At 36.9% G+C, this 60,948-nt stretch overlaps 3 protein-coding genes across 6 annotated transcripts; all 3 read left to right on the forward strand.

Moving 5' to 3' along the window:
• Window positions 1–31,691: 31,691 nt before the first annotated feature.
• LOC103981304 (uncharacterized) lies at window positions 31,692–34,515 on the forward strand. Its single transcript, XM_009397983.2, has 2 exons — window positions 31,692–31,948; window positions 34,172–34,515. Exons 1-2 carry the CDS (start codon window positions 31,745–31,747, stop codon window positions 34,355–34,357), a joined length of 390 nt encoding a protein of 129 aa, XP_009396258.2. The 5' UTR covers window positions 31,692–31,744; the 3' UTR covers window positions 34,358–34,515.
• A 3,918-nt stretch (window positions 34,516–38,433) lies between these two features.
• On the forward strand, window positions 38,434–47,965 carry LOC103981305 (probable E3 ubiquitin-protein ligase HIP1). 3 transcript variants are annotated; one of them, XM_009397985.3, is made up of 7 exons: window positions 38,434–38,801; window positions 41,898–42,674; window positions 42,779–43,671; window positions 45,939–45,989; window positions 47,179–47,277; window positions 47,352–47,498; window positions 47,597–47,965. In XM_009397985.3, the coding sequence occupies exons 2-7, from the start codon at window positions 42,023–42,025 to the stop codon at window positions 47,726–47,728; spliced, it is 1,974 nt and encodes a 657-aa protein (XP_009396260.2). In that variant the 5' UTR covers window positions 38,434–38,801; window positions 41,898–42,022; the 3' UTR covers window positions 47,729–47,965. The 3 variants fall into 3 exon arrangements, with proteins under 3 accessions (XP_009396260.2, XP_065021797.1, XP_009396259.2); XM_009397984.3 differs by having other exon boundaries at window positions 38,435–38,801; window positions 42,764–43,671; XM_065165725.1 differs by lacking the exon at window positions 45,939–45,989 and having other exon boundaries at window positions 42,764–43,671.
• A 9,363-nt stretch (window positions 47,966–57,328) lies between these two features.
• LOC135647961 (AP2-like ethylene-responsive transcription factor TOE3) lies at window positions 57,329–60,663 on the forward strand. Of its 2 annotated transcripts, none has more exons than XM_065165726.1 (10): window positions 57,329–58,272; window positions 58,381–58,406; window positions 58,524–58,554; window positions 58,652–58,739; window positions 58,863–59,011; window positions 59,129–59,173; window positions 59,263–59,354; window positions 59,433–59,587; window positions 59,691–59,885; window positions 59,984–60,663. In XM_065165726.1, the coding sequence occupies exons 1-10, from the start codon at window positions 57,794–57,796 to the stop codon at window positions 60,167–60,169; spliced, it is 1,446 nt and encodes a 481-aa protein (XP_065021798.1). In that variant the 5' UTR covers window positions 57,329–57,793; the 3' UTR covers window positions 60,170–60,663. The 2 variants fall into 2 exon arrangements, with proteins under 2 accessions (XP_065021798.1, XP_065021800.1); XM_065165728.1 differs by having other exon boundaries at window positions 57,330–58,272; window positions 58,866–59,011.
• The last annotated feature ends 285 nt before the right edge of the window (window positions 60,664–60,948 follow it).

Consider the following 60,948-nt stretch of genomic DNA (forward strand, 5'->3'; position numbering starts at 1 on the left):
TCTGATTACTTCTACTTATCATTTTTGCTACTCATATGTTGCTACACCAAACATGAACCTAACTAAGTGATAAGCCCACTGTACGTACTGGTCTGCCCACTGATTGGAAAGTGATAAGATCGTTTCAGATGGTATGCAAGAATCAGGTGAGGTATCGGCCAAGTATGGATGATATGTCGCTCGGTACCTTCAAAACTCATATTGTATCGATCGAAATTTGATCGATACCAATCCAAATCGGCTCAAGTGAAACCCGAATACTCAAATTAACCATTGAGGCCTCTTTTGGAACTTCAAATCCTCATGTGTCCCCCTTTTCGCTCTGTGTTACTCTCATTCTCATTCGCTTTCTCAGTCTTTTATCACACTTTTATTTCACTCTTTATCACACTTTAAATCCTCATGTGTCTCTCTTTTGGAACCCAAATACCCTCTGTTCTTTGCAAGTTTACATTACTATGAATATTAGCTAAACACCAATTGCTGTTATTTTTCACATGAACAGAATAGTGGACTCCTTGATGTTTTTGTTATGCAATATGGTGTTCTTATGCTTGCAAAATATTACCAGATGACTTCAGAGATTTTAGGTATTTGCTGGTTATTTGTCAAGATATAGCAAAAAATATATATAATTTTTCCATCACTAATCTTGCCATCACCAAAATTGATCTTACCAACAAAAGTTTTTATTGCCAAAACTCTTCAGCAAGAATTTGTTAAACATTTCAGTGAAATTATTATCCTCAATCAAAAATTTTAATATAGCGAGGAGGTAATTAAATTCTCATACTTGTTTAACAGGAAATAAAAAAAATACTGATTCACTTAAGGAGTATACTTTGGACGAAAAACTCAATCCTCTGAAGAAATTCAAAGTAAAAAATTTTCTCTCTCTCTCTCTCTCTCTTTTTTTTTGTTGTCTTGAAAAGGACAATCATTTCCCAGAATAGGTTCTTAAACAAGATAAATTAAAATGAAAGAAGATAAGATTAATCAATTGATCCGCACAAAAAAGATGAGATCACAAAATGAATCAGATACATTTATTTCATTTGTGAAATGGAGATCACTTGCTATTGTTTTGTGCTACTTTATCCTCTCACTAGATTGTTGTCCTATGCTGCTGCTATCTTATTTGTGAGTGTTGCTGTGGTCCATCCATCCTATGTTGTCTGCTGATAACAGTACTCAGTCTTGAAGTTTTGCTGCTTTTAAAAACCCTTGAGGTGTATGCTAAAAGGCTGTAATCAAAATTTCAAGCTTGTCACTGTCTTTCAGCATCTTATCTTTTATTGTAGAGAAACTCGTCCATAATTTTGTTTCGCTGTGGTTGACACTCGGCAGTGAGAGTCCCAACCGAGAACGTTGATAAGATGTTTCATGGATGTCAAGTAACCATTCTCAAATATCATTCTGCTTCAATCCAGTCTGCTAGTTCATAGGATCTGATTACTTCTACTTATCATTTTTGCTACTCATATGTTGCTACACCAAACACGAACCTAACTAAGAATAAAGCCCAAAGCGACAATGTGGCAAGAATGGAAAGGAAATCAACATGCGACGGATCTTGTTGGCATACAGGGACAAATGATCACCCTCCTCGTCCCTCTGATTGGTTCCGTCAGCTCCCACCCACAAACCACAAGGCAATATTGGAGGAAGCAGCGCACATACCTCCTCCGTCTTCGCGATCATCGAACCAACCTGAAATCGATCGAAGAAAACTCAAAATCAGCCCTAAAATCCATGCATTTCGCTGAAAGATGAGGTGTTTCGGACCAAATGCTCACCTCCGTTCCCGAGCAGAGACAGATCGAACGGGGCGAAGGGCTCGGTGGATTTAGAGACACAAAGAAGATGAGCACGTGCGAAAGTTACTTTCAAATTAAATATATAATACGACGCTAAAATCTTATAAATATAATTAATTTGGGGATTCGGAATCCAGAACAGGAAACACGCTTACATGGATTCGATTCAAGAATCACTCTGCGCGCCCGTTGCCTACATATATATATATATATATATATATATATACATATATCGCACGCCTCTCCCACTCTCACTCCGTCTTCTCGCCCCTGCGCCTCTCGCCTCTCCTCGGCTCCATTCTCCTCCTCGTTGATTTCCTCTCCTCTCCTAGTCAAGAAACCGTCTTTAGTCGTCCATCAATGGAGCCCATCGACCTCGTACCGAGCGGCTACAGGTTCCTTCCCACGGCGGAGGAACTCTTGGTTGACTACCTCGCCAACTGGGTCGCCGGCGCACCCCTCCCTGGCCGCGCTGTCGCCTTCGCGGACGTCTACGGCACCGAGCCGTGGAATCTTCTCGGCAGCGATGGCTAGGAGGGCTATTTCTTTGCGGAGCGCAAGCCCAAGAACAGCGGCGGCTCGCGCGTCGATCGAAAGGCCGGCAACGGTTCTTGGACTCTGTACAAAAAGCAAGAAACCGTTAAGTCCATGGTCGGCGGGCGCGAGATGGTGGTCGGGCGAAAGAGCTGCCTTTCTTTCAACGATGGCCGGCGGAAGAACTCCGGGTGGACGATGTACGAGTTCGAGATGTGTTCGTCCGGCGGCTTTGAGACACGAGTTCTCTGTCACGTCAAGAGAAGCTCGCATTGTGCCTACTCCGGCGGCACCACCATCAAAACGGTTGAGACCACCTTAACGGAGGCCGCGACAGACACGGTCACCGGCGACAGCTTCGTTGGGCGGAAGAGAAATAGAGACGAATCTTCTACTCTCTCGGCAAAAGCATCGACTCTCTCAAAGAAGCCATGCTGGGAGTTGGTTGCACATCCCAGCAGAGCATTGCAGTCCGACGTCTCACCACATCCAACCGCGGCGGCGCAACATTCCTCGTTGGCTCCTGCTGTGACAGCCCCGGAGACTCATCTTTCCTCGGTCGACTCCGTTGCACCGAACGAAGCCGGAGTCGCAGCCGCCTCTCCATCATCAACGGACGTTGGTGGAGGTGAGCTCCCGATAACTACGGAAGAACTGGAAGCATTCTTGGCTTCGTCTTCGTCGTCGGTCGATCTTGGCGGTGAGCAGAACTGCACCGACAATGCGTTCTTCGCCAGAGAGGTTGAAGCCTTCCTGATGTCGGATGACACTGACACAGCCTTGACTACCATCCCGAAGGCCTCACCGCCAGGCCTTGTCGATCTTCTCTCGATGCCCGATGACACTCGGATTGATTCGACCATGGTCGCAGATGTTTCCTCCTCATCGTCGTCGATAGGCTTTGTTGCGTGCGAGCAGATGCACAGCACCGACGATGACTTCTTCGCGAGCCTGGAACGGGTCCATGCCTCCTTGATGTCCGATGACACGATTCCAGCCTCGGTGATGTATGGCACCAGCACTGATTCAACCACGATCGCAGCGGCTTCGTCGTCATCATCGATCGAGATTGTTGGGTGTGAGCAAACGGTGAACATAGATGATAATGACGACTTCCTGCAATGGATTGAAGCCCTCGTGAAGTCCGATGACACCCCTATTGATTCGACTATGACCTGGTGGTTGGATCCATAGCTTGCTTGTATGAAAGCTTATACGGAAAATAATGTTTGTTCATGTATATCATAACAATGGAAGGGAAAGAAAATTTTATGTTCTTGTAAATATTGGCCATAACAAAGTTCAATTTTCATCTCATGTTTTATTTGTTGTTTCCTTAATATGATAGCATCTATAAGAAATGGTATCAATGTTGTTTCGTCAAGTTGAAAGAGAACGAGTGATCATATGATATCAACAGGTTCTCTCAACCTCAGACTTTGATGACTGGCATCAGAGGCAAGGCAGCAAATTTGACTAATCATATTTTGGAAACATGTTCCAACTTTTTGTCTCTGAGTGAAGTCCACAACAACAATAACAACAAATAACAAAGTCATAAATCCCAACAAAGCTGCAAGTCAATCCATCACTGAATCCCAACCACAAGTGTGCACTGATACCATAGAAAACCTTTGATCAGAACCACCACTTAAATTATCACTGAATCGATAAAGAATTGCATGGTTTGAAGCATTTGACAATGGTCAAAAAAAATTCTGAATTGTCAAGTGATTTGTAAAATATTAAACACACATATCTTCTCTCCGAAAGAAGAACGCTTGCCTGCATCATGTTAAATTACCGTTAAAAATTACAAGACAATCGAGATAGAAGAGCACACTATTCATCTTAGGACTCGAAAAAATGGTCAAATTGCATCTAAATTACATATTAAAAAATTTGAATGAATTTGGAAGTTACAAATGAATTCAAATAACTAATATCAGGTCTACAAAACATAAAAATTGTGGGAGTAACAAATCAAAACAAATGATAAGAACAAATAACACTCATGAGAAGATTGGAACAAATTAAAATATGGGCCTAAAGACTCCTGATCTTCCTTCGTGTTAATCTAGGACTAGTATAAGCACATAAATCAGAAGAACTTTGTCTCATTACATGCCGGAAGGAAGCTTATGAAGAAGAAATATAATCCTATTCCTTTTGCAAAGGTTGTAGCATTCAAATTCTTCTGGAGTGTAACTCCTCTTCCTCCTTTGGGGCATGAATTGTAACATGATCTAGCAAAGGAGTCATGGTGCCCTGCTTTCTTTTAGGATCCTAGTCCAGCATGATCTTTACTTCGATATCGAGGACACCCTGACATGTTTAAAAGCAAAAGATCAGTTAAAATGGATCATTAAGCACTTGAATATATATATATATATATATATATATATATATATATATATATATATATATATATATATATATATATTTCTCCAGGTATATTTGTATTTTTATTACTGTTTAGAAACTCAATATATTCATCCATCTAAATTTCAGCACAAACAAGGTTAGTACAATAAAAAATTCGAAGCATTTAGGTACAACCTACCAGACAAGCATTTCTAGTTGAAGTTATCAATAGGCAAGTTTCTATATGAGCATTGCGAGGAAACCAAGCTCTATTAAAGCAATCATGCCGCACTAGAGATGTAGAAAGAATTCAAGGACAGAAGTATCAAATAGGAAGAACAAAAAGTCATCTCCTTTATCATGTGGCACTAGAGATGTAGAAATAAAGCAAAATAGAAGAAAAAGAAAGATATTTTGAGTTTTTCCCTCTCCTCGAGCATTTAAACTTAGCCAAGCCAAATTATTCTTATTGCAGAGTTTAAGCTCATCAGCATCCAGAGAGGTGATCAAGAAGGCAAGATACTTGAAAAGGAGAGTTTGGATTCAAACAATAAAAAAAGTTAAGAACACAGTTTGACTAAAATTGTTCTCGATGCTTTCAACATATGTATGAGACAAATTCCTACTGCAGTCAACCATGCAGCAGCAACAAAATCATAATGCTTCAAGTTGCAGCAAAAAAACACAAGCATTGGCAAAGGTTATAAATGAAGACAAAACCAAGAATCCAATTGCAATGACTTAATGACTTCATCAAAATTTTGACTGTAACAATCATTTTGCTGCCGTCATCAGAATAATTTCATTGAAAAATTTTCTACCATCTACTACTTATCCCAGTTACCATCAGAAATTATCTTTGTTTGCTGTTCTTCCAAGATCAGTTATGCATGTCATTTCAAGCTTGAGTTGAACAGAATCATGCCATGATCTAAGAACTAGCATTTACTGGAATCTCTATGCATGTTACACACACAGTAATCCACCTCATTCAGAGAGAATGCCACGAATTCAAACTTGAGTTCAATAGAGAATTGATGAAATTACAAATTTGAGAACCCAAAATTCATTGCGTTCCTATAGTTGATATGGAAGAAAAGGAAGGCAAAAGGCTTGAGTTGCAAATAGGAAAACAGAATTATAAGCTACATTATTTGGAGGTAGCAAACGAGAATCTAATGGAAAGAGGAAAAAGAAAATCTTGTTAGTTGGAATCAGAATGATCATTTTCTTCTAAAAGAAAATGTCTTGCCTAATTAACTCCATAAAGCAAAGTTCCTTTTGAGCAATCGAGTCTATTAGAGAAAACTATCACAGTTCTGAGGCCAACGTGATCAAAACCAATACTAAGCTTGACACAGATATTTAAGAGACCATAAGCAAAGAAATGTCAGATGGCATATTGAAAGATAAAACACTCGATCAATGTCTGCATTACAACTATCCATGCCTTTCACAAAACACATTCTATACAAATTTGGATATAGAAAGAAGCCCAAAAGTCATAGCAGAAGATCAGATAAAATATACAGGATTTTTCTACCAGGACTGTTAGACTAAATAATCAGACTATAGGAAGACAACTATAAAAAGCCTCCTTTTCATTTCAAGTTTATATACACTCATTACTATTAAATTTTCAATAAAATTTTATCACAGATCGCCTAGGTTTTAAGGGGAAGAAACTGAACAAAGATAAAAGATCTCTAGTATGTAGGACTGAAGAGAAAAATGAACAGAACCTAACAGACAATTTACAACCTTACTGGGAATCAATGAAGCTTCACTAAATATATGGGCTGCAGGTAATGCTCATTCAACATGCCCACACTTAGCTTTCCTGACCTACAAACTTGACATCCGCATGCATCTAAACTCGAATGAAACACTAATGAAATGATAAGATACTGCATTAGATTTCAGATAGTGCCAATTGTTAAGACACAAAGGAGATGAAATCCATAACTAACACATCCACTGGATGATTGAAGTTCAAGATAGAAGGTAACAGCTTACATGGTACTACATAGAGCAAGATGTGACAAAGTAGCATAAGCAGCAGTAGCAATTGCCTCGAGCAGCTGTTTAACCTTGGTGAGATAGTCACTCATAGCCTCCTCCTTTGGCTTCCTCCCCTGTCAATTTTACTAATATTAAATAAGAAATAAATTTTGTCCAACAAGTTATATATATTTATTTATATTTATATATATAAGATTTGTCAAGTGGATTTTGTAAACCTTCAACAGCCTTCCAAGCTTCCCATTTGGCTCTATCCCTCATATTGAATATACTAGGTCAGCCTGCAAAGAGACAAAAGATAAAAGTGTCAAAATTTTGTTTGGCAAAGAATGAAAATCACGAATCAGAATATATTAAGGAGCACATTCTAGTATTCACTAGTCCGACAGTTCCTTGCTAGTAAAGCCCATACAGGATCAATTTGCTCTTGTTAGTAGTATTTACAGGCAAAGTTTTAGCTTTTGCAGCATACTCTTCAAAATCTACCTGCAAAGATTAGATATCATCATCTAGTTAAGTTTTCGCAGATAAAAGAAATATATTGACTCGGAATGTACTGTGAGGCACAATAACCAATACTACTAAGACAGATTCTTAGAAGCAAACACTTATAAACATAAATCAAAAACTAGGAAGCAGATAAAGAAACAATCTTAATACTTGTAGACTACTTATAACAAAGGTCATCTGCTAAGTAAAACTGAAAAAAAAATGAATGACCGAACAGCCTCAATGACATAAATAAGAAGAAATGATAATTAATAACAATAACACAAAACATAAGCCCATCTTTTCAATTCAACTATTTGGAAGAAATGAGGAGCAGAAGACCAAGACTTCTTTTATTTTTTTTCTTTTTATTTTTTTTCTTTTCCTCTTCTGAGAAATGTTTTTTCTTTCCCGTCCAAAAATAAGTGTGCAACAGAGTATCATTTAGGAAAAATTGTTTCTTCTCATGTGTGCACACATGCACACATAACATGAACATCAACCGAGGGAAATTGATAGCAGATTCTAGCTATTCTATTTATTACTTTAGGGCCACTAATTTCAGGCGTTATGGTTTTTCTTGCTCATTGTAGCAATTATTCACAAACATTTGAAGAGTTTAAGCCTCGCTGTATCTGCAAAAACTAAGATACCAATAAATATAACAAAAATAAAATTATGTCTCTGTTTTTCATTGGATACCAAAGTTTAAAATTGAATGATAATGGATGCTCTTGCAAAGATGCTCCAACTATAATTAAGATCCCAATGAAATATAAATTGATGAAAAGAAACTAAATTCGAGTTTCTCTTATGCATACAGATATGCAACTTCGAATTGGACCAATAAATGTTATTAGAGTTCTTGTAGAGTACATCAGAAATTGTATTACTTACAAGAACCAAAACTAGATTAGGAGCGCATAAGATCTACCAACAGGTACAAAAGTAGAAGAACTGATAATAGACATTGAATGTATATCTTTGAGGGTGAGGCAAAGAGTTATACAGATCCATACAAGTTTGTTTTCCAAGCATCTAGAGTGTTGGAAGATTGTCTCTGAAGCTCACTAGATTTTTAACCATGTCTTTGATCCATCATATGTATAGATTTTTAAAACATGCATTTCTAGTGTATTGCATGATTTTAAACAGACGCATGCTTCCTCTGGTCTTTGTGAAATCAATCTCGTTCACCAGACTGAACACTAAAACTCCATCCTTCACGATATGGCTTCTTCAAGCTTTTGCAAGGATATATATATAATTTATCATCTAAAAAGATCAACTCTACTTATAAGAAAATGTCAAAGCAACCCCGATCTAATTATAAAATACAAATTATTTTCATTCACAAATACAAATCAAAGACTACTAATCACCCAAAATTTAAAACAAAAGTCCCTGATGCTTCAAATTTCACATAGCTAAAATTTTAGCTACACATTCCAAAATGTGATAGAATTTAAGAGTGAGATTTATAGTTATGGTCAACAAAATACTCAATATCAGACGTCTCTTAACCCATCAAAAGTCAAGCGGATCAATTCTTATGCAGTTCTGCATCATGTAATATGATCCATGCTTCTTGCCTTCAATATGAGGAGGCTTAGGCCATGGAAGAGTTCAAAAGGACTCAACCAACAATATCGACAAAGAAAATAATGGGGGTGACACATAAAGATTCTTTCGAGTCTCAAGAAGCTAATCACTATACAAATCGATCAGACACTAACCACTAAATCAACCCTTCACCAAATGATCAAGGAAGCCTCTGATCTTAATAGAAAAACGGGACTCATGCATGTATGCTCTCCACCTGAATGAATGATTAAGGACACAAATTTGCACGATTTGGCACTTTAAGATTTTAAAAGTCAACACAGTTCCGATTTCAGCAATCAATCGAACCACTACGACACCAATATTTTGGATGGCACACTGGTCTATACCATCTAATACCACAGAAAATGTAATGAAAATTAAATATATACTAATTGGTACTAATTTATATAGTTCGATGTCAGATCGATATCAAACCGTGGTTGTACAGTTGCAGGAATAAGTTTTTTCAAATTTAAATGCTGTATTTTGTAACTGCAAATCATGGAGTTTTATCAAATTTGTAACTCCAACACATATAGTTCAGCACAAATCAATGTAATTTGTGGAAATCATGTTTTTGTTGATGTAGGATACTACCATGGGCTTCCTATAATGGCACCAACTAAATATGTTGCTCCACCACCCAGGAGCAGTGGCTTTTTGGAAGGATGCTTAGAGTGTTCATGGCTTCTATTTTTTTATACTCTTAAAGTTTTGTTCTGATACTCTGTTCCTAAAAAAACTTCTGAATCACCCCTTCCTTCTGTTTCTGTGTTTGTAAGAACAAAATGAAAAATTGGAGTCTTTCTCTGTTTTTTGTGTGATTAAAGTATACAGCAGTAGAGGAATATGATATTTCACTGATGAACAAAGATTAAATAGAAATGTGGAAATTAAATAGCATATGCAATCATGATTTAATGCATTGTACGGCGTACCATTCAAAATAATATGAAACGAGCTGTACGTACTGGTTTGCCCACTGATTGGAAAGTGATAAGTCCATTTCAGATGGTATGCAAGAATCAGGTGAGGTATCAGCCAAGCATAGATGATATGTCGCTCGGTACCTTCAAAACTCATGTTGTATCGGTCAAAATTTGATTGATACCAATCCAAATCGGTTCAAGCGAAATCCGAATACTCAAATTAACCATTAAGGCCTTTTTTGGAACTTTAAATCTTCATGTGTCCCCCTCTTCACTCGGTATTACTCTCATTCTCATCCGCTTTCTCACTCTTTCTCACACTTTTCTTTGTGAAAGTTCATGATCGGTGATTAGTGGTAATCAAGATATTGATTTAAATAAAGGAGGGATTCAAACTGATGGAATTTCACTCTAATTTGAGAGAGCATTTAGCTTTTATCTATGTTTTATCATCATTTTGTACAAAGATTAAACGTGATTAAGGTCATTCTCTTATGTTTAGTCTCAACTAGGTTCTTTCTCTTACATTTAGACCTAAATTAGGGATACTTAGGGTCAAATTGGTGGTAATAAAAAGATAAATTCACTTTCTCATCCTTATAACCTGTTATTCCTATTCTTTCATGCCTCATAGACACTATATTCTTATTTAAATATAACAAGTTATCATTAATTAGGATTAAATACGTAAAAATTATCTTTTGTGAATTCCAATCATCATTGGCTTAAAAAAAAAAAAATTTGGGATGTACTAATATTCAAACATATGGTACATCGATACCGACTATACCGGACTATTCATGGGCCAATACCACCGATCAACATGATACTGTGATCCATGATTGGATCATCCATTCTACATATTGTTCTATACCTTAGCATGTATCCTATTTGTTCTTTTCTTATATTGAGCTTTTATGTGGAAGAGGAACTTGGATTTCTGAAACGTATTTGGAGAGTTTCCATGAAATGAAGTTGTAAAACAAACTTCAAATCACCTTCATTTTTCTTCAACAATAAGTTTTGAAAATTGTGAGAAATTATTTTAATGTTGTTGCTGCTAAGATAAACTCATTTCTAGAGCTTCTTGCATTCTTTGCAAGTTTTCATTACTATGAATATTAGCTAAACACCAATTGCTGTTATTTTTCACATGCTCAGAATAGTGGACTCCTTGATGTTTATGTCATGGTATATGGTGTTCATATTGTTGCAAAATATTACCAGATGACTTCAAAGATTTGGGGAAAAAAAATAAATATTATTTTCTGATTATTTGTTAAGATATAGCAAAAAATATATATATTTTTACCATCACCGATCTTGCCATCACCAAAATTGATCTTACCAACAAAAGTTTTTATTGCCAAAACCCTTCAGCAAGAATTTGTTAAACATTTCAGTGAAAATTATTATCCTCAATCAAAAAGTTTAATATAGCGTGGAGGTAATTAAATTCTCATACTTGTTTAACAGGAAATAAAAAAAATACCAATTCACCTACGGAGTATACTTTGGAAGAAAAACTCAATCCTCTCAAGAAATTTAAAAGTAAAAATAATTTCCGCTTTTTTTTTTTTTTTATCAGGGAGGAAAGGGAAAATACACACACTGGTCTTGAAAAGGATAATCATTTCCCAGAATAGGTTCTTAAACAAGGTAGATTAAAATGAAAGAAGATAAGATTCATCAATAGATCCGCATGAAAAAGATGAGATCACAAAATGAATCAGCTACATTTATTTGATTTGTGAAATGGAGATCACTTGCTATTGTCTTGTGCTACTTTATCCTCTCACTAGATTGTTGTCCTATGCTGCTGCTATCTTATTGGTGAGTGTTGCTGTGGTCCATCCATCCTATGTTTTCTGCTGATAACTCTACTCAGTCTTGAAGTATTTGCTGCTTTAAAAAACCCTTGAGGTGTATGCTAAAAGACTGTAATCAAAATTTCAAGCTTGTCACTGTGTTTCAGCAAATAATCTTTATTGTAGAGAAAGTTGTCCAAAATTTTGTTTCGCTGTGGTTGACACTCGGCGGTGGGAGTCCCAACCGAGAACATTGATAAGATGTTTCATGGATGTCAAGTAACCATTGTCAAAGATCATTCTGCTTCAATCCAGTCTGCTAGTTCATAGGATCTGATTACTTCTACTTATCATTTTTGCTACTCATATGTTGCTACACCAAATACGAACCTAAATGACAAACCATGAGTAAAGCCCAAAGCGACAATGTGGCAAGAATGGAAAGGAAATCAACATGCGACGGACCTTGTTGGCATACAAGGGCAAATGATCACCCTCCTTGTCCCTCTGATTGGTTCCGTCAGCTCCCACCCTCAAACCACAAGGCAATACTGGAGGAAGCAGCGCACATACCTCCTCCGTCTTCGCGATCATCGAACCAACCTGAAATCGATCGAAGAAAACTCAAAATCAGCCCTAAAATCCATGCATTACGCTGAAAAATGAGGTGTTTCGGACAAAATGCTCACCTCCGTTCCCGAGCAGAGACAGATCGAACGGGGCGAAGGGCTCGGTGGATTTGGAGACACAAAGAAGATGAGCACGTGCGAAAGTTAATTTCAAATTAAATATATAATGCGTCGCTAAAATCTTATAAATATAATTAATTTGGGGATTCGGAATCCAGAACAGGAAACACGCTTACATGGATTCGATTCAAGAATCACTCTGCGCGCCCGTTGCCTACATATATATATATATATATATATATACATATATCGCACGCCTCCCCCACTCTCACTCCGTCTTCTCGCCCCTCGACTCTCGCCTCTCCTCTGCTCCATTCTCCTCCTTGTTGATTTCCTCTCCTCTCCTAGTCAAGAAACCGTCTTTGGTCGTCCATCCATGGAGCCCATCGACCTCGTACCGAGCGGCTACAGGTTCCTTCCCACGGCGGAGGAACTCTTGGTTGACTACCTCGCCAACTGGGTCGCCGGCGCACCCCTCCCTGGCCGCGCTGTCGCCTTCGCCGACGTCTACGGCACCGAGCCGTGGAATCTTCTCGGCAGCGATCGGCAGGAGGGCTATTTCTTTGCGGAGCGCAAGCCCAAGAACAGCGGCGGCTCGCGCGTCGATCGAAAGGCCGGCAGCGGTTCTTGGACTCTGTACAAAAAGCAAGAACCCGTCAAGTCCATGGTCGGCGGGCGCGAGATGGTGGTCGGGCGAAAGAGCTGCCTTTCTTTCAACGATGGCCGGCGGAAGAACTCCGGGTGGACGATGTACGAGTTCGAGATGTGTTCATCCGGCGGCTTCGAGACACGAGTTCTCTGTCACGTCAAGAGAAGCTCGCATTGTGCCTACTCCGGCGGCACCACCATCAAAACGGTTGAGACCACCTTAACGGAGGCCGCGACAGACACGGTCACCGGCGACAGCTTCGTTGGGCGGAAGAGAAATAGAGACGAATCTTCTACTCTCTCGGCAAAAGCATCGACTCTCTCAAAGAAGCCATGCTGGGAGTTGGTTGCACATCCCAGCAGAGCATTGCAGTCCGACGTCTCACCACATCCAACCGCGGCGGTGCAACATTCCTCGTTGGCTCCTGCTGTGACAGCCCCGGAGACTCATCTTTCCTCGGTCGACTCCGTTGCACCGAACGAAGCCGGAGTCGCAGCCGCCTCTCCATCATCAACGGACGTTGGTGGAGGTGAGCTCCCGATAACTACGGAAGAACTGGAAGCATTCTTGGCTTCGTCTTCGTCGTCGGTCGATCTTGGCGGTGAGCAGAACTGCACCGACGATGCGTTCTTCGCCAGAGAGCTTGAAGCCTTGCTGATGTCGGATGACAACGACACAGCCACGACTACCATCCCGAAGGCCTCACCGCCAGGCCTTATCGATCTTCTCTCGATGCCCGATGACACTCGGATTGATTCGACCACGGTCGCAGATGTTTCCTTCTCATCGTCGTCGATAGACTTGGTTGCGTGTGAGCAGATGTACAGCACCGACGATGACTTCTTCGCGAGCCGGAAACGGGTCCATGCCTCCTTGATGTCCGATGACACGATTCCAGCCTCGGTGATGTATGGCACCAGCATTGATTCAACCACGGTCGCAGCGGCTTCGTCGTCATCATCGATCGAGATTGTTGGGTGTGAGCAGACGGAGAAAATAGATGATAATAACGACTTCATGCAATGGATTGAAGCCCTTGTGAAGTCGGATGACACCCCTATTGATTCGACTATGACCTGGTGGTTGGATCCATAGCTTGCTTGTATGAAAGCTTATACAGAAAATGATGTTTGTTCATGTATATCATAACAATGGAAGGGAAAGAAAATTTTATGTTCTTGTAAATATTGGCCATAACAAAGTTCAATTTTCATCTCATGTTTTGTTTGTTGTTTCCTTAATATGATGGCATCTATAAGAAATGGTATCAATGTTGTTTCGTCAAGTTCAAAGAGAAAGAGTGATCATATGATATCAACAGGTTCTCTCAACCTCAGACTTTGATGACTGGCAACAGAGGCAAGGCAGCAAATTTGACTAATCATATTTTGGAAACATGTTCCAACTTTTTGTTTCTGAGTGAAGTCCACAACTACAATAACAACAAATAACAAAGTCATAAATCCCAACAAAGCTGCAAGTCAATCCATCACTGAATCCCAACCACAAGTGTGCACAGATACCATAGAAAACCTTTGATCAGAACCACCACTTAAATTATCACTGAATCGATAAAGAATCGTATGGTTTGAAGCATTTGACAATGGTCTAAAAAATTCTGAATTGTCAACTGATTTGTAAAATATTAAACACACATATCATGGAAGGAAATGTATTCTCTCCGAAAGAAGAACGCTTGCCTGCATCATGTTAAATTAAACACACATACGAATCTAGAGTATCAGCAACTAGTCCTGATAAGCCACCGTTAAAAAACACAATCGAGATAGAAGTGCATACTATTCATCTTAGGACTCAAAAAAATGGTCAAATTGCATCTAAATTACATATTCAAAATTTTAAATAAATTTAAACAACCAATCTGAGTCTACTATTCCAGCTTTGGGAGTTACAAATGAATTCAAATAACTAATATCAAGTCTACAAAATAGTAAAAATTGTGGGAGTAACAAATCAAAACAAATGATAAGAACAAATAACACTCCTGAGAAGATTGGAACAAACTAAAATATGGGCCTAAAGACTCCCGATCTTCCTTCGTGTTAATCTAGGACTAGTATAAGCACATAAATCAGATGAACTTTGGTTTTCTACCTGTCGAAAGCCTATCAAGAAAAAAATGTAATCCTAATTCTTTTTGCAAAAGTTTTAGCATTCAAATTCTTCTCCAGGATTTAAATCTCTAGAGGCAGAATAGGAGATTTGAGTAATCTTCTTCCTCCTTTGGGGCATGAATTGTAACATGATCTGGCAAAGGAGTCCTGGGGCCCTGCTTTTTCTAATTTATATGTTTCAGGCTATTCATCTCAAGATTTCAAATACTGATTAAACCAACATATATTAGGGTTCCATACCAACATATATTCATCCCCAGCAATCGCACAAAGCCCTCTGTTGTTGACCATCTCAGCATAGAGTTCCATACCATTTTTTGGAAAGTCGAATCATTTCTAGACCACAAAAGTCAGCTCTAATAATGCTCGGAAACTTGGATCTTTTCCGGAAAGTTGACCTTCTCCCCTTCTCACCATACACAATTACGATACGAATTATATGCAATCTAATCCAAGTCCAAATCGAGTGTACTATCAAGGCTTAACATAGATTGAAGATCAGTACCAAGTACGTTTTGGGTCCTGGTGGCTCTAATAATGATCTCGATCCGCATCGGTGTGACGTGGACCTCAACACTGGAGTACCCATCCTCAGCTTGGCGATTCTCTTGTAAGGACCTCACTAAGCTCTGCAAAGAACACAACATCGGCAATGAACTAGAACACGGGAAAATAAAATCCATAAAGCGTCAAAATAAGAATCAAAGAAATCTTTAACGTAGAGTTGGAGGAGATATTGGGAGATACTTGAGTTAGGGCTTCACGACAACTCACCTTTCACTTCTTACTCATCTGAGTCGCCATTATTGTATATCTGTACGAGGAGAGAGGTCCTCTATTTGGGAAATGAAATCAAAGAGATTTGGAGGGAGGAGGGTTTTTATTATGGTTTTTTTTAGGACAATTCGGTTATTAAAAGAAAAATCTTATTTTTTTGCCTAATAATAATTATTATTCTTTTAAATTACATCTCAAAATTGGTTGCTTGCAAGGCTTAGGGGTAGTTTGGTATTAATGTTTAAGGTGGTTTACTTCGAGGAGTACCTATCCTAAGATGGTTTCAAGATGGTACTTGTACCAAGACTGATGTGGGATTAATTCATTATATACTGTAATTGGGACCATAACCTTATTTATAGTCAAATATATAATTATGATTATATTCATAATTGATGAATCTATAATTATGCCAATAAGTTAGAAATATGACCGATGATATTCACACAATTAATTTTTATAACAATTATATTCTTTAGCCAAATAATTTTACTTTAATTAGATCACTTTAATTTTGATTAATCAAAATAATAGCTTAACACATTTAATTATACATGTGTGACTCTTAAAATTCTAATATAACACTCGGCGAGTTCATCAAAGCGTCCGCTCGAGCTTCAACGGTCCACAGCCATCATTTACATCTCCGCTGGCGGGTGTAAAGCTCGACGAGCTGACCGACGGCTTACACCTTTGCTCGCTCCTATAAAGGGAGCTTCGAGGAACCGGGTAGAATGGGTCGAAGAAGACGTGAGAAGATTCCTCCAACCCAAATCCGGCCAAAGCCCTGCCTCATTTTCGTCTCTGACATTCGTTGCCGATCTTCGTCGTCGATCGGCCGTTGTGCTCGTAGCAGCAACCGTAGAGAAGAGGACGTTTAGTAGTTGACTATGGTCAACTTTGGTAACAGTAGTCAACATTGGTCAACAACGATAATTCTAGAATTTTATGATTTTCTTTCTTTTTTGTATTTAGATATTTTTAGATTTTTTAAAGAGATGATCAAGAACCATGTTAAATTGTTTGTATTTGTTTTGTGTTTTTTTGTTATCCAATTTTTTTTAGACTCAATCAATATATCATGACAACGGTAACTATTAATTCTTTCCTATAAATTGTCTTAGAGTCAAATACCTAATTCAAATCATATTAACTCATTTATGTTTATTTTGCGTTTTTATCGTCTAATTTTTTCATAGACTCAATCAATATATTATTTCATGTTACCAAGTTTTTCATGTTTTCAAGTTTTAACGATGAGCATAAGGTATGAGATCGAAAAATTAGGTTAAAGCATCAATTATTTTTCACGGACAATTAAGATGAAGATTATCTTAACAAAGGAGAAACTTCGTAATATCAATATTGGGAAATAGAAAATAACAAGCATCGATAAACAAAAAATAGAAGCTGATCATAATATCATTGTAACCTTGTTTATATGTATATCCGATTGTCATAGAACATATGACAATAGAGTCTGAATCAAACTGACAATCTCGTATTAGGACAAAATCCTCACAATGAAGATAGCTCTCAAGCAGATGTTATACATATTATGAATGACAGAATGAATCTAAATGAACTAACACATTGAGGTCTTTCGAACTATATTATTATGGATTTAGAAAACATGGCTATATCACGAAGAAGATAAGACCCTATTATTATAATGTTCTCTTCCTATTTTATATAAAATTTTTCGTGAAGTAATTTTATATGGGAAGACCATCATTTCTCTATACTATGTGTTTTCAACCTTATTATTGAAAGAAGTTATAGACTCATAACCTTCAATAAATGTCACGTTGAAGCTTTGAACTCTAAAGGGAGAAGTGAGTCCAGGAAAGGAGGGTTAAAACCTCATAAGTAAATAAAGAAGTTGAGATGGAGGTACTTATGACCTCTACATGTCATACATACTAGGTCACAAGATGAGTGACATCATATCAGGTTGGTTCTTCACTTATGAACTCATATAAGATGTAAGAGATTTGCTTATGATCAATTAAATTCAAGATGTACGATGAGATTGTAAGAACTCTAGCAAAGATATGACATATTCTTAAGTTAAAAGAAAAAAATTTAACTTAATTGTCTACTTTAGATGTTTTAGGCTATGACTATTCTAGTAAAAATGGGGCTCTTGGAGTGATGAAGGTTGAAAAGGAAAACTAATTCTATATCTAAAGCTAAACAATAGTAGGATATATGATAAAGACTACACAAAGATGTGGCACATGATGTGAGTCACATGGGAGAGAAAGGTTTATTAGGCGATACGAAGTTTTAAAAATTAAAACAATGTGAGCACTATATTTTTGAAAAGTAAGTTAAGAGTTTTTTTTTTCATTAATCAATATCACATGAAGGAAATTCTCGATTACATCACTTAGATTTATATGGTATCTCACCGGTAGCGTCTTAACGAGGAGCTTGTTATATGACTATGATGACTTTTCAAGAAAGATAAGCTTGTAGTTTGTTGAATACAAGAGTGATATTTTTTTTAAAAAAAATAAATATGAAAAAAATATGATGGAGAAATGAATTGGGAGGCATGTTCGAACACTCCATACCAATAATGAAATCATTCTAGGTTGAGGTAGCATCGATTGCATGCTACTTCATAAACAAAAATTGCGTTCAAAATACTAGAAAAAAATAGAGTAGAACCCCTACCTCTCATTTACATTTAAGAATCTTTAGTTGTAAACTATACATGATATTATGGAAGGACAAGGAAAAGTTACAAAAGATGCATAATTGACTATACAAGAAGATTTGATTCTAAAATCATCCTTTACATCTCTAAAATATGAAGAAGAGGAGCCATGATTGAACGATGAAGAGCACCCTTACTACATTGCCCTTGACTAGCCATATCGCAGACCACATCAAAACACAAAAAACTCAAAATATGCAAATATCATCATCTACACACTAACTACTGTTGAAGAGTTGCAGAGTGTAGGAGAGTCAACTTTATATAACGAGACTCTTAGTAGTCCACACTAAAAAAAATAAGTATTAAGTAATGACAAAAGAGTTTCATTCACCGTGAATCATATTTGCGACTTTGTGGAGTGTTCGCCCAATAAGAAGCTGGTTGGGTGTAAGTGGATCATTATGATCAAGGAAGTGCTGACTACAAAGTTCACTTGGAGGCTAAGGGATATAGCTAGATAGCATGTATCGATTATAAAAAATATTTTTTTTCATTATTAAACATACTTCTATTCGGCTAGCCTTGCTAATAATATTCGATCTGAAGTTAGAACAACTAGATATGAAGACACCATTTCTTCATAAAAAGTTAAAAAAAAAGATTTATATGAAGCAACCAAAAGAGTTCGAGGAAAAAAGAAAAGAGAATTATGTCTATTTATAGGAGAAGTTCCTGATCTCAAACAGTCTCCAAGATAATTAGTATAAATAATTTGACAAATTTATGTTCAATTCTAAATTCAGTAGATTCCTTTATGATATTGGTATATATATGAAAAAAAAAATTTATAGTATATTTACTATTATATGTTAATGATATGCTGGTTGCAGTAAAAGACAAGTCTAAAATAAACAAACTTAAATATACTTATGGAAAAGTTTGATAAAAAAAAACCCCTAAAATGAGAAAGAAATGTTGAATCTCGTATTTTGATGATGAAACCAATTGATAATTATGTTTATGTTTAACTGCATTTTGAGTTATGCAGGTCTACTCGATCAGGATTAGATAATTAAGGCAGGAGTAGATCACGTTAGGATATTGGATGGCAGAAGGCTTCGGACGTTGGGCATTGGGCCAAGAGCGGAATTGCGCCAAGGATATCGACGTTGCGGAGGTCAACCGTCGATTGGGCAACAAGCCGCAAGAGAGGACGATACGCCGAAGAATCGGACGAAGCGCCAACCAATGATGTGCCGGGCAACAGAATGTCAATTCGCTTTATAATAATTGTCTAGATCGGAGTAGAGTTTTTGCTTGTGTGTGCAGGATTAACTACGATAACGATGAAGACATAAAGCAAAACAAAGTGTCGGAGTCAAGCACGAAGGATTCATTGCGAGTTCAAGAGTTCGACGGAAGTCCGAAGGTTCGTCGGGAATGCTGCCGGAACTAGCCGAGAATGAGTAGGGAGCTTGCCGAAGGGTTTTTCGGAAGCTCGCCAGAAGGTTCGTTGGAAGTTCGCGGAGCTCGCCGAGAAAGATCGGAGCTTGCCGAAGAAGCTCGTTGGAACTCGCCAAGATCAAATCGTGAAGTCTAGGAGCTTGCCGGGAGTCCGCAGAATGGTTTCCGAGAGTTTATCGGAAGACCGTCGGAAGTTCGTCGGAAGCTCGCCGGAAGAAGTCTTGACTTACGGACTTTGTAATAGCTTAGAAAATGTCTTTAAATTCATAGTTAGCATGTTAATTAGGGTTAGGATTAGGTGTTAATCCTATAAACCAAGTAGGGGCCAATTGGGCCCGAGTTCGGACTGGTTTGGGCCAAGTTTGGAGCCCAACCAGTGAGCTGATTTGGCCTAGGCGGTGGCACCGCCTAGCACCCGAGAGCTGGGTGGTGACACCTCCTGGGCTGGGCGGTTGCACCGCCCAGCACCCGAGCACTGGGCGGTGGCACCGCCAGCATCGGGAACATAAGAGAATTCAAATTTTTGGAGCCCAAATTTGAATCCTCTTGAGGCCTATAAATACCCCTCAAGTCTCAGCTGAGAAGATAACTTTTTGAGCAGCAAGTGATTGAGAGAAAAGTCTTAGTAGAGTCTTTGCTAGTCTTGTTTTCAATTTGCTAGTGTTCACCTCCTTCTTTCTTGCTGAAAATCTATAAGAGAGTGAACCGCTTGTAAAAGTTGTAAGAGGGGTATTTACCCTTCCTTTTCAAGAGATTTGCTAGTGGAAGGTGGGAGTCTCATCGAAGAGGGGCCTCGCAAGTGGATGTAGGTCATTTGACTGAACCACTGTAAAATCGGTGTAATCTTTGGTTTGCATTTACTTATTATCATTTATATTACTGCAAACCATTTGCACTTTAATGCTATACTGCTTTGTCTCCGTCTTACTTATCTCTTCAAGTTAAAACGCAATCGAAACGGTTTTAAACGAAAACGTTGCTTTTATCATACGAAGTTCCCGAAAAGTGTTAAAATCGTGAAAAGTTTATCGCACTTCATCGCTGTACTAATTCACCCCCCCCCCTCTTAGTGCCGCTCTGATCCTAACAATTGGTATCAGAGCCACGTTTTTCTACCTTGGTTTAACACCCAAATAGAAATGGCTCTTTACGGCTTTCAAGAGGGTGACTCTCTCATTTGTCCTCCCTTTTTCAATGGGACGGACTACACTTATTGGAAAACTCGAATGAGAGATTTCTTACTTTCTTTGGATTTGAATTTATGGCACATAGTCGAAAATAGATTTGAAATGTCTTCTCTTCCAATGAACCATTGGAATGATTTGGAGAAGAAGATGTTTTCTTTAAACGCAAAGGCTATGAATGCCTTATTTTGCGCTTTGGACAAAAATGAGTTCAATCGGGTTTCTTTGTGCAAAACGGCTTTCGACATATGGCACACTCTTGAAATCACACACAAAGGCACTTCTAGAGTCAAAGATTCAAAAATCAACATTTTAATGCATGATTTCGAGTTTTTTCGAATGAAACCGAGCGAAACCATTGTTGACATGTACACCCGTTTTACGGATGTCGTCAATGGTTTACAAGCTCTTGGCAAATATTTCTCGAATTTTGAACTTGTTAGTAAAGTTTTACGATCACTTTCTAAAGCTTGGGAATCAAAAGTAACGGCAATACAAGAAACAAAAGATTTAAATATTTTTCCACTTGAAGAACTTATCGGCTCATTGAAGACATATGAAATGGTATGCAATGCACATGATGAACACAATGAACACTTGAACCACCTTCCAAAGAACAGGAAGGATTTGGAACTCCGGACAAATGAATACCACTTGAGCGATGACTCAAGTGATGAGGACAATGATGAACTTGAACTTCGAACACTAACTCTTAATAAGTTCATTAAATAAAAATCTAAAATAAACAATGAACTTGAACGGAGGAAGAGGCCAAAGAAAAGGAAGGCACCCAAGGATGAATCAAGAACTTCCAAAGGTGAAACGACGAATTGGGCTTTGATGGGCTTCGACTACAAGGTAAGTAACTCAACTCTCTTGAATTATTTTAAAATTACTTGAAGTCTTTCATGAGTGCTTACTTTAGAATAGGAAATAAAAAATTATTTTTTAAAAATTATATCATGTTTTTCTTTTTAGCATCTTTGAAAAAATTAAAAATTTGATCATGAAAAGTATATTGCTAAGGTTTCATACATGTTATGTTTTGAAATGTTGAATGATGTATGCAACATTATGGATGATAGTTATATATAATGCTTAGGATTAATTCATGCATATGTATTTTGATGATTTTATGTCATGCATGAGTTTTTGAAGTGAATATTGATTTGATACTCTCATTTTGGATTAACATGTTTTTGGTTTAATCATTTTTATGATGAATTAAGATGACATTCTCATGACATATTAAGATGACAAAGTGTATGTACATCTATGTATGAATTTCTTGATAGTCTTTTGATGATAGATGTGATATCATGATGTTTTATTTTTTATGTGTTTGGTCTTGACGGTTTTATGACGAAACTTTTGTTTTGATTTTAAATGATGATACATGTTTTCACAAAAAGATTTGAACACCCTCACATGAAATCAATTATATGAAATGGAAATAAATTTTATATCCTATTGAGATTAATGAATTTAGTTTACCAATCTTGTGAATCTCATGAAAATAAACATGATGAATATTTTAAAAATAAATGAGTGTATCATGTATTTGGTCTTAATGATTTCTCTTAAACATTTTTTTTTGAAATCATACTTGATGATGAATATCAAGATATTAAAAGGATGTTATCATGGAATCATACTTGATGATTTGTTCTATGAAATTTACCTTTCCGTCTTAAATATTGACACTTGTTTTATTAAAGGTAAAGGAATGCTTATAAGAAGCAAATCACATGAATAGAAATTTATAAAAACGAAATACGATCCTCTATCTTATCGATTTTTCAATAAATCTATGCTTGTCATGTATGAATTTATTGAATGTGATTTTGAGGATGATTTCGGATTTCACAAATGCTTGATTCATACTTATGACATGAGACACATTTTAAATATGAATCATGTTCAATGCTTCAATCATATTATATCTCCCTTAATTCATTTTGTTCTCCTAGATTTATTTACGAAAGAGGAGAATCTTCCAAAAATAAAATGATGCAAATGAATCACTTATCGATATGTCTTTTTGAAATATCTTTTTAATGTGATGTTGATAATTTGAGATGCCTATTGGAATTCATGACATAAGATAATTGAATCCTTGACTTACTCTAGCTTGAAAATAGATGTTTAAAATCTTGCTTGATTAGCTGTTTTATAAGATTTTGCCTTTATGTCTTGAACTTTCATGCTTATCTTGATTTGGCATATAATGACTAAGGCATGCTTAGGTGAAAAAGAATCACTTCAAAAATGCTTTTCCCATCGGATCAAGATTAATGATTTCATGATATTTTGTGAATCTCGAAATTGATTTTGATGACTTGATTATGAGTTTCAAGTTACCGATTTGATTTGAATAAGTTTTATTTAAATCATAATCTTAATCTTGTAAAATTGGAATCACAAATAATATCTTTTGGTATTCATGAATTGATACTCACAATATGAAAGTATTGGTATTCATGACTTGAATTTAATTGAAACATTACATGCTTAAATTAATCATTCTCCTATATTTCAAAAATTCCTTAAAAGCCTTATGAGATGATTGAAAATTAATTTGCTTTATGATGAATCACGAATCATGACTTGATCTATGATATTGATATATTTTAATCATGATCCTTGGTTGTATAATCCTTTTGCTCTATTAAAAGGATTTATTGAATGAATCATGTCATTCTTGAATTTTCTTGATATCATGACATGATTTTGTAAGTTGGCTTGTATAATGATTAAAATCTTTTGGCCATTGATTTCTCCCTTCTTTTCGGTAATGACAAAGGGGGAGAAATATATGAATTGATACTATGAGTGCCATATTTGAATGATAAATATATGAATTAATAAGTGCCATATTTAAATTTGAATTATGTTGAGATATCAAAAGAAGCTTGCATCGAAATATATGGTAAATTGATAATCGAAATGCTATGATTGCCATATGCCATGTTTGCATCATATTAAGATATCAAGAACTAGCATTGTAATTTTACTTGGTGATATCTTGTCATATGATGAAATGCTACGAATTGTTGCTAAAATGATGCATGCAACACTTATGCTTTTTATGTGATGTATTGCATATGATGTGTATCATGAATGCTTTAAATGATGAATGTTTGGTATCATGATCAACATGTTGATAAATGCTTGAAAATTTTAATGTTTGAGTATCATGTATGATATGCTTATTAATGATGATTGATTTATTTTTCGGTAGCATGAAAAATAAGGTTATTGAAATTGTGTATGTTTTAATTTGAATATATAATGATGCATAAATAAGAATGATACTTACCTTTGTCATAATATGAAAATTGATATAAGGGTCTTCCCTTCTTTTTGATAATGACAAAGGGGGAGTAAGAATTTCTAGCGTGGACATCATAAAAAGAGGCACACTAACTAGCTTGCACAATTTAAGATGAAAGCAAAAATTGCACTTCTCAAAAGAGAAGATGCAAATGAAACATTTGCCAAATTGTTTGCTTGCCTCATGTAAAACATTATCTCTTGCTATTTTTACATTTTTGCTAGCTTGTATGTTGCAAATCTTGATCACTTTTTCAAACATTTTGCTAGCTTACACTTTGCAAAGAAAGAAAAAATGACACTTCTAGAAGAAAGAGCTTGTTATTTTGAACATCACAAGCTTGCCTATCTTAAGAAACAAAAATTACAAAAGTGCTATCTTGCCTATCTCAAGAAGCAAAACTTGCAACTTGCACATTGCAATAGGAAGCAAGAATTATGAGCTTACACAAGAAAGCTATCTTGCATTTGCTTTCGAAATTTTTGCTAGCTTGTATATTGTGAAACTTACATATCGTAAAAATTGCTAGCTTGTAGTCTAAAGAGAAGCAAAAAGTTGCTATCTCAAAAGAAGCAAATGTGCTATCTTTCCTATCTTAAGAGGCAAAAATGCTAACTTGCACATCTAGCAAAACTTGACAAATTTGCATATTTCAAGAAGCAAGAGTTGCTTTCTTGAACATCTCAATATTGCTAGCTTGCATGATGTAGAACTTACTATCTTGAACATTACCAAAAGTGCTATCTTGTATGCTGTAAAACTTGCATATCTAAAACTTGATAGCTTGAATGTCCTAAGCATGATGCATTACTTGCTAAATTTTCTAGCTTCAAAACTACATGATGATAAAACTTAATATTATATTTTTCATGCAATGAGTTGAACTTATATTACAAACACAAAGAATAGTTGTACTTCTCCTTTTTGTTGATGACAAAAGGGGAGAAGTATGTTAATGACATGATATGCATAAGTCTATGCATGAGTTTATAATGATGTGTTGCAAGTATTCATGATGAATATTGCAATGACTTGAATTCAGTTTGAATTCAAGGTTCTATCAATATGGCATATTGATAGGGGGAGTTTGTTTAAACTCCAGGAGTCAAGTTTAACTCCGTCATCAATTGGTTGTCATCATCAAAAAGGGGGAGATTGTTGAATCTCGTATTTTGATGATGAAACCAATTGATAATTATGTTTATGTTTAACTGCATTTTGAGTTATGCAGGTCTACTCGATCAGGATTAGATAATTAAGGCAGGAGGAATTGACGTTGTGCCGGAGGAGATCACGTTAGGATATTGGATGGTAGAAGGCTTCGGACATTGGGCATTGGGCCAAGAGCGGAATTGCGCCAAGGATATCGGCGTTGCGGAGGTCAACCGTCGATTGGGCAACAAGCCGCAAGAGAGGACGATGCGCCGAAGAATCGGACGAAGCGCCAACCAATGACGTGTCGGGCAACAGAATGTCAATTCGCTTTATAATAATTGTCTAGATCGGAGTAGAGTTTTTGCTTGTGTGTGCAGGATTAACTACGATAACGATGAAGACATAAAGCAAAACAAAGTGTCGGAGTCAAGCACGAAGGATTCATTGCGAGTTCAAGAGTTCGACGGAAGTCCGAAGGTTCGTCGGGAATGCTGCCGGAACTAGCCGAGAATGAGTAGGGAGCTTGCCGAAGGGTTTTTCGGAAGCTCGCCAGAAGGTTCGTTGGAAGTTCGCGGAGCTCGCCGAGAAAGATCGGAACTTGCCGAAGAAGCTCGTTGGAACTCGCCAAGATCAAATCGTGAAGTCTAGGAGCTTGCCGGGAGTCCGCAGAATGGTTTCCGAGAGTTTATCGGAAGACCGTCGGAAGTTCGTCGGAAGCTCGCCGGAAGAAGTCTTGACTTACGGACTTTGTAATAGCTTAGAAAATGTCTTTAAATTCATAGTTAGCATGTTAATTAGGGTTAGGATTAGGTGTTAATCCTATAAACCAAGTAGGGGCCAATTGGGCCCGAGTTCGGACTGGTTTGGGCCAAGTTTGGAGCCCAACCAGTGAGCTGATTTGGCCTAGGCGGTGGCACCGCCCAGCACCCGAGAGCTGGGCGGTGACACCTCCTGGACTGGGCGGTTGCATCGCCCAGCACCCGAGCACTGGGCGGTGGCACCGCTTGGCTGGGCGGTGGCACCGCCAACATCGGGAACATAAGAGAATTCAAATTTTTGAAGCCCAAATATGAATCCTCTTGAGGCCTATAAATACCCCTCAAGTCTCAGCTGAGAAGATAACTTTTTGAGCAGTAAGCAATTGAGAGAAAAGTCTTAGTAGAGTCTTTGCTAGTCTTGTTTTCAATTTGCTAGTGTTCACCTCCTTCTTTCTTGCTGAAAATCTGTAAGAGAGTGAACCGCTTGTAAAAGTTGTAAGAGGGGTATTTACCCTTCCCTTTCAAGAGATTTGCTAGTGGAAGGTGGGAGCCTCATCGAAGAGGGGCCTCGCAAGTGGATGTAGGTCATTTGACCGAACCACTGTAAAATCGGTGTAATCTTTGGTTTGCATTTACTTATTGTCATTTATATTACTGCAAACCATTTGCACTTTAATGCTATACTGCTTTTTCTCTGTCTTACTTATCTCTTCAAGTTAAAATGCAATCGAAACGGTTTTAAACGAAAACGTTGCTTTTATCATACGAAGTTTCCGGAAAGTGTTAAAATCGTGAAAAGTTTATCGCACTTCACCGCTATACTAATTCACCCCCCCCTCTTAGTGCCGCTCTGATCCTAACAAGAAATAGAAAAAATAAAAAAGATTCCTTATACAAGTATCAATACTAATCCCGACGAAAAAGGTGGAGAGTTATGTTGATTTTAATATAAAGCTAGATAATCACTCAAAAGTAATGCAAGGTACCTTCACCACCTAAGCGTATCAAATTGCATATAGTAAGCTATGAGGTCACTTGGAAGCAATCGCAGTCTTATGGATGCCCAAATGTGGTATCAATTAGATAAGGGTTTTCTTATTATTTTGGATTAAGGAGAGTAAAAAAGTTAGTCAACAACTTAGAATATATAGATACTTTTAGAGAACGAATTAGAATTGATAGACACTATGATTAAAAATAAAATATTATTTGCTTACAATAGGATAAGTGGGTAGGGAAAAAATATAGAGAGATTAATAGTACTAGATTTAAAATTTGGTATATTCTAAATAGTATAAGAAATATTGTTGATAAGAATCTTAAAAATAATGTTGTATATATAAAAAGATTTGGAGATAGAATTATAATTTTAAAATTTATAAAAATAAATATGTTTTGAATGTAATTAGTCCTTATGCCCCTCAAGTTAGATTTAATCAAATCAAAAGAGAAATTTTAGAAAAGCTTAAATGATATCATTCAATAAATACCTATAACCAAAAACCTTAAAACCTTATAAGATGATGGTAATGATATCATTCAATAAATGCCTATAACCAAAAATCATATAAGATGTTGGTATGATTTCAGATTTTATAATTTTGTATAATGTTATAATTTATCAATACTCACTTTAAAAAAAGAGATGTCACAATTGTAGTCAAATAAATATTTTTCATTGGAAAGATAAATAAAATTATTTGTAAGAATTGTAAAATAATATTTGACAAAAGTTTGAGAAACCAACATAGGTTGATGGCATTAGATGTTTATCATAAAAATAAATAAAAAAATAATATAAAAAATTACTAGGACTGGATGATAAAATTTTAAAGATGATAATGTGAACACTTTTAAAAATAAGATAGAAAGAGAAGCTAACTTAGAACTTAGATGATAATAATATCAATATTATTTGAACTATGATTATTAATAAAAGAGTTGATGTCCATTTTAGCCTCTATTGTTTTAGCTATGGATCACTTAAGTCTTTATGATTTATTTATATCTAAAATAGCTCATAATTTTAAAAAACATAGCATATAAGCTCTTTCCGTCAAGCCTGAGTTAATAGACATTATAGTCTGCTTACGTGATTTTGGTCATAGACCACTCATAATAAACTATTAATATAATAATATATATAATTTATTTTTAAAAAAAAATTATTTTAACTCTTGTGGTTTTGGTCATGGACCACTTAAGCCTTTATGGTTTTGCTTATGTCTAAAATAACACTATGTTTTTTAAAAAACACAGCGTATAAATTCCTCTTGTCAAGCCTGAGTTAACAAACATTAGACTCTGGTATACTTACTTACACTAAATCATTAATATAATAATATATAATTTAAAATTAAAAAAAAAAGACCACCATCAATGGCGGGAGGAGGCGTCATCATGGAAGTGATCACCAACAATAGTATCGAGCTGCTATTGCTTAGTAGAGCATCGTACATACATAGTCTCTCCCACGTTGACAACAAGCTCAGGAGTTTCTGGTCCAATCTCAAGTGGATGTGCGTCAACCAATCCGACGTTAAGTATGCAATAGTCTCCTAGTCCCTCTTTCTCCTCTTGAGCATTTTCATAACATGGTGGTTTAGCTCTCCCTCACCTCGGTCTCTTTTACCTCTGTCTCTTTGCCTTCATTCGTCGCTACGACCTCCGTTACTTCCTCTTCCTTAACAAGATTGATATTTTTTTAATTTAAATTATATCATTATATTAATAATTTATTGTAAATCAAAATACCATGTAAGTAGACTTTGACATATGTCAACTTAGACTCGAAGGGAGGGGCCTATATTAGATATAAACAAAACCATAACGTTTGTCAACTTAGCTACGTTTTTTAAAATACATGGATTATATTAGATAAACAAAACAATAAGAGTTTAAATGGCACATAACCAAAACTACATTGGCTAAAATGGATCTTTTTTTTTAACTTAAATTATATATATTATTATATTAATAGTTTATTATAAGTTAACATGTCACGTAAGTAGACTCTAACATCTATTAACTCAGACTTGACGGAGGGGCTTATATGTGTTAGGATTAAGAGCACTAAGAGGAGGGGTGAATTAGTGCAGCAGATAACTTTCGACGATTTAAAACAATGTTCGTACGATAAAAACACTTTCGATGAAAAACCATTTCGGAAAGTTCTTCAACTTAAGATTAAGTGAAGTACAATTGAAGAAAAGCAATGGAGATAGTTTGCAGTTAAGATAGAGAGCAAAATGTAAATGCAAACCGAGATTTAGAGTGGTTCAGTTAATCTTGACCTACAGCCACTTTTGGCTTCCTCCTTCGATGAGGTCACCAACGTCCACTAGAGGCCTTCCTTCAATAGGCGAAGGCCAACCACCCTTTTACAGCTTTACTCCTTTTGAGGAGCTTAAGAGACAACCCTTACAGATTTTTACTCCTCTCTTGAATGATCAAAACTGAGATGAAAAGAGGGAGGAGAACTTTTGGCCTTTTACAACACTTTTGAGCTCTCAAATTCTCAAAATTAGATCAAGATTTCGGTGCCCTTTTATATAGGAAAGGGTAGGGTTTATATAGGCCCCAATTGGTTCGAATTTGGAGCTCAAAAATGTCATCTCCCGGATTTTCAGGATCCTGGCGGTACTACCGCCTAGCATTGCTCGGAGATCGAGCTCAGGCTGTACCACTGCCTGACAGGGGCGGTACCACTGCTCAGCTTCGCTTGGAGACCGAGCTCAGGCGGTACCACCACCCAGCATTCTTGGGAGATTGAGCTCCTAGGTAGTGCCACCGCCGGCCAGAAATTCTGGGTCCGAATGAGCTGATCCATTCGGCCCAATTTGGGTTTCTCAAGGGCCCAATTGCCCCAGATTAAGTTAAAGGGATCACCTCCCATTCCTAACTTAATCTATATGCTAACTATGATATTTAAGACATTAATACTGTAACTTTCTCCGGTGCGTCAATCGCTTCTTTTGGTGAGCTTCCGGCGAACTTCCGGCGAACATCCGATGAACCCTCGGCGATGCTCCAACAGACTTCCGGTAAACTCCTGGACTTGCGACGATCCACTTAGTGAGTTCCGACGAGCTTCTTTGGCAAGCGCCTGGACTTCTTGGATTTGTTTCCGTAGAACCTCCGATGACCGTCCGGACTTTCGTCGAACTCTCGAACCCCCAACGTGATCATGGTCTTGGCTCCGGCGTAACTCCTGCTACATGTCTTACTTCCATCGTAGTTAATCCTGCACACTTATCTCAACATATGGATTAGATAACAAATGATAATTGACTTCATCATCAAAATTCAAAATTCAACAATATGCTATGTTTTTAAAAATATCAGGATTATTTTAGATGCGAGTAAACTATAAGAACTTAACTGATCTATTATCAAAACTATATGAGCTAAAATGTACCTTAACCTTTAATAAGATTATCAGCTTAACAGAAAAATATTCTTAGTGAAACTGAGGTGTAAGAGTTGGTAGTGATCGAAGGAAGTTCAAAAAGTAATTTTTAACATGTTTTAAAGATTAATAAAATTTTAAAATAAAAAATAAAAGATATAAAAATCTAAAAAAAGTTAAAAAAATGATTTATATGGTAAGATATAAAAGTTATGATAATTTTTTTAATAAATTAGATATATGGTGATATATATATATATATATATATATATATATATATATATAATTGCTAAGACTATGAAAAGAAAATATAAGGATTTGCATAATATTAGATACATGAAAGACTAAGCAATACTTGTTAATGATAATGAGATTAAAAAAGATAAAAAAATTATTTTTATAAATTATTTAATGAATATTTCATATAGAACTCATATTTAATGATAAATAGTAGTAGTAGATTTAATAATCATAAAATTATTCATAAAATTAGAGTAAAAAATATAATAAAAAAGATGAAAATAACTAAAAGTGTGAGATATGCTAATATCCCTGTTGAGATATGAAAAAATTTAGGGGATAAAATAGTAAATTAGTTAACCAACTTATTTAATAAGATTATGAAATTCAAAAGGATGTATGGTGAATAAATTCTTTTAATAATAATTTATAAATATAAAATTATTTAAATTTTAAAAAATTAAAATCATGAGTTAATATTTTTTTAAATATTACTGTAAATAGGATAAATATGATAAGATTAAAACAAATATATAAATTCAAAAAGGTTTCTAAAAAGCAGTTGGGGAAAGAGAGACGAAGCCCGGTTCGGATTCGTGTCCGAGTCGCCCGATCCGTCTCGTGATAAGACGAGGCACTGCACGGATATAGATGACGGATCCGGCTCGCTTTCTCCGGTCTCTTTCATTGGCGATAAGGAGAGAGGGGCACAGCGATGCACGCGGTGGCAGCGCCGCGGCCGGCGCTCGTTGCCCTTCCGCCTCGACCGGCGGCGGTGATTCGTTCCCTCGAGCGGATGCGGTGGAGATCACTGTCCATGCTCCTCCTACCCACGAGGAGAGCGAAGAGGGGTATGGCGGTGCGCATGGCACCCGAAGAGGAGAAGATGACCCGCCGCTCTCCTCTCGATTTCCCAATCGTATGTTGAGATATCTCGGACTTCCAATTCTTTCTTGTGTTATCTTCGTCTTTTCATTACTTTTCCCCTCAAATTTTATGCTGTTGTTGCCTTGTGTTGTGTTGTGTGTTCATGTCGGTTTATGGATGCTATGCGTCATAAGAAAGGTTTGGCTTTTTCACAGTATAACGATTGTGGTAGGCTAGATACTTAGTGATAGATGCTCTCTGTACCTCGACACTTTCTGCAAATATGGCTTCGTGGTGAAGATCCTGTGTCTCTTTTGTTGGAATTATTTAGCTTGTAGTTTCCTTCTGGTCCCAGATTTGTTGTCTGAAGGTAGTTTGTTATTCATGTTACATTAAATCAATCAAAGATTCATTTTCCAAAGAGAAATACTACAGTGTCTAAGTATTCCCTTTCGCAAGACCATTAAGCATACTGATACCCGAGGTGCCTTAATGTAGTGATTCTTAATGTTATGTAACAATATGTGATTCTTTTTATCTTTTAATTATTGAAGATACATATGTCTTTATCTGTGACTCTGAATACCCTGGTGAGGTTTTCATGACAGTGTTGTTAATATCATGGACTAATTTTAGGTTTTCATTACCTCTCAGCTTTTATCAAGATTGAAATTCTAATTTTATAGTTCTAGAGACCAAAAGTACTGGAATCCCCTGCTACGCAAAAACTAGTGACCGCGTTATTATTTCAATTACATTCTAGGCAACTATGCGTACGCTAGCTACATTGTTGGTATTATATTCAAGGTTTCAGAGCTGTTCAAATTTGAAATCTAGAAGTCTGATGAGTAGGTGATTGTGGTATCATGAGCTATTCTTGATGAACTATTGGGTAACTGGTTAGAGTTCTTTAATACATTAATGCAAAATTGATGTTAGCAATCAGTGATTTTTTTTTTTTAATATTGGAACATAGAGAGGTCTGCGAGCTTGATGCATCTGATCATTGTGAAATTTGAACCCAGTAAAGATCATTCCATTATTTCCATACTTGTCCGTGGAATATGGATGCTTTAATGATGTGCAGATTTCAGATTTGGCACCTCTAGCACCTGTGATTTTCTTCAGATCTGAACTCTGAAGCAGCTTGAAGCTTTCTAAAGACCATCATACATACATTCCCTTGGTTTCTATGATTTGGAATCTCATAGGTCTTGCTTTGTGAGAGACTGAGAGTTATTAGTTACAAGTTTATAACTGAAAGGATATTTTTCTTCAAATCCTTTACTGATAGTAAGTCCTTTAAGCTTTATTAGTGGATCATTTGGGTAGCTGCATAATCTAGTTTTAGAATGGAACTTAGGGGAGTTCAATGGGACCATATGATAGGGGTAGTGAACGAAGCTGTCCATGGTGGCCCATGTCTTTCTTGAACATTTGCTTGTTCATTAACTTATTTATTAGAAATAACTTAGTCTTTTCTCATAAACTTGTTTTAGAATAACCAAATCTATGGGGTTCCCATGATGTTCTAAATCAGACCAAATTTGCTATAATTTTTTAAATAGCTGGAATCGGCTTAAGATTGTAAGGAATTGACCCAAATCCACTGATATTGACTGGGATCACCAGGGGTGTTAGTGTTGCTAGATTGACTTGGATAAATAAGATGGGCTACTTTATCCCAAGCCAGATCTGGTTGCCCAATCTATGATTTAAAATTTCAGATCAATAGATATTGATTGAGCTTGAACCAGTACAGTGATGGTATTGTACCATACCATGTGTCAGTATGATCTGCTGCTAAATGATACTTGCTGTGTTGACCAATATTAGTTTCTGATACTCAACTTTTACTGAACATGTTTTTATGTTTTATTGGCCTCAATAGCAAAGGTATACTATGTGTTGCCTGGTATACTGGTATCACATTGATCTTGTATGTTTGTAAATCTAGGTCCAAGATCCAAATCCTTGATCACCACAATGGTTAGTAGATTGACCAGTTCTAAAAAGATATGAAGCTGTCTATCTGAATATTTAGTGTGATTAAATTTGCTTGAGAGGTTATTTCACTAGGTTTGGTGATCTAGATCAGACTATCAGTGTTGTATCTAGACGACCTTTTTTTTTCCTATTATATATATTCGAGCATTTCTTTCTATGTTCTTTTAACTTTTTTTTTCCTATTATATTTCTTTCTATGTTTCTTTTCTCACCATGTGCTGTTTTTATATTCAAAGTTCAAACCATATGCCATTGATAACTGTTGTAGGAGTGGGAAAGACCGAAGCCTGGACGAAGGCCTGATATATTTCCGAAATTTAGCCCGATGAAAACACCGCTGCCCACTCCATTGCCGACAGACCCTCCTGAAGAAGACGAGGAAGAGAATGAAGAAGAAGAAAAAGAAGAGGATCCCGACAAGGAAGAGCCCGAGCAACCAGAGGTAAGTACTTAGATGTAAAAGAACCATTCACGTGAAGGAGTTACTTAGTGTTATATTAGATTCCGATATTTTGCAACATAAGTAGCCTTTAACTTGTTTCCTCTTCTGAGAGTATGTTATATCGCTAGATCTTTTCTCAAAATAAAATGTCATATTAGCGGATTGCATTTTGTCATAGCTTTACTATATCTTTGAGACCTTTGATATACTTTATTGATCCAAGAGCCACTGCACATGAACATAAGTCAATGCACTTGGGGACAAAGGAATCAATTTAGGCATCTATTCAACCTGTTTAATTCGGCTTTGGACACCTTTTAATCAGATTTGAGATGGTATCCAAATTGGCTTCAGATTCAAATAACTAGATAATTAGTAGAGTTCTAGTTTGAGTATGATGCTCTCTATATAGCAATTCTACTGTTAATAACAATGGTAGCAGTTCAATTTTTCATTTTGGATATTTGCATCCCATCCATCCGTTTAGATTAATTTTGAGTCTCCTATAATCGGATTTGAGAAAGATTGGGATAATTGGATTTAAATATTTAAATAATTAGTTGGACTTTGGTATGGTATGATCAATATTTTCGATCAATCGAACTTTGACATGCGAAGCTCATCTAATCTGAACATTATAAATTTACCACTCATATCTTTTATTTAAATTTACCAAACTAATATCGAATGGCTCCAACTCTGTAAAGACTTTTTTTTAACCATCTGCAACAAACAAACACTAAGAAATTTTACTGGATGCATCATATGATTTTTTTTTTTGTTGATTTCGAGAGAAGCTCTTCTTCGATCTAGTCGTGACTCTCATATCGCTTTTCTGATCATTCCTTTAGAAATTTTTTAAGATCGGATAGACGATCAAAATTGACGAATCATATTTAAATGAACTAAATGAGAAACTTGATTCTAAGACATTCCTCAATAATCCCATATGTAAATTGGCTCACACAAAATGAGGACTTTGTGAACCACTCATGTTCTTGCTCCTAAAGTGACAATTGTAGTTTGTGATGTCAACATACATCTACTTCAGCCAACCTTCCTACCAAACCTTTTCTATGGCCTTGAAGTTGTTTAGTACACCAAACCAATAACTAAGCTTCCTCATGCACTGAATCTGCCAACTGATATTTCTGTAAGGGAATATTTGTTAACATCATGACATTGCAGAAGATTACTCTTTTTTGACATCAGCAATAGATTTGGCAAGCATCCATCCATCCATCCATCCATCTTTGTTTGACCAAGAAGAAATATACCACCAAATTAGGACTTCCTTATCATATCATGGTCATAATCTTTTAAGTATCTACCTTCCATATCTTAGATGTTATATATATTCCCCCAAAGTTAGTTATTTTTGTATATATTGGCATCATCCTTCCAATTACTAATTTTGCAGGATAGTAAGTGGATTCTCCTCAGGATGGGGAGAATGCATGTAATGGTACTGTCAACAACATATTGGAAACAGATATACTTTTTAGGACTAGAATATGTACAAAAGAGGGTGAAACAGAGTGAGGTTTATTGGGGATCTCCACTCAACTAATACACAAACTAACTTAAAAGAGTTCAGTGGTATCTTAAAAGAATTATTGCCAAGGATTACTTGTTAAGAGAGATTGACTGCTCTGACCCTATTCTTGGTTGAGATTCCACTTCTTTTTATCAATTAATTTACATCTATAGAGATATTGATATGGTCAATATTTTCGATAATTCTAGCATTTTGGAGCTTAGTCAGCTAAGGAGTGATGGCGCATTAGCTAGGCTTGCCACATCAGCATAAATACGGATAATATTTTAAATTTAAGAAATATTTTCCTAATCACTCATTTCAGAGGAGCTTCGTTGGATATACCTGCGACGCTAGTCACACTTGTATCATTATAAATTTACCATGATGAATCAATTTAGATTGTTTGTCGTTGAAATTTATCTCAAAAGCACAACTCTTACGAGTGAAAATTTTCAAAATTGACTCTAAAACTTAGAGTCATACTTTTGAGATGAATTTGAAGATGAAAAATCTAAATTGATATGCAACATAGGTGCTAAAATTTATGGAAATGTAGATCACTAAAGAGATTGTTTCCACTATCCAAATTCCAATCACCAATTTTTATGCAACTATAAAAAAAAATAATATCCTTGGGATTTTGGCAACAAAGATGGTAAGTATCTCTCCATGGTTTCTACGAGCATGGGAGCAAATAAAACAAATCCACCAAAAGTTTGTGTTGGCTTTTAAGACAGAGAGGCAAAAATATGAGCACGAAGGAACAAGTACGAAAATTAATACCTTCGGAGGTATAGAATATTGAAGCATATATCAATCCAATTCATCACCTTTGTTTCGGAAAACACGGGTTAGATCGGAGACGAGTCACTGATCCTTTGATAACGTTGTAGAATCCGATCTAATATTTTTATTTGCCAAACACATACAAACCAACGATTAAATATATAAACATTGTCATATCTTAGTTTCCTTTTATTCTTTTGGAGATTTTATCCTTACATAATTACTATTATCACTCAAATTTGGGCTACATTTAGTTTTCCGGTCCTTACACTTTAAGTATCTCAATCCTTATATTTTAAGAAGTTACGTTCACATCTATATAGTTAGAAAAGTGAAATATCTAGATCTATTTACTTTAATATCGTCGATTTTACCAACGAAAATATGAAAATAAAGGATAAAAAGATAATTTTAATATTTTAGTTGGTGATGACGAATGACGTCGGTGTCACTAGGGATTGTAGAGGAGAAGAGCGATAGTGAGAGATGATGATCACTTTACATTTGCACTGATGCAAACATAGTGACTAAGCGACCATTTTCTTTGCTCGGCAACTACATCGACGTTAACGTAGATGTAGAGCAACGTCACTCTACATTTGCATGATGGTATTTTTGTTACTTGATAACTATATTGATGTCACTCTATATTTGTGTCGGTGCTGATGCAGATGCTGAGTGACTCTCACCTCTCGCCACTATTCTTCTCATCCGTAATAGTCACCCGTGGCCCATAGTGGCATCGCCCTCCATTACAATCAATTCAAATATTAAAATTAAAATTTTATCTTTTATTTTTTTATTTTTATTGATAAAACTAATGATATTAAGATAAATGTACTTAGTTGTTTCACTTCCGTAACTCTACGAATGGTAATGTAACTTTTTAAAGTGTAAAGATCGAAATACTAAATATAGCTAACTTAATTTATCCATCGAATTATTAACCAGGAAGAGCATAGTTCGACAAACGAATTAAGTCACGACTTCTGACATGGCACAGCTGAGGTGCAGGAGCGGAGAGGTCGGCTCGGTGCGTCGCAACGAAAGTGATGATCTAAGTCGGTGGCTTTTAGCAAATCTACTCGGAGTTCATAAAAATGAATTATTTTATCGTGCAAACAAACATAATGTTTCTAATAGAACTTAATTTATCTCGCTAGCTCAGCTGATCTATCATATCATCGTTGCATCAAGACAAAAGATATCGTATCAAAATAGTAAATATCACATCAATTTTCTTCGATCATCGAAGTGTAGGGTCTCTATATTCAACATGTTTTTTCTTCGTCTCATCTTTTTTTACTTCTTTTCGTTGTCTTCTAATTTAATTTACATTACTGTCATTTCTCAATATCTAATTAAATATTTTCTACTTTGGTACGTTCCATATGCGCTCCTAAACTCTATGACATAGAATGAATATAGACCCGACTCGAGTCATCCACCTCAAATGGACAATCATAATCTGATCTTATCAATATCCTCTATTTGCATAATTTCTGTGAATATATATCCATTCGTTAATTTAAATAAATTATTCAAATTACCTAAATATCAGTTAGTATTCAAAATAATATCTACCGACAAAATTAACCTCAATAATATATATATATATATTTGATTTTTTATATTTTAGAAAAAAAAAGTATATATATATATATATATATATATATATGTATATATGGAAATAAAAGCAATATCTACGTTGCGGCTATCATCACTATCTCGTCCTTATATTTTAACTCCGGAAAATAAGTAGTGGGTTCAAAGCATTGGAAGGAGGGGCAGTCAAGAGAGAGAGAGAGAGAGACAGAGAGAAAGAGAAAGAAAAGCCATCTAATTCTCCCCCAAATCCCTCTTCCGCTCTTGCGTTCGGATCGCCACCGCCTTCCCCCTCTTCGCCAATCCAATTCGGACTTCTCTCGGCTTTCCTGACTCGTTCAGGAACAGCTTCCCCCTCTCCTTTTTCTTTCTCCGCTTGCTCCAAGACGGCGCGAAAACCGGCGATCGCGGAGGTCATTTCGTGCCTTATTGGCGGCAGGTGGAGTCGGAGATACGAGGGGAGCCGCAAAGGAGGCTTCTTTCCGGTCGATCCTTGAGGTTTCTTGATTTGTTGGCGCGTCAAAGGTGAGGCCTTTAGGATCCGATCGTTCGGAATCCTTCCAAAAAATTCTGTTTTTAGGAGATTTTGTCGTTGATCTTTTGGGGAAGGCTGATTCTGAGTTTTGATGAGTCGGTGATCGTTCTTGGATTTTGTTGTGGGTTCCTTCTTGTTGGAGGTTTAAGAATCTGGGGCCGCAGATTGTTTGTTGTTTCTCCTTTTCTGAGGTGATTAGATCATATCTAATGTTGGGGAACCTCGTTTTCACCCAAATACTTTCTTTTCTTTAAATTACTTTGTTTTCTGGAGGATGAAACGATGACCGTAGAAGACCAGCATATGTTTTAGATAATATTCTATCTTTTGGTTCCTCTTTGAACCTTATCTTTTTAACACTTTTCGATGAGACTACAAGACTCTCTCTCTCTCTCTCTCTCTCTCTCTCTCTCTCACACACACACACACACACACATCTACTGTTTCTTTCTTGCGATTGGGTTTTCATCGTCTCCTTTCATTTAGCAAAGAGCTGCTGCAATAAAATTTTCTAGTTGAATCGCTTGCGTGACCTTATCCTCTGGGGTTTCCGATCGTAGCTTTTCAGTCTCATCGGTATAATGCACAGTAGCTCGGGTAAGATATTGCGTGAGAGTTCATGCTATATGAAATGAAACACTCACTGGAGAGCAGTTGCAATGCTAATCCAAAGATTAACAAGAAGCTTGATCTTCAACTATGATAGTGTCTGGTTCATGTAGATAAATGTAGAATTTTCGGGTGGTAAGAAAATAATATATATGGGCAATATATTCGAGGGAAGTGATTGAAGAGGCAGCAGGTGAATTGCATGTGACAGTGGTAAATCTTAAGCAAGCTGTAAATGGGATCTCAAGAGAATTATGATTACTCAATGGACATTTATGTAAAATTTTAGATGCAATTGGCAGGTGTTATGGAATTAATTATGGTTGACTATGTCTCTATAATCAAAATCATTCTCGGCTTGCTGTGCTTAGTTGAGAATTTTATACTCCTTCCCTTACTGCTAAGGGCGATCATTATTTTTATTAATTCATTTTAAATAATTCAGAAGAATCTTATTTAGATCAGCATGAAATGCATAGATTATATGCTTTTATATTAGAAGTTATATGAAGAGTTTAATTTTTGAATCATACTAATCCATGTCATTATTAGCCATATTCTGTTTCTGAGAAGGCATATCTCAGAAAGTTGTGCTTAGTGTCAAATGTCATCTGTTCCAAGAGTTCTAAAATTGATAATTATGGTAAGTAACCTATATACCCAGCTTGGTCAGCGGTCATAACTTGCAACTTTCAGTGGAAATGGCTGTAAAACTTTACTTTATAAAACTTTGTATAGTTGTTCTTTTTGTGCTTTAATTTGTACATGCAATGATCAAGCTGGCAATGCAGTGAAGCATGTAACAAACTAGGGGAATTTGCATAGTATGAACTTGACTTCTCAAAGATTACAAAACTACTGCATTGATTGATTGATGCACTGCTAAAGTGAATTTACTACCACATGAACTATTATCAACTTTTCTTGTCATTTTCTGCAACAACAGATATCAGTATACAGTATTATAAATAATCATTAATCTATTAAATAAAAATTATGTTGTTTAATCTAACTACTTAGCTTTTATACCGTTCACGAGAATCATGTCTAATTCAAGTTTCTTAGTCATCGAAGCTCCAGCTTTTCAATATGGATTCAGCCTCAAATGAACTCTAGGAAGGCTCCATGACATATTTGACAAAATTTAGTACCTTAAACTCTTGTTTATCTAGAGCATCTTGTTTCTGCAATCATCGCACAGACTAATATATGGACTTCACTATCATTTCAACAATGATTCACTATCATTGTTGTCTTTCTGCCACTCCTTTGAAGTTGATGTTCTGTCAATGCGGCCTAAGGCCCTGTATGCAGGATAACCATTTTGGATTAAAAAAATTAACATTTTGTGGCATATCGGTCTAAGATTTCAAATCTCGTTGTCTTGTTGTATGTGTGACTCCTAAGGAAGGTCATAGTTAGTTCTAAGTTAAATGATTCCACTTTTTCATCCTTTTGAATGTTGATGAAGTATGGGGTTGGGTGATATTTGAACATATAGAGAACTGGCTTTGAAATTCAGTATTACCTGGAGTCAAGAACAGTGATTGTGTCAGTGGAACAATAGAAGCTTGATACGAGTATATATACTTTCGAGAATGGTCCTAGAAGTACAACAGATATCTAATGAAACAGCTTCCTTTTTTTTTGTTTTGGAGGATGGGCCATATTTTGAGATTTTTTTTACTTAGGACTTTGTTCTTTGAAGATTTTTTTTAACTTCATATAAGTTGTTTGGCTAAACTCAGATTACTCTAAGATGTGGGTTGCACATGACCAGAGTCTTGTGATTTGTCCTCCATGATAGACATGAAATTTACTGAGTGCCTATTTACAGATATTTGTTGTGAAATCATTATTTTGTTACTGACAAAATAGTCCTATTTTCAAAGATATTAAGTCTAAGATAGAATACCCAAAGTCTGACTCTTGGAACATTTGTTAACAAATTTTCGTATTTGTTGACTGTTAAAAAGCATGATTTCTAACTTAATACCACAAATTACATTAATGGTGTTGTTGTTGATCATATTTATTGATTATGTTAGATGTCTTCGTTGAAGAAGAAATAGGAAAGAAGCATGGATTCAGTGCATAACTTTGAATTTGTACTTACAGCACAGTATATATCATCGGAAAAAATTGTCGTAAGGAGATAATAATCCCATTTATTTAAGTCTTTGTTAAGATGTAAACAATACTGTTTCTTGTCAGGTTTCAGTATATATGGGAAATCACTTATCCCTTAATGAAATTGAAAAATGTTTACTGAATTTCAGCATGATTCCACTTCAAATTCTTTGCATGTTTTTGCTTCATTCATAATTTTCCTCTGATAGCCTGTAAGGTATACATCTTCCGAGTTATTAATCTTTCTTGCACCTATCAGAGATTAACTTTTGATTATTTAGTTTACTGATAAGTTTAAAGATTGCTCTATTAAAACAGTTGCTTTCTTCTTATGTCCACTCGTGCAGCTTACACTGTTCAGGCAGTGGCTGAGTTGTAGTGAGGTAAGCAAGTGGAGAATATACAATCCCAGACGCAGGGGTGAAGGAACAATTTTGAATTTGATCGAGGATCTAGTTCAAGCAACTCGCTCATGGATCAAGATTTGTTGTGGAATAACTTCCTCCATAGTTCTGTAGAGAACCAGGACTTGCCTAATGATTCATTATCTCCTAATATTACTAATATCTCCTGTGGCGATGTAGCTGGTCAAGAAAGTGCTAGCTTTAATATCTGGGATCCAGTTGGCCCTAGCTCTAGCGCGCCTCCATTACAGCAAGGCAATCATGATGAACTAAAACTAGAAAGCAGTTGGACATCTTCTCCTATAGGTAATAGAGCAGGTGGACCAAGGATAACAGGCAGTAGATCTGAAGCAGTGAACACTCTTTCTTTTGAAAATGAGAATACTGATCTTAGCAGAAATCATGTCAACAATGGAGAAGCATTATCACAATTTCTTAACTTGCAAGGCCTCCGACATAACGTAGGCTACAATCCAGAGCATGTTAGTATGAGCCGTCAGGTTCTTGAGTCAGCGCATCATCCAGGAGTGTATAATCCAGGTCTAGTGCAACATCAGCATGTTTCCTTCACTGCGAGTTCTTCCAGGGCCATTGATTTTTTTTCCAACAATAATGGAGGCAAACGAGAAGTTGCACAATGTTCTTCACACAAGAGAAAGAACATTGAAGGGATGCATGGGGAGTGTTCAGCAAGTGGAAGTTCTAATAACTTCAATGAAGGTGAGACAAATTATTTTCTATTGTTTTTCCCTCTTCGTTTCCTATTATTTCTGGAAAATAATATATCTGGTTATCTATGTGCTTATTAGGTGTAAATCATGCAGAAGAAGAAATAAATGCAAGAATCAGCACAATCACAAGAGTTCCAGCTTCTGATCCTCATCCTTTTGGTAGTGTAGCGGGAAATGATGAGAGCTTTCAGAGGAACACTCGAATGCGAATCAACCATGCAGATCCAGCTAATACTTCTACACCTAATCTATGGCCCCAAGAGAATATTATTACTCGTCATAATCTTTGGTCTGCCCATCAATTATCATCCCCAGATGTCCCATTAAATCCATCATCAGAGTTAAGGTTGGTGGGTGCCAATCTGGGGTCACGCAGGCAACATTATGTACATACAACTCCTGGCTTGTTTCCAGATCTGTACCCTATCCCACAGAGTGAAGCTTCAACAGCAGAAGTAGGGAGTTCTTCAGGCTCTCCAGCAATTGCAGTTGATGGAGCAGCTGGAGTACAAAACTCATCGAGTGTTTCAAATAATATCTCAGAGCAAATTTATGTTCTCCCAGCTAACACCAGGCGTTCAGTCCGAGATCAGACGAATTGGGGCTTGACCAATGGAAGCACAGTTTTTTCTGGAAATGCATTGCCTACTTCACAGGTTGGTACCAATTTGGGCATTCATCAATCACAAGGAGCAAACTGGTTACCTCACCAACATCGTCGCCGCCGCGTATCAGAAGCTCCACGTAGGTCCGTTTCATCACATACTGAAACTAGAGGTCGGAGCATAAGCCTTCTACCACATCACGATCATTCATCCATAGTACAAGATGTTGGACATCATCAGTCTGGAGCTGTTTCCCGAGGCCATCAGCAAACATACATAAGATCAAATATGTTGCATAGACAAAATGATGGTGCTTTGGGTATTCCTTTGTCCATGCGGACTCTTGTTGCTGCAAGAGAAGCAAGAAGCAGGATATCAGAGGTATGTGTTGAAGCTTCCCATCTTTTAAATATTTTTGAGGTTTTTGTTTAACATTTTTTTTGTTGTTTCATAATTAATGCATCTGTTAGCAACATTTTGTACTATTTGATGTTTGACACTTGGTAATTAACCTCTTGTTTGACATATTGATTGTACTTGTAACTGTATCTTTACTCATTAAAATATATGCAAGTCACATCTGGACTATGATGACCTACAATAGAATGATCTAAAAGTTCGAACCAATTTGACATAGTGTAATGAGAGCTTCTTGCTGGAAAAATTATTGAACTATTATATTGTTAATTTGTTATTAACTATCCAGTTTTGAAGATCAGGAATTACTTTTACAATCAAAGGCCACCATTGTTCACTTCTGAATCAGTTCCGTTTTCACAACTTATAATTACATGTATTGTTGAATATTATGTATCAGCATTCTTTATATGTGAATGTGACATATGTATGTATGTATACACACACACACACACACACACACACATATATATATATATATATATATATATATATATATATATATATATATATATATATATATATATATGTATGTATGTATGTATGTATGTATGTATGTATGTATATTCTAATAGTCTGATTTTTTAGAGCTTGTATACACTTGGCAAAATATCAACAATTTCATATCTCTTCACTTTGTTTCAGTTCATCCCAATTTGTTCTTATTCCACTTTGGAATCATGAGTTTAAATATTGCATTCTCTCTTGCTCCTTTCCTTTACTGTAAAATTTGGAACTCTCTTATTATTTGAACATGTTATTCTGATTTTTGAAATATAGTTTTTCATGATATTTTTAAAAATAATATGCCATATGCGACCAATATGATTTAGCAGATATTGTTTTGTAGGCACCTTAATTCATGTTTTGAGTTGTCCTTGATCTTCATGTCACTTTGATATACAGAGCTAAATTCAAGCAGTTATGGTGGTTCACGTTGATGTGATGATAATGTTGATCGTTCTGGTCTTTCTATGGATTCATTGGAATTATGGTTAGAAAACTAGTTTGATTGTCAAGTGGTTTTTACATAATTGACCCGAATGACTGGTTGATGCTTGACAGGCCATTGATGTGGTGAAAAGAAGAGATGTTGTATGAATGTAGTAATGTAGCATGCCTTTGTGATAGTAAGTTAGAGAATGATGCTGATACTTGTAAGTCATAATACTGATGCCATTGTTCTGAATAGTTTCTTTGCTAGCCACCATTACAGGCTCCTTGGTGGTTATAAGTCATCGGCACTATACAATGTGCATGGAGATGGTGGGTGATGGAACAAGTGATGCAGGTGCATCAGATGACCTAATTTAGGGGCTATGAATCGATTTAAGGTTGGCATATATTAGACAACCCTTTTAAAGCTGGCCCCACTTTTATAATTCCAGATAAATGTATATTTATCCCTTTTTTTGTGGCAGTTAATCTGATCCTCAGATGTATCTGAATCCAATTCTCCTGTTTGTCTCTAGTCGAACACTGGTCATGGCACTCACTGTGCAGGCTGCCACACCATCACAATGTGCCTAGCATTCTTTATATAACAGTGATGCTTATGTAATCTACAACCATTGGCAATATAGTTGACCATACTGTACCCTACAACCAGATTATTAAAGTTGTATCCTTCATCCTTTGCCACGAGTTCAGCTAGGAACTGGATCCTTACCTCATATATTCTAGCGATAGTAAACGAAAAAAAAATGTAACCTTCCTGAACATATACCATAATTAAAATGTCTATGATCTCCGTGTCATGAATCTGAATTACATAATTTTATGGTGGAGTGGTGGCAGCAGCAGTGGGCAGCACGAGCAGCCAATGGCACAAGGGAGGTGAGCACGATAGGAGAAATCATGAGATAGGGTTTTTTATTATCGGGTTAGAAGGAAATAGTAAAAGAGAAACGGGTGCTTAGTTCGGTTCACAAGGCTTATCCAGCAGTATCCATATGTAGTCTTTGGAAAACTACCAATTGCAAGAGGACCATAAAGGATTTATTTTATGTATATGTAAAAGGTTTACTTTATTTGGTCCTGGTCCTTGTAGGAAGATACTAGGGCTTTCTATATCCTGCATTAGATTGATCACTTCACAGATATTTTATTGATGTGAAATGGTTTATTTATAGCCAGTATATAATTATGTAGATGATTTTGAATGAGAACTCATTCAGTTTATTATTTTTTAGTTTCCTTAACATTGATTGGAATGATTCTCTCTGTAACAGATGCGTAATGTTTTTGATCTCATCCGTCGGGGGGATAGTTTACTGCTTGAGGTTAGCTTTCATTCCTTAGCCTGGACCTTAAGTTTCTCTTCCTTCCCTCCGCTTTTAGCAGTATGATGATAATTGTTTTGTGTGTGATTGACATAGAGAATAGATATCATTAAATGGTGAAGGTTCTTTTCTGCTTCCTTCTTATAGCTTTGCTCTCGTCTAACGTGAGTGGCTTGTAGGTGGGCTGGTGAAAGAAGCCTTTGATACAGTAGTAGTTTACTTATAGCCTCTCGGGATACTTGATTATTTCCATATTCTCATACTATTTAATATAGTTGTACTGAAATTCACCAGCCCTAGACTTTTAACTTTAATGCTGGGAGAAAAAGGCGCAAAATATATTCTTAAAATTTGCAAATACTTCCTATCTAAACAGCTTTTGACTTCTAGTCATTATGGTTTTTCATTTGATTATGCGGGTTGTTTTATTTAATCAAACATCTGGTCCATGTCTATCATAACTAAATATCCATCCATTATTCAAGAAAGGTGAGTTAGGGAAAAATTTGTGAACTTTCAGCAATGTTAGGTGAGTAAGAGTTGCTCATTTATATAGATTGTTCATGTGTGAAGTAAGCAGATATTTCCTTCCATTGTCGGTTGAGAAGAGATTGGCTGAGGGTTTTACTTCTGACTATCTGAGTTAGCTTCACTCTATGTTTTTCTACTCTCGTTATGAAACAAACATATTGCTATATAAATCACTTCTCTTTTCTTATCATTGGTCTGAGAATTCATTTTTAGCAAGGTCCTCTCTCAGGTGTCACCTCTTTCTACTTTGGTCTGGGAGTCTGTCTTGAATCGTAAACTTATGTTGCATTCGACCAACCAGATTCCTGATTCATTTGGGCTTAAAATTTATTGTGGAACTTCTAACACTGGACTCTCATCTTTTGTGAAATCCTCTGAGTCTTTGTGTTTGAAAATCAAGACATCCTTTAAGAAGAGAGGAGTTTCCTGTGAATCTCAATAGGGAAACTGGTTGTAGGATGACCTACATTTGTATTTGTGTAATCCAACATCAAGCAACCATGCTGCAATCCTATAATTTTCCCTACAGATGTAAATAGGCTAAGATAATCGGAAGCCAGTGTTTCATGTGATGCCAGCAATGATCTATAATATTAACATCATTGTAGACTGGTTCTATTATGAAGTGACTTGACTTATGCTGGTGATATTTGAACAGGACGTACTATTATTTGAGCAGTCAGTATTCCCTCGTGGTGCCAATTTGCATGACAGGCATAGAGATATGCGGATGGATGTGGATAACATGTCCTATGAGGTAATAAACTTTCCTTCGGCCTTCTTTCGAGTAGGATCCTTTAAGATTACGACAAAACTGTATTGTACTTGCAGGAACTATTGGCATTGGGAGAAAGAATAGGTACTGTTAACACTGGACTCACTGAGGAAAAGATTCTTAGCAGCCTACGGCAATGGAAGTATGTATCTATTGCCGCAGAACCATCAGAAGAGGAGGTTGAACCATGCTGCATATGTCGGGTGAGCCATTTTCGGGTCCTTGGGGTTGCCTTTTTTTGTAGTGGCTGAACCAGGGATCTGTTAGCTGAGGAATTTTTTTTGGTTTCCACCGGTGGCAGGAAGATTACCTCGAAGGGGAGGAGCTGGGCCGGCTGGATTGCGGCCATGATTTCCACACAGCCTGCATCAAACAATGGCTACTGATAAAGAATTTGTGTCCCATCTGTAAAACAACTGCTCTGAGTACCTGAAAGAGGAGCGGGAGCGGGACTCAGTCCATCCATCTCCAACTACGAGGAAGGAGTGAGCATGAAAAGTAAGATGGGTCTTTCTCCATACTAAATTACTACAATGATGGATAACATTTTTCCTCATTCTTTCATGAAATCTTTTCAAAGTTGATTATTCTTAAGCTTTGTGAACCATATCAGTACTGGATCGTATCGATATATTATTTTTTTAATGATATTCAATGGTACTGGTCGGTATATCGTCTGTTATCACATTGACTTATCTAAATAATTGTTGAAATAGGAGGATGTCCCCTCTATCCAGGTGAAGGAGTGCTTTGATCAAATGAATCAAAGGATTTGGATGAGATGAATTTCTTAGGGAAGGCTATCCTGTGCAATGCATTTCATGTTCTTTTACAATGGTGTGTCTCTAATATCACACATTGCAAAATGTTATTACATATGCTAATTTGAAAACTACTCTTGATAGGGAGGTATATACACAAAGATGTGAAATAATCATTATTAATAATACAAGAAATATAAAGATCTTAAAAGATTTTATTAAAAATTATAAATATTAAGATATGATTTTTTTTACACAACTCAATGATGATTCTATGATTTTATTATTATTGCCTTAATTTTACGAAGTGTTTGACACCTTAAAATTATACTAAATTTAATAAAGATTACAAGAGTGTAAAAAAAATTAGATAGATAGACTTAGCCGGAATTCAACTGAATCAATTATTAAATATGTAATGTAACCCAAAAAATAATAATTTGATGATAAAAGGTATAATATATGTCTGTCATTGATCCAAGAAATGTTTCAGAATACTATAAATACCAACATTACATAAATAGATCTTCCTCTACAAAGAGAGGCGGTGTTGTGACCCAACTCATGCCATCGTCCCTATTGAGATATCGAATCGCAAATTAGGTTTGGACATGTGAGGGTGCTCCTCCAACCAAACAGACAGGACTATAACATTCCGAAGAAGAAGCAAAACTCGTGGTACCATTCGTGGGGGTGGGTTGGTCGCCCCTTTTGAGGTATTAAATTAAGTAGGCTAATTACACAATATTATTCAGTGTTGTTATATTTTTTTAGGTATTAAATTAAGTAGGCTAATTATACAATATTATTCAGTGTAGTTATATTTTTTAACATTCTGATCCAATTAAAAAATTAATATGAGAATATCTATAGTTATGAAAATAAAACATTGAATTCTGCGTCCCATGATATCGATTTTACTTATAAAAATACAAAAACGATGGGTAAAAAGATAATTTCATCATCATAATTATGTTTTCAGTGGTGATAGAATAGATGACAACATCGCTAGAAACCGCGGGTGGTTATTGCGGATGAGGAGGGAGAGTGATGGTAAGATTTAAGGCAAAATGAGAGGAGGAAGAGGACAACACATATGTCAATGTTCTATATTTGCATCAACATCACTCAACAATTGTGTCGGCTTCTCGGGCTTCGTGCTCGGCAACTCAGGCGATTCGCAATGTGACGGTGATGACTAGCCTCGCAGGTACTTCGGAGTATGCCTTTAGTCATCGGAGTATCGCTCAACTGCCCCTTTCCGTTGCTGCATCCTACTCTCGAAGCTTGATGGTGAATCACAACACAATTGCGAGGGCCGCAGTCATTTCCTAGTGTAGGCCAACCACATGGGCCATCGCTTCCATGCATTGTCATTTGCTCCGCAACCCCATCCTTCGGCTCCAACCTAGCGTGATGGCTTCCACCCTCTCCTCAACTGTCCTGTGCCACTGCTTCATGGTCGTTCGTCAATGATATACAAGCTTCTTTGCCCGTGGCATCGTTGTGAACTCAAAGCTGGCCTTTAGTCGTCGGAGCATCGCTCAACTGCCCCTTTTCGTTGCTGCATCCTACTATCGGAACTTGATGGTGAACCACAACACAATTGCAAGGGTCGCAGTCATTTCCTAGTGTAGGCCAACCACATGGGTCATCGCTTCCATGCATTGTCATTTGCTCCGCAACCCCATCCTTCGGCTCCAACCTAGCGTGATGGCTTCCACCCTCTCCTCAACTGTCTTGTGCCACTGCTTCATGGTCGTTCGTCAAGGATATGCAAGCTTCTTTGCCCGAGGCATTGTTGTGAACTCAAAGCTGAAGAGGCAAGAGCTAGAGGACAATAAGGCCACAAAGTACGAAGGGGAGGCAGCAAATTAAAATCACAAGAAGTGCAGAGGGGGCAAACTCATTGCGAACCTACGTCGGAGACACGATAGCTAGCATTGAGGAAGTGATAAGTGACATAAGTGACCTAGCGGATATGACAAGCCACGAGGAAGTTAGCGCCATAGATAGACGCCTCATAAGCCCAATAAAGGAAGGTCGCATCCGACTCGTAGTAGACCATCAACCTTTCGTCGCTCTGCATCTGGGTCAACACTAATGCAGATACTGAGTGACCCTTTCGTTATTCTACATTTGTGTCGGTGTTGCTCGATAACTGTGTTGATGTCGATGCTGATGTAGAGCGACGAAAGGACCGCTTTGCATTTGTATCGGCATCAATCTACACCTACGTCGGCGTCACTCAACGACTGCGTTGGTGTCGTCACAAATGCAGAACGACGAAAGAACTGTTCGACATCTACGTCAGCACTGCTCTAAATCTACATCGACACAAATGCAATTGTCATGACCCCCAGTGACGCTATTGTCCGCCACCACTGAAAACATAACTGAGATGTTGAAATTATCCTTTGTCTTTCATTTTCGTACTTTCATCGATCAAATTTATAGCCTTAAAATAAATAAAATTAGATGTTTCGTTTTTATAACTATATAATTTAAATATAATTTTTTTAACTGAAATTGGGATACTAAATAGGTCTAAGATGTAATTAATCCGAATTAAGCGGGGAGGACGCAACTCAGAGCCGCCTTCCCGTTGATGAACCCAAAGCGCGACTTAAGCCGCGACATGTGAGCGGCGCGCCTCCAACCAAACCGGACGGACCATAACGATTCAAAGAAGAAGCACAAATGGTGGTGGAAGTCGTGGGAGGTTCTGTCGCTCCCTTCCGTCACATTCCTCATCTCTCTCTCTCTTTCTCTCTCTCGGGCGCGCCACAACCACGATACAAGACGCCGGTTTGCATATGATTGATGTACTTGAGCTGAGCTCAAGAAGGACCAGCATACTCCAAGAAGAAGCTGTTGAGTGGTCTTAAAAGGACCAGCATACTTCAAGAAGGAGACGTTGTTGTTCTATAAGAAGCAGCCACAGTAGGATTTTAGCTCAGCTCGACTTCACTTCTGACCCCATCAACTCCGCTTCGCCAAACTAGCCGGAATAGTTGTGTCTCGCATCGTTACACTGACATGACACCAACAATTATGAGTGCAGCTCTCTCTCTCTCTCTCTCTCTTCTCTGCCTCGCTATATTATAAAGGTGTTACGTAAAGGACATGTCAGCCTCAATGCATCAATGTACGTGCATATGATGTGATCTTTCCTATGTCACAATTATAATGATCATCGGTGCGATGGTAGCAGAAGTTTTGGGTAGTATTGTGCTGCGTATGACGATCAAACTGGTTAGATATTATTTCACTTATTTATTGTCGATATATATATATATATATAACACCAGTCACTTACTATATCTCATGGTTTTGAGGATATAAAAGAAGAATATGCCTCATATATGGGCTTAAACTAAGATAAATTCATGATGATCAAAACTCTAAGATGTCTTTTGTTCATGTCCTCTACTCAAATTATTTTGAAATTAATATATTTAAAAAACATTCTCCAATGTACTAAAAAAATTCACTATTTAGTCTAAAGATTAAATTGTTACAAAAGAACATGATATATATATATATATATATATATATATATATATATATATATATATATATCCTCTCATGCGTAAATTGAAATCAGAGTGTATAATATAAACCTAAACGAAGAATGAATACTATACAAATATTTTTAATTAGATATTAAAAAAAAGAAAAAGATATAGGATTCAAACTCATGACTTACTCTAGTATAATTTTAAAGATTAAATTATATTACCATTAATCCGAAAGGTTTAAGCTGTTAGGAAAGAATCAAATTATATACTTAGCATTCACTCAAAGATCCATGCAAGTAAACTTTTTATAGTTAAATTGAATAATGAATCAAGAGAATGAAGATTCTCTACTTTTTATGTTTGAATAAAAATGGATGCCATGAGATAAAGGCCTCACCACAGTGCTGTTCTTGTGAGATCCATCTTCATGGCTTGGACAATGACATCCAAGATGCCAAACACATCTCTTTCCAGGAATTCCTGCACAAAATGATCCATACACTTACAACAAAGGGGTGATTCTGGTTGAGTGCAATTTGTCATCAAATGTAAGGAGGTCAAACTCATCATCATGGCCAGGCAATGATTGCATTGGATGTGGTTAGATCCATTCTAATGATGTAAATACATTAGTTTATTCCTATTAATTTGCACTCATAATTGTTTGTTTGAATGGAAACACATGATTGAGTATGAATTTGAATTGGACTTTAGGTTTGTATGGTTGAGAATGAATTAAGAATATAAGATGATAATACTACTATGAAATAGTTAACACTAATTCAGTATATATCAATCATGTTTTTTCTTGGTAGGTAAAAGGCAAGTATGAAACATTTAAAACAAAATCAAGTTTTTGCATTGACAGGTAGATAGATATATTGAACATTACATATATGCTAGTATGTATGACTATCTAATTTCTTTAGTAGACAAGTTAGGTTGAGCCATCCTCTTCATGCAATTAGAACAACCCAATCAATAAAACTATATTATTAGATTAAAAATTAAAATATTTTTTTTTTATATATATTTGGCTACCCAACAAAAGTTCTTAGATTTTTCAAATCATGCACTTCATTAGTTACTAGAATGCTACAAAAAAAAAAAAAAGGTTTCAAGCACATACTCCAAATCATGATTCATTATTTTGGTTATTTGACCCATATTTTTCTCGTTTGTGTCAATATTATTGACTCATAATATATCAAAACATGTCGAGAAGTGTTAAAAGAAACGAACAGAAGGAGAAAGATAAAAAGAAGAGGAGATTAAAAAAAAAATACAAGGAGCTATCGAACGAGTAGACCAATGACAATAAGCGACCCAGAAAATGAGTAGAAAGAAAGAAATCATATGGGAGAGAGAGATTGATGGGGATAATATGATTTTTATTAAGATTATAGATATAAAAAAAGTTAAGTCATAAATAAGATTCACATGATTTATCAAGTGATATACTTGTTATATATCTCGATCATTCTAAAAATGTGATTGATGTTCGGACTAGTAAATATCTATAGGCATACATCAATACGAATAAAATACACCAAATAATGAGATAAAAAGATAATTAATTATCATTGGACAATGTCAATTGTGAATTTATGTGAAAAGATTTGATCTATGTAAATTTTGTTGGATAAAACTTGTATCTTCAATTATTTTATGAGACAGGAAAACCTATCAATTAAGATTAACATGATTGACATTCATCTCAACATTCTTGAAACTACACAATTTGCTTAGGGAAAATAAGCTCCAAAATCATATATAGCTCCTGTTGTAGATAATTGGATATGAGAAATGCTATGTGGATGTATGGAATCTTATGTGTACCAAAGTTTTTAGGATTTATCTCTGTGAGAATCTCAATGATGAATACTAGGGTTTTTTTTTGGGAATCTCAAGGCACATCTCACACAAAGAAAGGACCTCTTGATCTCAGAGAAAACAAAGAAAAAATAATAATAATAATAACATTTGAATTTCTTCATTCAGAAGAAACAATGGGCTCCACAATTTAGCTCATAAGGTTTGATAAACATGAATCAACATCCATTAGATCAATTCAAGTATACAGCACAAAAAGATATTAAGTTAATGATGAAAAGAATAAAAATACTTATATATATTGTTTGCATAAAATAGGGGTTGAATTCCATATGTTTTGCTGAAAAAAAGAGATTAGTTGCTCTATCATCCAAGACAAGAGACAGTATGACTCCACATGAGGATGCTTCCTTTGAAATTAATTTTGGAACTTGGACAACACAACCATTGACACCTTATGATGGACAAAAGTTCTATGGATGCATTATACGTACATATATATATATATATATATATACACCTCATCTCATGGTAAAATTAGTCCATGGATGGGAAAGTTACAATGTGACTCAACCTGTTTCACATACATCATACACACCTAAATCATGTGGTAAATGGATCCCAGTGCATCCCCACTTATATTGCAAGATGTTGATCTTCTTGTCTTGGTCTCAAAAGACCAACTCCCCACCTACTCAATCACATTGACAACTAAAAAAGTTGGTTCAATGAGTGTGTGCATGACAGAGAGAGAAAGAGAGAGAGAGAGAGAGAGAGAGAGAGAGAGAGAGAGAGATATATATATATATATATATATATATATATATATATATATATATATATATATATATTGTTGAAGTTATCTTAAACTACAATTGGACACCATCATTTTGTCATCTTGTGGATCCATTGTCCCTCTTATTTGGGAAAAGAAGTATGACCTTTCATTAACCAAGCATTAAGTGTGTCATACAATAATAAACAAGCAAAACATGGTGTCATAAATTATTAGGCTCTTTGGTTGCATTTGTCCACCCAACATGTCGCTCATGTGTTCATCTATTAGGCATCTTGTACTTTCATTGTGTGCTCTCCAACTTGGCAATGTCATCAACACATTATGTTAATGTGTATATATATATATACATATACAGAAGAAATCCTGTTAAATGATGTGGCTGGTGAATTGGACAGCATAAAGTAATCATTCACAGTATGATCTATTTATTATTTCGTGTTGGAATCACTTGTACATGTTTAAAGAATTGAATCACTATTCATCAGCACTTGGAAAACATTGATTGGTGGTACGATCCAACACAGATATTTGTTGAGAGCAGAGAAGACTTTGGGTTGACAAAATCTCGGAGGAGAGAGAGAGGTAGGTGTCTCCCTGTCGTGTACTTTCTCTCACATGCATTTTGTATGTTGGTGTAGCTTAGTAATCGTTCACAGTGCTTTGTAAGCGGGAGAATGACAACACATAAATTCCAACTATTCTGCCATCCAAACTTATCCTGCCTGAATCGAATCTTTATAAGAGTATCTCAGCAATAGGAATCCGCTTAGATAATCTTAGCAACAGTTTGATCATCACCTTCTAAGAGAATAGATTTAGCATTCTCAAAAGAATTTATTCTCGAACGAGTCTGAATTGTGTGTGTCTCGAAAATCTATGTTTTTTCGAAAAGAAAATTAGATAGTACAGAAATTACTGGCGAGAAAACAAAACATGAGGAAGAAGATCCACTGGGATTCCGAGGCACAGCCATGGCCGGCCACTGTGCCACCGTCTCCAGGGGGGAATGCTTCGAGGGCAATGGCACCAAACACAAGAAGACACGCTACAGTGGCGTGGCTCCACACTGTGAGAGCCTTTGTCCCGTTGCCTCCTTCCTTCCTTTCTCTCTCTTCTCATCATCTTCCTCCTCCTCCTCTGCTTTGCATCCTCATGTCTTTTCGTCCTCTGTTTCTGGGTGGGCAATTGAATACGAGGTACTACTGCAGCAGCAGCAACAGCAGCGGCAGCAGCAGCGGTGGCTCCTCTCTACCTCCTGCTGCTGGTGGGCTGAGGACACGGTGAGTGGCCCTCTTGACATTGCCAAAAGGAGGAAACGTGGGCCTCCGTCGTACGCCTGAATTGGATTTTTGTGGAAGCAAACACCCCCTTCTTCTCCTCCCTCCCTCTCTTCCTCTTTTCATCTCCATCCGTTGTTCCTCTTGTGACTCGTTTTGTGAAGTCTACAACTCTCTTTTCTTTATTTATTTATTTATTTATTTATTTATTATTTATTATTATTATTATTATTATTATTATTATTATTATTGATGATCTATTGTCATCATGCTTTCATCTACAAGATATAAAATGCCATGTATGGGTATGAGAGTTTCAAAATATTTATATAAAAAAATTAAGAAGAAAGAAAAGCAATCTTTACCCACAAGATCATAGTTATAAAACTCCAAACGAAACAAAAAAAAAAATCAAGCTCTCGATTTGTTCAATTCACTAATTAAATTAATTGAGTTTTTAAAAATATTACAATATTTTTATTTATCTTATTAAATATATTTATTTTTTTACGATTCCTAAAATAAAATGGAAAGGTTGCTATTGGTAACCCCTTATTATAGGCAACCATTTTTAAAAATAATAAAATATAATTATAATAAACTCAACCTCTCAATTATCGATCATTTTGTTATTTCCCATAAACCCTTATTTCATCTATCGGTCAATCATTTCGATCAGTGTCGATGTTAAAACCCTAATTGCATTGATGCCATTTTGTCATCTGACGCCACTCGATGCTCGATCAAGAGGAAGGTACCGCTCGATGTTGACACCACTCGATCGGTCATTACTCGACACTTTTTATCGCTTGTCGTTGCCTAATTACTCGTTGCTCAACACTACTCATTGTTGCTTGGTTGCTTACCACTATTTGCTCGATCGCTTGATGCCTGACATCACTCATCAGATATCGTTTGTTACAAAGGCCACTTGTCACTTGATGTCACGTTTCAAAAAAAGGGTATTTACATTCATCCATCGGTACCGGAGGGATATCTTCAAAATATTAAAAACTTATAAAATAAAATTATAATTAGTAAAAAAGGTTACCAATAGAAATATCTTTAAATCCTCTTATATTTATTATTCTCTCATCCTCTCCACCTCCCCCTCCTCTATCAATCTCTCTCAATATAATTATGTTATATATATTTTTTTAAAAAAATATTAAACCTATGTTCCATGTCAAAATAAGCATACAAATAGGGAAATAAAGAATCAATATCTTTGACCAGATTCATTAGGCTATATATACTGAAAGTTGTGATGTTGTGATCATGTATTTAATATGCTTCTTCTAAAAAGAATAGTATGAGTTATATGATGTTGCTAATGCACCATCACAACATATGTTTATTGTGGCACCTCTAACTTAGTTTTCAAGCATTACTTTCCACAAAACATAGGACAATATAGTGGAAATGCTAATACAGATCAAACATAGCTCAAACTCGTAATCTTGAATTAAAATATCGTACTGATAAAGATCAATATCAGCAGTTAGAATCTTTCTTTCGATGGAATTAAATGTGGTATTGCTTTTTGAAGCTCATCAGATGAGATCAAAAACAAAGAATATTAGGGGGGGGGGGAGTGATGAGACACTCTTAACAGTAGTATTTTTAACCTGTTTTTGGTGTGGGAAATCGGACTGTATGCTTTCTTTTTCGATTTGGTTAACGTGGGGGAGCAGAGTAAGGAAGGGATTGTTTCCTGTTTTCTACACCTGCAGCAATAAAAGAAGGTGGTGTTGGAGTGAATGGGAGCAGCAGCTCCAACATGACATGAGTGAGTGAGTGGACTGGGACAAACAGAGAGACAAGAGAGAGGAGAGAGGAGAGAGGAGAGAGGGTGAGTGGTAGGCACAGACGGGGGATATCATTCGCCAAGATTGCCTCCAAGAAAAGGCAAAAGAAATAGTAGGATAAATCTCTTCCTGTCAATTCATACAACACGGACTGGTGAAAGCTCCTTGTTTTTATGCAGTATCTTTCAGCTGATGCCTACCTTTGGGGCTGTAAGCTCTGTCAAGCTGTTGCCTTTTGGGCATCAATCTTCCCCTCCTCTGCGGCTTTTTACTCACATCAGTCTCCCCTGACCTTTGTTTCGTAGTTAGGAGAGGTAGCAAGCAGCGGGGAGAGGGGATGTGTGGATCGTTGATATAGACTTGTTCAGGTAGCGAGGTGTTGGCTCCGAAAAGAACATAGTGTGGCGTCGACAGGAGGAGGAGAAAGGAAAGATTGGATCTTCGTGAGTGGAAAAGGTGCGATTTTACCGAGCCAGAGAGCTAAAGTTCGTTGTTTTGGATGGAAGGCGCGTGGGATCTCAACGATGCGGCGTCGGACGAGGAGGACGAGAAGGGGAAGGCCGCCGGAGCCACCTTGGCTGAGGCGGAGAACGACGACTCCGGCTCCTCCGTCGTCGTCATCGAGGCGTCGGAGGAGCGGGAGGACGACAGCGGCGCCGGGAGAATCTTCGGGTTCTCCATCTCCGGCCGCCGCGGCGAGCAAACCTCTGCGGAGAGCGCCGTCGTGACTCACCAGTTCTTTCCTTTCGATGACGTGGAGGAGGCTCGGGCCGGCAAAAGCACGGGGGCTGCTCCGGCTACTCGCGCCCACTGGACAGGGGTCAGGGTCTGCCACTCCTCGGAGACGATGGTGGCCGGCATGGTGACAGAGGCGCCTCCGCCGGTGAAGAAGAGCCGGCGAGGTCCGAGGTCGAGGAGTTCCCAGTACCGGGGCGTGACCTTCTACCGGAGGACCGGGCGGTGGGAATCCCATATCTGGTCAGCTTCACTACTTCTTCCTCCTCTCTCTTCAAAGCTTAAAACTGCATAGAAACGAACTCTGGATTTGTGAGTTTCTTGTCAAAATCTCTCCCATCTTTTTTGCAGGGACTGCGGAAAGCAAGTTTATCTGGGTATGTATGAGCCAAGATTTCGTCAAAATTCCGAAGCTATTGAAAGATTTGATTTTGTTCTTGATTGAGTTAGAAATGAACTTTTGTTGATTGCTTGCCATGTAAATGTGTTTGTAGGTGGATTTGACACTGCATATGCCGCAGCAAGGTCTGTCCATCACTATGTCTTACAGTTGACTTCATTCAATTTTCGATTAATTCTTTGTGCAACAAGAACTCTAAGTTTCAAGAGATTCTCCAAGCAGAGCTTATGACCGAGCTGCAATCAAGTTTCGGGGATTGGATGCCGATATTAATTTTAGCTTGGATGACTACGAAGAGGACATAAAGCAGGTAATGGTAGGGAAGATGGCAAATCATGCATCTATTCTTTGTTTGTTGTTTGGATCCCGTTTTGCTTTGTGTCGGTGCGCAAGGATGAATTATAATTAGACAAAGCGGGTTGATGGCTTGTAGCAGATGGGCAATGTCACGAAGGAGGAGTTCGTTCAAGTGCTTCGACGCCAAAGTACCGGGTATCCCAGAGGGAGCTCCAAGTACAGGGGAGTCACTTTGCACAAGTGCGGGAGGTGGGAGGCCAGAATGGGGCAGTTTTTTAGTAAAAAGTATACCTTTTCTTGAATTCTATGATTTCTACTGTGTTTTCCGAATCATTATAAGGATTTGGGTTGTAGCACGGTCGTTCCGGTTGTCTAATGTGTGCCGTCTTTACGTCTTAACAGATACGTGTACCTGGGACTCTTCGAAACTGAAATTGAAGCTGCTCAGTATGTTAAGCCATCGATATTTCAGATTGTACTCGTTGAGTATCTCGAGAATATATTGATCTCAGTTAATTCCATGTTGGAGTTTTCAGAGCTTATGACAAGGCTGCAATCAAGTTCAATGGGAAGGACGCGATAACAAACTTCGATCCCAAGATATATAAGAAAGAACTTGATATTCAAAGTGAGAAAGTATTCGCTTCGTAGTCTCCTTTAATCTACGATGTCGTTCATCTAACCGTGTGAGAAAAACCTCTTTCAGATGAGCCTCCTGAACATAATCTCGACCTAAGCTTGGGCGGATCAGGCTCCAAAAGGAATTACATTGAAACAATCGATGATGAAGGCACAAACATTGTTGATCAACTACAGCACATGGCCTCTGATTCGGAGTGGAACCGCAACATGATACCCAAGGTATAATTCTTGAGCCAAATCTTTTACTGCTGCTCCCAGAAAACATCGACTCAAATAGGTTTTGCAAGTTTGGTCTCCGCAACTCATGTCTGTTTCCCACTAGTTTGATGGCAAGCATAAGCTGCCTGATGGAAAAGACAGCAGAAGTGGCTTTCACCATGTTAATGGCTTCGTTCAGTCTCCAAGCCTTTTTAAGGCGAACGAGGTGTTCAACTGTGCACCAGTCCAAATGAACATCAACACGTCCCCGATGTTCCAGATCATTCCACAACAATTGAATCCATCTAGTTTTTACCAAGTTTGTAGCCTCCCCATCAAATTGAGTTCATCTACCATCTTCTTCCTTGATTCACTATAAACTGATCTTAGGGTTCTCCTGCTTGTTTCCTGGTACAGTGTCCTGGCAGCAGTGATGGGGAAAGATCCGGAAAATGGCTTTCATTATCTAGTGGTGGTGAGCAACATCTGCGGCACCCGTGCTGGGGACAAGGCATGGAGATTAGCTATGGTTCGCAATGCCATCACCTCAATCGTTTGTCACCACTAATTTTGCAGCATCATCAGGATTCCCACCACAGATAGCAAACTCACCCTCCCAATGTGCAAAACAAGAAATGGCATCTAGATTTCCATCCAACCTGGTCGAAACACGGAACAGCATTCAATGATGCTATCAATTATCTTTGGCACAGAAGGACCCACCCTGTCTTTGTTTTGTTTCAGCTCTCACCTCAGAAAACCACAGCACCTCATCAAACCTTTGCGACTCCTTTTGTGTGTAATCGGCACAGGATCGAGGAGCTTAGAGTGTGTGTGGGATGGATGGATGGATCAAGTTGGCTTCTTTTGGCTCACCGATCAAAATGTCGAAAGCTTTGGGTCTTCATTTATCTGTTTGTTGCTGTATTTTGTTCTAGTTGACCAATAAGTTGAATTCTGGAGAGTGAACTATGGCTTTGTAAAGGAGTTAAGAGGGTTATTAATGTTAAGCAAAATGGTGGTCATATGTGAGAGCTCCAATGGAAACAGTATGTGGTCCTCTGGATCAGTAAAAGAGATTGTGTTGCATCTTCTAAGTTTGGTCATCTGCTTCTTTCTTTCTGAGTTGAATGTGAGCATGATGTTTCATGTAAACTTCAAGAGGACTCAAAGAAGCAAAAGAGATTACTCTTTCAACAGAGTCAATACTTCATATTTAGAATGTAGACAAGCAATGAAAGAGAGGGAAGAAAATAAAACCAAAAATATGCTCAATATTGTACAATTAAGTGTGTGTAATCTGATCAAGATGTAAGCTGACCAGAGTTAGTTAGTTACCTTATGGGTTTGAAGAAGCTCTGCTCTCTCTCTCTCTCTCAAAG

The sequence above is a fragment of the Musa acuminata genome, chromosome BXJ1-4 (genome assembly GCF_036884655.1).
Source record: "Musa acuminata AAA Group cultivar baxijiao chromosome BXJ1-4, Cavendish_Baxijiao_AAA, whole genome shotgun sequence".
NCBI lineage: Eukaryota > Viridiplantae > Streptophyta > Magnoliopsida > Zingiberales > Musaceae > Musa > Musa acuminata.

Bases quoted from the DNA above. Each gene is read 5' to 3' on its own strand.
- LOC103981304 (XM_009397983.2), top strand. From the start codon at position 31,745: ATGCACGCGGTGGCAGCGCCGCGGCCGGCGCTCGTTGCCCTTCCGCCT. The intron at 31,949-34,171 runs GTATGTTGAGAT...TAACTGTTGTAG, and splicing joins CTCCTCTCGATTTCCCAATC to GAGTGGGAAAGACCGAAGCC.
- LOC135647961 (XM_065165726.1), top strand. From the start codon at position 57,794: ATGGAAGGCGCGTGGGATCTCAACGATGCGGCGTCGGACGAGGAGGAC. The intron at 59,355-59,432 runs GTGAGAAAGTAT...AACCTCTTTCAG, and splicing joins GAAAGAACTTGATATTCAAA to ATGAGCCTCCTGAACATAAT. The intron at 59,588-59,690 runs GTATAATTCTTG...GTTTCCCACTAG, and splicing joins ACCGCAACATGATACCCAAG to TTTGATGGCAAGCATAAGCT.
- LOC103981305 (XM_009397984.3), top strand. From the start codon at position 42,023: ATGGATCAAGATTTGTTGTGGAATAACTTCCTCCATAGTTCTGTAGAG. The intron at 43,672-45,938 runs GTATGTGTTGAA...TCTCTGTAACAG, and splicing joins CAAGAAGCAGGATATCAGAG to ATGCGTAATGTTTTTGATCT. The intron at 47,278-47,351 runs GTAATAAACTTT...TTGTACTTGCAG, and splicing joins TGGATAACATGTCCTATGAG to GAACTATTGGCATTGGGAGA.